Source organism: Ricinus communis, chromosome 9 (assembly GCF_019578655.1).
Source record: "Ricinus communis isolate WT05 ecotype wild-type chromosome 9, ASM1957865v1, whole genome shotgun sequence".
Taxonomy (NCBI): Eukaryota; Viridiplantae; Streptophyta; class Magnoliopsida; order Malpighiales; family Euphorbiaceae; genus Ricinus; species Ricinus communis.
Window position 1 is genome coordinate 5,399,080 of NC_063264.1, and position 60,948 is coordinate 5,460,027.

The following is a 60,948-nucleotide window of genomic DNA, read 5'->3' on the forward strand; positions in this document are numbered from 1 at the left end:
TATTTTTGCATTACTATGCAGAATAAATTTTTAATTACTTCAAATTCTGTTATTTTATTAGTTATTATAACAATGACTTTTCTATTATTCTTTTTATACTTTATGCAAAGGAACAGTTGTAAGTTAATGATGAAAATAAATTCTTTTTTAAAAGAAAAAAAGGTTAAATCAATTGGAGAAGCCATAAATTATTTTCCGTTTAGATATATAGAATTAGAGGAGAGAGAAATTTTCATGTTTTAGTTTATAGTTAGGGTCCCTCCATTTTTGTCCAGCGTAGCCGCGTTAATTTAAGTGCTCTCTCTCTCTCTCTCTCTCTCCCTCCGACCTTCATGCAACGGCTTCTCTCCCTCTCCCCATCAAAACCAAACTTCAAACTTCAATTTTTCTCTTTTGGGTATCATCCATTTAGCTCTCAAACAATAATCTCCCATAGCTAAATTCTCTATGTGAATCTGCAAATTTATACACATAAGCAGGTGCCCATTTCATTGTTCCTTTGTCTTTATTTCATTTACATTGGCTCAATCGTCATGCCTATCTTGCTACATTGATATATTTTGAACGAAAATATTTTGGTTTTGTTTCATGCCCCATTTTCTGTTTTTTCTTTATGCAATGATAATTCTGCATTTTAATTCTTGGAGCACCGTAGAGAGATTTAATGGCATCTGACGCATTCTTGTTTTGTGAAACTTGTTTTTGAATTATGGATTGTTCATCACCATGTTGCTTGATTCTCTGGTTATCATTGTTCTGTTGGATATCTGTCAATTGTTTTGTTTTTTCTTTGACAGTTGGACCTATTTTGTTCAAACTCCAGATATGTACTGTTTGGTGAATGATTGTGCAAGGCAGATTGGATAAATGTGAAATCATGGGACGTCATGAATTGTATTTCTTTCCTGTGATAGAGATTTTGTGAATTTATTTTTGTGTGTTCTGGAATTGGCTAAGGATGTGCACGTGTCATCGAAGTATTATTGTTGGAGGACTTATGGTGCGTACCTGTTCTTGAGGGTCTTGAATAAGGATTTTGCTCCTGATTGATTTTGCAATGAAGATGAAGATATTAATGTGAATTATGGAATAAATGCAATTGTATAGTTCTATAAATATTTTCTATTCTTGGTCACATCCTTCTTGGTGCTTTGGAATAAGTGTTGAATGCTATGGAGTTGCAGGAAGAAAACTAGTTCTCAAGTTCAGGTTGATTTAGTGCACAGAAGCTGTGAGTATTATCTGTCCCGATTGGAGAAGCATTTCCAGAAGTAGGTATAAGGATTTTGAAGTAAACAAGGGTTGACAGTTTTGTCAACATTCACGTGCCTATATATGTTAAATAAGAAATCTTCGATACCATGACAAGAGAGACTCCTGGTAGTTCAGGCCAGCTGTTCTATGGCGATAAGTTCCAGGTTTTATATTGTGGTAGAGCTGCTGAAGATAGAAATGTAAATAATATTTGTGTACAGACAGGTGAGCAATTTGCTACTGAGTTTTTGCGCGATCGAATTGCTGTAAGAAGGGTACTAGATGAGAACCAGCTAGCACAAATAGGCTCTAATTATAATCAGAACCAGCAGATGGTTTATGATAGTCCTTCCAGTTTTCATGGGATTCGGAGAAAAGACTCTGAATCTGATGCTTCAGATTTTACTCCCAAGACAGGATATGCAGCTGATATGGAGACTAGGACTTATCCTGATAAACTAAACAGATACCAGTGGGAATATTATCCCTGTGGACAAAACCCTGGTAAATATACTGGTGATGTGAATTCTGATCGAGTTAATATTGACTCGATTACTCCCCAAAAATACGTGGTTGAGTCCCCTCTATCATATCATCCCTATGGCTCAGAAGTTCCGGAAAGTGCTTTCTTTGGCAAAATGAAATTTTTATGCAGCTTTGGGGGCAGGATATTACCAAGGCCAAATGATGGAAAGCTTAGATATGTAGGCGGAGAGACACGGATTATATCCATCAGAAAAAATGTTGCATGGGAAGAACTTGCAAAGAAAACATTGGCCATTTATAACCAACCTCATACAATCAAGTACCAGCTCCCTGGCGAGGATCTTGATGCTCTTATTTCTGTTTGTTCCAATGAAGATCTACATCACATGATGGAAGAATATCAAGAAATAGAAGCAAATGGAGGGTCACAAAGACTGCGTATATTTCTGATTTCTTCAGTTGAACCTGACAGCCCAAATTCATTTGACGGAAGGACTCCACAACATAGTGATGCTGACTACCAGTACGTTTTTGCTGTCAATGCCATGCCAGATGTAAGTCCCCAGAAAAGCTCTAGCGGACAAAGTTTGGCAAGCCAACCAAACCAGTTTGGAATTGCTTCAGATCATGGTCCAACTTTTCATAGAGATTCTCCTACGTCAGTTTATGCATTGGATAATAAGGATTGTAGTCCAACTTCCCCCATTGTGGTTGGAGCGTTTTTAAATCCTACTGTTCAGTGTTCCTCTCCACTCCAGCTCCAAGGCACGTCCTTCAATCAACCTCCTCCTCTAACTCCACTTACAATTCAGCATGGTAATCTTAAGAATTCTAACATACAATTTAATGGTGAACAATCATGTCCTGAGGCTAATGAAAGCATTAATATCTTTCCCAAGGACAAAATTCCATTTGAGGATACCTCTGCGTATTATACTAGAATTGCTCAAGGACCACAAATATTGATGAACCACCATCGTCATCACCCATATCTGCTAGAAGTTGACCACAATAGCAAATCCTCTGACATGTATTTTCACAATCGTAGCCCAAGTGGAGATTTTCTGCAATATCAACTAAATGTTCCAAGTGATTTAGATTTAGAGAGACCTAAGCTTAAAGAAAGGGCACTTTCTGACTCACAGTTGCAGGAACATAATGAAGGGTCGAAAGGCTTCCTGCAAGAAGCAGTTAACCCTCTTCGCCTATGGCATGATGGAAGGGAAAAATCACCTTCACTGGCATTGTCAAATTTATCACAGGAGCCAATGATGTGGCAAGGTTTAATGAATGAGGAACACCAAGAAGCCAAATATGAGAACGAGTGCAGCTTTACACTGGAGAATGTTGACTTGAAGCAAGAGTCATTGAAGAGGGTACACTGCGGAATTGCTCTCCATGATGAAGGCAGCAAAGAATGTGAAAGGAACATGTCAAACGGTAATCCTATGGAGTATAAGAACTTAGAGAACGTAGAGGTCAACCCATTGCTTTGTTTCCCTCGAAAAAATGCTATGAAAAATTCTTTAGATGATCCAAGAGAGTATCGCCTGGATTGCCAATCAGGCACAGTTACACCTCTACCTGATCTATTTTTCAAGAATCAAAATGTTTCTAAGGATCAGCAGAGTGCCGCAACAGAGAGAAAAAGTGGTCAACAAATTTCTGATGTACTTACTCGATGTCACCATCCTCTACCTCATGAATCGTGTGACCAAAAACCAAATGTCCAGAATTCAGTAAGTGTAGCTCTCTTTCTTTAATAATCTTTGGCCCATCAAAGTCTAAACTTGCATAAATAACCATCAAAATTTAAATACTCATTTCATTTTCAGAAATCAGTTGCAACTGCTGCTTCAGGTAGAGTGGTTTCTCCCTATTATGAAGACCCTGTGAATTATCCTGGAAACAATGTTGAAGATGTAAGCATCAGGGGACAATTGCAAATGGAACTGAAGATTAGAGATGCTCCAAAATGGTTGGATGATCTTCATCAGAATAGGGTGCTGGGATCAGTTGTACTTGTTGAAGATGTTACTGGTACCACACCTCCAGATATCCCCTTGGCTTCAAGGATCATCCCGCATGTTGAAGAAGATGCTTCCGACGAGTTTGAATCTCATATTACTGAGGTTGAAAGCACAGCTCCAGAATCTGAATCTGAGGTAGGGTTTTCCCTTTTGGCTTAGGTATCTTTAGATATAAGTGAATGTGTTTGTTTTAGATTTGACATTTTATCTTATATTTTTTAGGATGCAGAAGCTGATGGCGGAGGAACTGATGATTCTATTAATGATGTTGCAATAACTGAAATTGAAGCAGGCATATATGGTTTGCAGGTTCACAACTATCATCTTATTAGATTATCTGCATTTGATGTTAGCTTCATCATTTATCATATTAACTGTATTCTGCTGATGACTTCCAACCCTGCAACATTGTGCATGGCTTGCGCTAATGGCTGTGAAATAATTTCCGTACATAAGTTTGGTGTTTGTTTACATTAGAGATGTTGAGGCGTAAATTTCTGTTGTCAGCATCAAGATTCTTACAAGTTCCTTCTAAATGGAAGTTTTAGAATGTGAAGAATTCCTTTGTTCACTAATTCTTAAAATATGTGAAAGCTTCCTGTTTTCACTTATTCTATCTTGGCAGAAAATGTCATTGAGCGCATTGCTTTTCATACTTGTTGAAAGAAATATTTTTCATATCCGCAACAAGAAACGTAGAATAAAAATGTAACAACTGCATATTTGATGGTGCTAAAGTTTTTTAAATTGTGAATTTATTGGGACACAAACCTATATGCATCTTAAAAAGAAAATCTTTTCTTAATTTCCTCTGTTGTTAGAACTAACCAATCTCTGGTCTTGAAAGTTTTGATTAATTTTTTTTTTTTTTCCACTTATGCATGTCAGTGGTTAGTGATTATTGATATGTCTAACACTTTAATGCTAACTGCGACTGGCCCTATATTGGCTTTAACTGATTCTTTTTAAGGAGTTTATTATTGAAACTTATGCCAGTATATGTATGGTAAGACCTGTGCTAATGCAAAGAGGTCGTTCTGTTGCTTATCAGTAAGGCTTTGTACGCCAACGAGTAAACTCTATCAGTTTATTACAAGGAGCTTTTACCATTTAACTATGGAGTACAGAAATGGGAACACCAGTTTAGAAGACATTTCACCATTAATACGGATCATCAAAACTTCAAAGTTGAAACTGTTAAACACATCAGATTTAATCATAGTTTCTGATTTCTTAAGTTCCCAGTACAGCCAAAAGTAGACGTTTCTCCTCTTTTCCTCATGTTTTTGTCTCTCTCTCCCTGAAAGAGAAAATTGGAAGTATATTTTAACTAAATGGTTTCGATGCTAACCTGCAGATTATAAAGAATACGGATATAGAAGAATTGCGAGAATTAGGATCTGGTACATTTGGAACTGTTTATTATGGGAAGTGGAGAGGTACTGATGTTGCTATCAAGAGGATCAAAAAGAGTTGCTTTTCTGGAAGAATCTCAGAGCAAGAGCGGCTGGTGCGTCACTTGAAATTTCAAGAGCCTTAGAACTTAATTTTATTTTCTTCTTCATTTGAATGACGGTCATATGTCTTAAGAATTCACAAAATATTGGATTACAGGAGTCCAACCACGTGAATTTAAACAGACTCCAACCACGTGAATTTAGCTTTTATCAACTTAATAATATACTTATTGGGAACACATCCCACTTTTTTGAATGCAAATCCAAACCCTGCCTTTTTGGACAGACGAAGGACTTCTGGAGAGAGGCAAAGATTCTATCAAATCTTCACCATCCAAATGTGGTAGCATTTTATGGTGTAGTCCCTGATGGGCCTGGGGGAACAATGGCAACTGTAACTGAATACATGGTGAATGGATCACTGAGGCATGCCTTGCAAAAAAAGGACAAGTGAGTTACTCCACATATCTTTCATTACCACGTACCCTCATGACAACGTAGACTTATGGAGTTTTTATCCTGCAGGGTACTTGATCATCGTAAAAGGCTTATAATTGCACTAGATGCAGCTTTCGGCATGGAATATCTACATTTGAAAGATATTGTTCATTTTGATCTGAAGTGTGATAATCTGTTAGTAAATTTAAGGGATTCTCAACGACCCATATGCAAGGTGAATGATTGGAGAAAATCCCTGCTTGATTTATTCTACTATAGTTTTCGTTCATATTTGAAAATTTGGTCAGCTTTTCTGCAAATTATGTTGCTCGTTATTCTTTCAAATATTTTTAGTACTATTCACCTATCAGTTCAATAAAAATGCTTGATCAAGAATTGACTAAGGAAGTTATCTGCTTTCCAGGTTGGAGATTTTGGATTGTCACGAATTAAACGCAATACACTTGTATCCGGCGGGGTTCGTGGAACCCTTCCATGGATGGCACCAGAATTACTTGATGGCAACAGCAATCGTGTTTCTGAGAAGGTTAGGGCCTTAGGATAACACGTATGAATTCCTATCAATGATTTTATCAGACATGGACAGCTCATTTCTTAAAAAAATAACAATAAAACAGCATTTTGAAATTCTTTTTTTTCTTTACAGGTTGATGTATACTCATTTGGTATTGTAATGTGGGAAGTCTTGACGGGCGAGGAACCCTATGCCAACATGCACTGTGGTGCTATCATTGGTAAGCTTTTAATTTGTTTGAATTTGTTTTTTAACACTACTTTTTCAATATCTTACTGCTCTGAATTTTTCTTGAAGGTGGAATAGTAAGCAACACGCTTAGGCCACCTATACCAGAACGTTGTGATCCTGAATGGAGAAAGTTGATGGAAGAATGCTGGTCTTTCTATCCATCAGCTAGGCCATCATTTACAGAAATAACAAACAGGCTGCGCGTTATGTCAATGGCACTTCAACCAAAGCGACGAAACCTTGCAAATAGATGAAAACTACACTCCTAAATGTAAGTAAAAAAAAAAAAAGCATACTCATTTACATGTAAAGATTAACTAGGAAAACATTTATAAAGCTATAGCCGACTGTCTCAATAAGGATAAATATTTAATAATTTCTTTTTCCAGCTTTCAGTGTCAGATGTTCTAACTGTTCGTTCTCACACTGATCAATTTCACATTTGATGAGATTATATTTGAAGTCGTCTTCTACTTCCTTTGCATTTGGGTTCATTCATTTGATCTGAATATTGAATTTGAAATGTTAAATTTTGAATAGGAGGATTTCAAATAACATACAGTTAAAAGTTGTTTCAGATTGTCGATAATTTTTATTTTTTCAACCACACTGCAGATTTGTCTCAAATCCTCATTAATAGAACAAGAACTTTGTTTGGAATCCAAATCCACAGTCTAGATTTTAATATCCAAACACAGCGTTAATTTTTTGAAAACAACTATGAGTAGTTTGAGACCTTGGCGCTGCATGGTCGTTTCCTGCAGCAGTCTTAAGGCCATTCACTGGATTCTGAAAGTTCTCTCCCTGCAATATAGCCTATGTCAGTAAAGACTCCATTCCATTTCTTCTGGACTGTTTTTGGATTATTCTTTCTTCTTTTCTACCAAGCACAAAGGTTGACTGTGCTCAGTCTTTGATTATATTGTAAACCTGCTCAAACATACAGCTGTTTATCCTTATTGTAATCTGCTGCCTTAGTTTGAGTGCACTTTATTGACAAGATTTTACCACTGATTATCTTTTACAACTAGAATTACCATCTATTGCTTAATCATGTCACCGAGCTAGTATCCCGCATCAGGTCGAGTTTCTGTCTCGTAAGGCTGAAGATCCAGGATTTGAAACCTAGCAACTTCCATCGTCTTTTTGGCAATTTCGTAGCACCACAAAAAAGAGATTGTTTGATGCATTTTTCTACGGTCCAAGGTGCACGTTCCATCGTCTAGCTTAGGTAGAATTTGTGTGCCTGTGCTTATGGCTGATGCATTTTTGTCGTTCACACCAAAGCAGAACATGCGTGGTGACTGGATTTGCAATGGGAACCTTTTTCCGAGAAAGGAAAGTCCATGAATTTTGAACCTTACACAGGAATACAGTGCCAAAATCACATCATCACTCAACTCTCTCTCTCTGTGGGAAGTGGGTTCAAAAACATAAGCCATGTGAATGTCCCCAGTGGTTAGAAAATCCTAACCCGTTTCAGATTTATGACACCCTACCAACTGATGAAAACATGGCTCATCTAGTCCGAGCATTAAAAAAAAAAAAAAAAAAAAAGAAATGGACATCTTTATTCAGAGTTGAGCTTTCTTGATCTGACCATGATGACAAGTTGTCCACACATGCATTTTTCAATTTCGTGCTTCTGTTCTTTGTCTTGGTTTCTTGCCAGGAGTGAAAAATTCATCCCACTCCTGCAAGATCATACTATTTTAGGGTACTAAAATTGTAAATGGGATGGACGGCATTATATCTTATCCTTATCCTTAAGTATTCAAACATCTACTCTGCCCATCACAAGCATAGAAATGGTTAACCTAACAATAGACTAAATAAAGAAGACTTTGTGAAATTAATTAACAATTAATTACAGGAATATCCCATCAGCACCAACAACCCTTGAAATTTATAACCCATGTTGGGCAATGAGTTTGTATTTTTTTTTTTTTTCTCTTTTTGGGGGTTTTGTCTCTTTTTTGACTTTGCAAGTTGCAACTTTTTGAACAAATATGCCCCTAGACTAGAAGATGTGCATCCACTTTGTCCCCCATTTTGTCATACTTTTTCTTTCAAAATTGAAAGGCAAAATGGTTGCAAGAAGTAGTAGCGGCCAATCCCATTTTTTTGTGTCCAATCATTTTGTCCACCAATTAAACAAGCTCACTCATACTTTTGCTCAAGTCTTGTCCCCCATCAATTTTTGATATACAAATTAGTGCACGAATTTACTGGACATATGATCAATGTGTCAACCGCCCCACCCTCTTCAGTTTAGGCACTGATATTGATAAGAATTAAGGTCTATAATGCTTATGATGATTATAGTGTTAACCTTATGTTTGCAAGGGAAATTGATTAGTAAAATTTTAAAATTTCATTCCTAGATTCTTGTGTTAAAGGCATGTTTTATTTTTCATTTTTCATAAAAGTTGAGTAACTTTCATAAATTAAAATATTGTATGTCAAATAATATATGTGAATATTAGTTTTAACTATCTGTTGAATATCTATTATTCAGATCTAATTTCTTTTAATATTGTAAAATCAAACTATTAAAAGACAAATGCCAAATTCAAATCATACTAAATTTATTGCTAAACAATATATTCTTAAAAGATAATTGGTCAAAAACAACTTCTTAAAGCAATCGTGTTTTGCATGTACCTTTGGGACAAAGAAGAAATCCCTCTTCCTTGTGGTGGGACGGGAAGCCTTCTTCTTTGCCTTTTTGGCACATTTTTCTTGTAGGTAATTGTTAGAATTGCTATATCAAGTCAATAGAATATTAATACTCCGATTTTGCCTTCTGCTTTGTCAACTTCTAATAAACTTTCTTTACCCTTTGTTTTAAAAAATAAGATTAAAAAAGAAAAAGACATTACTTTCAAATGGTCAACGCTTTGGACAAAAATAGAAAGGAGAAAGGAGACACCACCACCACCACCACCGTCAAAATCACTTTTCTCTCTATATGCATGATTATGGAGAACTATAAATATCAAATAGATTTCTGTCATATTAATTTCTTTTCAAATTCTTTATTATATTACGTTCAATTATTAAAAATTAAATAAACGATACGTATTGTTTTATTATTAAATAAGTAATATATATGAAATATTTATCTTTATTTAAAGATATGTCAAAGAGAATAATCAAACATAATTTCAATTACTTAATAATACATTTTTCTGTTATAGGCTGGCAATTATATATATTACAAAGCTACGAGAGAAATTTATTAAAATTATATTTTTGTTGCTAAATTTTTTGATTCATGTTATTAAATTAAGAAAACAAATAATCAAAATCAGCACTATTAATTGTTCCAAATGTGAAAACAAGATTATATGAGCTATTGCTTCAGAATTTAAAAAAAATAAAAATTGCATGAGCTATAAATAAGGATGGAATTAGATGACGATAAGGTGATGCTAAATTCTTGGATTGTTAGTGGAGGAATACCAAAATTAAGCAGCTGATGTGGATATGCATTAACCAATCAAAATATGTGGGTTTTGAACTTAGCTGACGTGGAGCAGCACTAAAACCAACGTTGTGGGAGATTACGAAGCACCAAAATGCTAATTATTAAAAACAAAAGCACCAAAATATACATTTTGGTTTCCGATATGACAGTTTTTTTTCCTTCTGTTTATCGATAGAGTCAACTTTTTTAATTATTAATTTACTAATTAAGAAATACTTTCTATTAATTAATATTGATGTTATCATATTTAATTAATTTTGATGTTTTATATTTTAAAATTATATTTTTTGTAGAGGGATGAATAGAGATAATGTTATAAAAATAATGAAAAACATTTATTTAAAATATTTTACTTTTTAATCCTTAAATAGAAAAAAGAAAAGAAATAAATTCATTTTCACTTTCTTTCGTTTCAATGAAATTAGTAGATAACATCCTTTATTATAACAAAGAACGTCCTAATTTTCAACTGTAATGCAAGTAGGGGAGTAAAACAATCTCAACGGAGGAATGGTTAATTTTCATCGATAATTCTTATAAGCTAAAAACCAACAATAAAGACTATTCATTTCCATTCAATTTTTTCACAAACAAATGACCCCTAGATCTTTTCTCAGTCCTTCACAAGATAAATAAAATGAAAGGAATTGAGGGTGACCCTTCAAGTTTTGAAAAAGACTTGGAAAGATAAAAAGAGAGTAAATCAATAATTCAGTAATGAAAAGAAAAATGAAAGGAATTGACGTGACTCTTTAAATTTCGAAAAAGACATGAAAGATATATTTTGAAAATAAATTAATAAATTTAATATTGAGAACTTATCTTTCACTTTCAAATTTATCAAGAGTATGGATATAGTATTATGATCCAATGTTGTTAGTCTATTTCACAGAATTCCTAGAATGTTAGCATTTTAAGTCGGAGACAAGCTCCTGCCCTTGCTAAATGTCACGGGGTCAGCCTTACTCTTCAAATGCTAGGCAAAATGCTAGCTAGGATGGCAAAAAGAACAAAAGAGAGCTTAAGAAAGCTTAGAGAGAGAAACTACTTGCTCTTCTATTAAGCTTGAATTGCTTGATTACAACTTGATGCTTATAAATGAATTCTCTAAGCTATATATAGGCTTTCACCTCCTCAATGGACGGTGAGGATACATTCAATCTAATGGCTAAGATTAAGTATCTATAATGTTGTATACATTTCCATACTTACCTACACATTCTACAAGCTTCTAGATTATTCTAGACTGTTCCAGATGCTTCCAGATGTTTCCAGATGATTCTAGAATGTTCTAGAATCCTCCCTTGCTTTGTAGCGAACTCTGGAGACTTCTTGCGCCATTGAACCTTCGTGTGAGAAGGGGAAATATGCGGGTTGTGACATTCTCCCCCACTCATTCTAGCGACGCCCTCGTCACGTCCCCGCTGTATGCCTCGATTATGCCCTTGAAGTTCCTTGGCAAATCTTTGGCCTTGATGGGGAAGGAGCTTTACCATCACTAAGCCTCCTTCCTCAAACTCTGAATGACTCTTCTTTCCATCCGCCCACTTCTTCATTCTCTTGGCGGCCTTAGTTAGAGGAGCACATGCCTTGTCGGCTTTCTCATGCCATCCCTTGTACTTCGATAATGGCTTTAACAATTCGGCGGGCTTATTTGGTTCCACCTTGCCTTGATCCAACGAAGGAAAGTTAGCATTAGTGGTGGAAGCTAACTTTGCCTTGCTACTTGGCGCATCGGCCACTAAGTTTGCCTTTCCCGGCTTGTACTCCTTCACAAAATCGGACTCCGCAAGGGATGCTTGCCATCTTACTTGCTTCGGAGTTGGCTTCTTTTGCTTAAGTACCGGTGGTTCACACAGAGCCTTTGATGGCCTAGTGTGGCTAGCATCCATTTTGGTTGCCTCCGCAACTCTTCGAACTCAAGGGGTTCCATGATATAAGGGACTGTTGTAAGAGGCCTCGTACCTTCTATCAGCTCCATTTTCTGATCCACCTCTCTCTTCGGTGGGAGCTTCTTCAGTAATTTCGCAGGCATTACGTTCCCAAACTCATCTAGCACCCCTGTTATCTCCTTTAACACTTTATCTTGGGGCAAGATCGCCACTTCTTCCTTCAGTGCCGCAAGGAATGACGGCTGAGCCTTCTCTACCCACTCAGATGGTTGCATGGCCGAGATCTTCATGGCTTTTACCTTGGCTTCTCGTTTCAACGGTACCATGCAAGTATTTCCTTGCTCCAAGATACATATGGTGTTGGCAAAGGGAAGTAGAAATGCATTCAGTTTATCCAGAAACTCTATTCCAAGCACCATCTCATAATCATCCATCGTTATAATGGAAAAGTCTAACAGGCCAGACCACTCACCGAGACTTACTTTGACATCTCGCGCAAACCCACATGTTGCGCTCGGTGCCGAGTTCACAGCCTTGAGCCACCCTTGCTCCTTCGCATACTTGATGCCAAGTCTTTCTGCATCATTTATCTCGAGAAAGTTATTGTTAGCCCCGGTATCTATCAATGCTTCTACCGCACGGCTTCCAACCTTTGCTTCCACGAATAACCGGCCCTTCTTTTCGGACTTGGGCATCTCAAATTTGGTTTTGATGGCACTGAGAAGTTGCAGAGACCCCATCTTGGACTCCTCTTGTACTCGTTGGTGTTCTTCCCTTTCTTCGACCAACGCAGAGAGCTTATTCTTCGTAGGGCACTCTCTCGCCTTATATGGTCCAACACAGAAGAAACACTTGATACGAGGCTTTTCTCCACCTTTGTCATCCTTGTTGCCATGGTTGCCTCCCTCTCTAGGCTTGTCAAACCTGTTAGAGCCTTCCTTTTTCTGGTGGCGGTCTCTCTCATTCTTTTCGTTGCCGTTCCTTTCTTAGTCAGGCTTCTGCTTGTCTTGTCTCCTAATCTCTATCAAGGATTCGGCCACGGCAATGGCGGTGTTGAGATCTTAGACACCACGGCGCTCCAACTCCAACCTTGCCCAAATCTGCAACCCATCTGTAAATGCAAACAAGGCTTCTTCATCGGTATAGTTGGGAATCTCAAGGAGTGTATCGGTGAATTCTTTAACATACTCCTTGATACTTCCCGTATGCGAGAGTCGTCGCAACTTGGCCCTTGCATCCCGAATAGCATTCTCGGGGTAGAACTGCTTCTTCAAATCTTCCTTGAATTCTCCCCACGAGTTGATGGTGCATGTCCCTTTTTCTATGTCGCCACTCCTCCTTCTCCACCACAACATTGCGGTATCTTCTAGGAAGAGTGCGGCAGTGTCAACCTTTTTGGCTTCTTCTACTAAGCCAAGTGCCTTGAAGTATTGCTCCAAGCTCCATAGGAAGTTATCAATTTCCTTCGCGTTCCTCGAGCCTTTATAAGCTTTAGGCTTCGGAACATCTAACTTCGATGGAGTAGAGACTATCATTGGCACGCTTCCACTTCCCTGGATAGCTGCCTTCCTATAGAGGATAAGCTCTTCCTCGGTTGCCACCAACCTAGCAACCATCCCATCAAGCATTTCCCTCAACGTCACAACCTCGGCAAGGAGAGTTTTCTCCACGGTCTTGGCTTGTTCTTGACACTTGGACATCCCCTTGTTCAAGGCAGCTTGCATCCCCTCTTGAAGCTCTTCTCTTCCATTCTCGAGCTCCCCGATGCGTTGCTCTAAATCCCAGAATGTATCCTGTCCTTCGACCACAATTAGCTCTACCTTGGCTAGCCTGGCATCCATGTCAGACACAACATCCCTCGACCTTCCTTTCTCCTTCCTTGGTGGCTTGGATGCTTCCGGCTGGTCCTTCACAACCTCACTCTGGAATTGCCTTACCTCCTCCGGAACTCTAGTAGCCTCACTTGCTCCTGATGTCTTTGCCATTTCAACGATAGTCTAACCTTGCTCTGATACCAACTGTCATGGGCTTGGTGTTTTCTACCAACGAATCGTGCAGCACTAGCTACTTTCTCGCGGAAACAAGTAAGCTAGTCAGCCTTACTCTTCAAATGCTAGGCAAAATGCTAGCTAGGATGGCAAGAAGAACAAAAGAGAGCTTAAGAAAGCTTAGAGAGAGAGAACTTCTAGGGAGAGAAACTACTTGCTCTTCTATTAAACTTGAATTGCTTGATTACAACTTGATGCTTACAAATGAATTCTCTAAGCTATATATAGGCCTCCACCTCCTCAATGGACGGTGAGGATACATTCAATCTAATGGCTAAGATTAAGTATCTAGAATGTTGTATACATTTCCATACTTATCTACACATTCTACAAGCTTCTATATTATTCTAGACTATTCCAGATGCTTCCAGATGTTTCCAGATGATTCTAGAATGTTCTAGAATTCTCCCTAGCTTTGTAGCGAACTCTGAAGGCTTCTTGCGCCATTGAACCTTTGTGCGAGAAGGGAAAATATGCGGGCTGTGACATAAAGCAGCCCGGTTTCCCTCTAGTCCTTCGTTTCCGCACGAGGCTCCCCCAGTTTGTTAGTCCCTCTTGTTTGACGATGTTATTGATTCTTTGATTAATGAAGCTTTTTCTTTCTTTCATGAAAAGAAATAGTATTTTTCTATAAAGCTATTCATTGCAGAAATAGTATTATCAAAATTTACATTTAAAAGTGAAAGTAGATAAAATTGTAACATTTTCTTATGAAAAGAATATTGTTTAATAAAGTAATATAAAACTATTTAGGTAATATATTATTAACTCTATATTTTAGAAATAAAATAAGAGAGAAAAATAAGAAAAGACTCTTTTTTATTTGGAAAGGAATGAAATTAAATAGATAAAGATAAAGTAATATATGAGCCCATAAAATTTTTCTCTTTAAAATGGAAAGAAAATGAGAAAAAAGTAACATAAATCAATATTATTTATTTATTTATTTTTAAACAAATATAGTAAGTAATTAAATAAAAAAAATAAAATACAAAACTGAAATTCAAATTTAGACTCTGACATTTCTTTTTAAAAAATCGTATTCTTTTCTTTCTATTTTTCTACACTTTTCCAAACGTAGCCTAAATCTATTAATATTTTTCTCCATCATTTATATATGACCAGAATATTTTTAACAGATAAATGGTTTACAAATGGTTGACTCTGGCGGAGTGGCATTAAGAGTTCATATAGTACAAATAAAAACCGAATCATATTCTCACTGTATAGTAACAGTTACAGATAGTTGATCAAAACTCATCTATAATATTAACAAAATAAAGTTAGATGTATTTGTCTTTTTGGATAAGTAAAAATAGCATAGTCTGATTTCGATATTTAATTTTATATAATAAAATATATATGATAAAAGATTATGACAGAAAAAAAGTGTTTATCGATTGTAGGAATTTAGTTATTTTTGTTTCAATCAATCATTTTTTGATTTGATAATATAAATAAATTTAATAATATAAATATAAAATTTAAAAACTCAAAACATCATTGTTTGATCATTAAGTTGATATTATAAAAAATAATAAATTTTTAAACCGTAATTTAACAATCAAACATTAAGAGTTATTAGCTTTAAATTCAAATTATCAAACACATTTTAATCGGAATAAAAATAATAAATTTTTTATAAATAGATATTGTTTAATAGTAATATATCTTTTTCTTATCACAATTTGTAATTATATACTTCTTTTTATGTAAAAATAAAATAAAAATGATATGTATATTATTATTTAAAGAGAAAATTATATATTAAAAATAAAATTATATGGTACTTTTTACTAAAACTGAATTATATGGTACTTCCTATAATTATTCCCTATTTTTCTTTTACTCAAATACAATATTATCTATAAACAAGTACATATGTGTATATATTATAAGCTTTTCATTTATAAGGCTATAGGTATGTACAAATTAAAGTACAATATTACAAGGGTTACATAGATCATGAATTAAGTAAGTTTTAAGACAAAGCCTGTCCTTTTAATTCATCTTCACTAACAAAAGTACCATGAAATCCATAAGGCACTCGAGTGGGCAAACTTACGGAAGCTACTTGCTCCATGCCTGTTGCATTCACTATCACCAACTCAGACCTTTCCTTTATCTCATCTCTTACAAAACCCATAATGTATCCTTCACCTTCTTCATCATTAATAACATTGCCAATTTTCTTACCATCATCATCATCATCTTCTTCTTCTTCTCCTTCTCTATTTTTTGCCACGAAAAAGGGCTCTCCTCCATACCTTCCTTTACCATACATAAATTTAGTCACTTCCTTAGTCTCCAAATCAACCTTAGCAATACCACTACACTTCGGCCATGGTTCCGCTATTGCCAAGTATACATACCGGGTTTTCTGACCCACAAACTTTCGGTTTACTTGACCCGCTTCTAAATTCATGCCCCTGACTATGGCTTTCCGGGTTGACTCTCGGGTCCTCATGTTTAAGCGAATCTCTGATAGTTCACTTTGAATTGCTGTTTCGGATTCATTGAAGATCGAATCGGGTGGGTTCATGCATGACCCGATAACAACAATAATTTTATCACCATTAGTAGAAATTTCCTCCCATGAATTCCACAAATGAAAGCAAAAACAATTTGGTACCTCAATCCATTGAATCCCAGACTCATTCACTTCATTTTTTGATAAAATTCCAAACCTTGAAGTCTTGTTTTTGTCGTAAATTACGGGTGACCCGCCACGAATCATCTCGGATAACTTGAAAACTACTTGGTGATCCGGTATTACTACGAAATTCCTGGTGACCGCAAAGTCATGGATCATTGTGGGCTGGTGTAAGGTTATATCCAAGTCACGTGACTTTTTGCCGTACTTGTCAAACTTGAAGTATTTCAAGTAAGGCTTTTGTACTACGTTGTAACTTAATGCATGGAGCTCGCCGGTTACAGGGTCCACCTTAGGGTGTGCAATCATTGGACAATCAAGTTGATCATCGAAACTGAACCGTTTGATCGTTTCAAGATCACCATCACCCTTGATCTTTACATGATAAGGAAGATCATCCTCTGACATGGCTAATAATCGACCGTTGAAATAAACTAACCCAGCGTTTGCTACGCCTGTGCCACGTGACCCATCTACCAGACCGATACCGGCTCGAACCATGAATATTAAAAGCCGAGCAAAACCTAAGTGTCCATGCAGCTCACCAATTGGTTTAGGGAAAACTGACCTGCCCAATGCGGCTTCTTGCTCGAGCCGGCTCGTACGAGTGAACCTGCAGCTATAACTGGCTCGGTTTTCATATCCCAAAGTAACTGCATGAACCATACCATCACCGTCAAATAAGTGGTGGCCGCCTGTGGGTGCATACACAGGATTTGCACCGTTTCGTAAGTAAACGCCACGTAAGCTGTTCGGAATATGGCCCACAACTTCTATACCATGATGAACCGGACACTCAAGAACCGGCGCGAAATTACCTGAAATTTGAACTGTCGGGTCAATGGTTCTTGGTAATAAATGGTTTCTTTCAAACGGTACAAGCAGTGAAGATTCTATTTTGTCTAAAGCTAAAGCTGCAAGCTTTTGAAGTGGGTTTAAAGCAATAGGGTGGTCAGTTTCTCTTGGAGTGGTGAACGTGGGTCCCGGTTCTAGTGATGGTGGTGCAGGTTCCGATAATGGTGGAGGCGGCAGTGAGAGTGGCAGCTTTTTCAAAGGAAATTTTTTCTTTGAAGGATTGATGATGATTTTGCATGTTATAGATGGTGTTTTGGTGTAATTTTGTTGTGTTTTAGGGTCTGAGAGTAAAGAGGAAGAACTATTAGAGAAGCGAAGAGAGGCTTGCATGGTTTAGATCATGTGAAAGAGAGAGAGAGAGAGAGAGAGAGAGAGAGAGGAAGAAGAAGAAGAAGAAGAAGAAGAAAAAGAAGAAGCGAGGGATAGTTTGATGCAGAGCAAATGGATGGTTTATTTATAACTGCTGCAATATAGTGTCTGGTAGTGATAGCTCATAAGGTGGCTAAGGAACGTAAAGACACGTGGAGATGAGGTTGAGAAAAATCAGTTTTGTCCTATTTTATTTTACTTTACTTTTAATAATTGATTTGTTAAATATTTTAACATAAAGAGAAGAATATCCAGAAAAATAGTACGTTAAATGTAATTAATAATTATCACATTAAATTATTACAGATAGATTTACTTATTATAGCATTTCTAACGATATTCCTTTCAATAGAAAATATTTCCATATATATATAAAAGCTACAAATATCATGGCAACTTTAGTGATGTGCCAACGTGTTCATCTTCAACAAAAAGATCATTCCTCATCCAAGATTCCAAGCGCATTGCTACCCTTTACACCCACGAAAATGAATCACTTTTATTTCCCCCCATTATCTCCTCTGCATATAAAAAGCACGTACACCTACCAATACTAACAACCATTATATCCCTTGTTCACACGTGGTTTATCAGTTGGGTTTATTCTATATTATTGTTCATTAACTAAATTAAAATAAAATAAATTAAATAAGCTATGCTTGAGATTTTATCAATAAATTATATTAACTCACACCATTAATATAATTAATTTTACAGTATATATAAAGCTAAGCTTTTATATGAGACTTTATAAAGTACAATTTTATGAATTGATGTTACGTTTTTAATAGAAAAATAACATATAACATATACTTATAGTAGTGTTCTTTATAATATTTATAAAAAAATTAAATGTAATATTAAATACTAATAATAAATATAAAAAATATTAAATTTTATGTTTTAAAAAATAATTATAATCAGTGTAATAATTATCATAACTACTATGAATAATAAATTTTACTATTTTCTAATAAAATATATATTTATATTTATATTTATGTAGATAATAAAATAATAAAAATTTTAAATTTATAGTATAAAGAGTATTAAAAAATTCGTGATACATTTAACAACTTAGTAGTTCAATATAATAATTTTAAAAAATTTCATGTATATATAAATAATATTATATAAATATATAAAAATCTATTAATGCATGAAAAGAATATAAAATTAAAATTGACTAATATATATAATTTTTTATATTTATTTACTAAGCATGTAAAAAATTCAAGATGGCGCCTCTAGTTACAAGTAGATCAACTCATGGACAACTCAATTAACTGATGAAATGATTTATTTCCTTAATCTTTTATTTTTTGTTTTCCTTTCATAAATTATCTTTGGAAGTCGATGTATTACGTACAGATGATTATAAGTTTTGTTGGGATACAATTAAAAAAGTGGGGCTTGGAAACGTGCGCTGTGTCAGGTTAGCAAACCTGGGAGAGGAGAGGGAGGGGATAAACAACAAAGGAACGAGAGACTCAAAAATTGCAAGCGTAAGAATGCATGTGCAGAGGCCCTGCAATCAGACAAATTGATGGCTATGTGAGGACCCTCACTCATCAGCCCAATTTCCGAGCTCCCCCCCGGTCCCCTTCGTCTAGCTTGAGGCTCCTCGATTTGTCTCTTTCCCTGTCATCGTTGGGCGTTTACTCATATTTATATCAGTCTGTTCTTTTGCTCATTACCCAAGTTAATTCTTCAGTTCGACTTTGTGGTGATCCCGCTGTTCAGCTCGTTTCAATTTCAGTTACTCACTCTATAAACAGATTCAGGATGGAGTCAAATATAAAAGAAATTTTCTCTTTTTAATCCGTTTTAAATTAGTCAACTTTTCTTTTTTACTTATTAATTCACTAAGTAATTATCTAAATGCTTTTTACTGGTTAACATAAATATTACCAGTTATCATACGTAATTAATTTTTATTTTTTATATCTAAAAAATTTTAATTTTTATAAAGTAGTTTAATAAAAATAGTTTAGAAATAATTATAAAGAATAACATTTATTAAACAAATATTTATTTTTTAATCCATATATAAATAAGAGTGAATTTCTTTTAATGAAGAAAATATTTATTTCATATTTACATTACCTTATAGCATTTATAGTTATTTATATATTATTTTTAAAATATAAAAATATAAAATTTATGATTTTTTTAATTTAGTTATCTATGTTAGTCTCAAAGTTTCTTTCACATATAATTTTATACATAAATCATTTATTAGTTGTATATATCTTTTTATTAATTTAAATATTAATAAATTTATATATCTGATTAAATTTTGAAATATATAAATTTTATATTAAATAAGTCATATATTTAATAAATTAATAATTACATACTATATATAATTGAGTAAATTAATATTTAATTATATTTAATTAATTTTTAAAATTGAACTAAAATTAATTATATAAATTTATATGTTACTGAAAATTTGAGATATATTAGAATTATTCTACTTTAAATCTCAATAATCAATTTTAGAAAAGAAAAGATCCTATTTGATTGACAATATTTTGACCTAATTTTGACATCACATAAACTTCCAAGTCCTATTTCATATCGTTACCTGTGTAAAAGGGAAAACGACAAATGAAATTGAAATTGGAAGATTTGCATATATTGACTCCCCATCGCCACACTTGTAAGAGAAAGGGCATCACAGAAACACGTGTCCATGTAGGGTTGAGAAACTCACGTGAAGAGTAGCATGTAGCAAAGGTGGAATCTAAGAAAGAAAAAAAGGGTATAAATTCATAAAAATAAGTTAATTTTAATAATTAAATATCAGATTAATTAATTATATAGATATCTAATTATTATTAACTAAATATATTATTTTTATTTTTAAGATATTTATTAATTATAACATTTTAACTATATTATTTTAATTTATATGAATAATAAAAATTATATAATATTATTCATTAATAATTTAAATTACTAAAAAAATTTATAAGACTCATAAATATTTTATGATATATTTATGACTAAAGTGTAATAATAACAGTTTGACAAAATTAGATAAATTATTATATATTTTTTCATATTTGTTTTATTATTTTATAAAATTTTTAATATTAGAAATTATATTTTTATTTATTTATTTAAAAAAATCTAACCGTAACCATTTCTTTATTTGTATCTCTACTGCACCAAATGCTATTTATTTCTTAATTTTTATGATACATGAGTTATTCTTTAGAGTTTATTTGTTAACACTAAAGCTCCCTTACATTTTAATAAAGCTAATTGCAACCTTTTCTCAAAATTAATACAATTTAAAAGACTAAATTAACAAATAGTTTAATTTAAATCTTGGAATTTCTATCAAATCAACCTCATCAAAATCTAATTCCTCTATTTTTAAAAATAATTAATTATACTGTCTAATAAATATAATAACAAAAGTAATATTTTTTTATATTAATATCTTAAGAAATTATATTCTGAAATATTATTAAGTACAAATGCTTTAAAAATATATAAATTTAATACTTGATTTAATTGTGCTAAAGACTAAAATAAGTAAAAGAATTAGTTTTATATTAAAGTAAAACTTTACTCTAATTAGATTAAAAATAATATTAGACAAATTTGTCGATAATAACCTTAAGAATTATTTTTAATTAATTTATTTTTTTAAATTATTCTTTGACAGAAGAGATGATAATTAGTAGCTTTAAAATAAAAAAGAATATAATGTTGTAAATAAGATATAACTAATTAATGTATTAGGATGTAGCTCCACCTATTTAATGGATTACTTAAAAGGAAAAACTATAATAGAAGGAATCGTTAATATGAAAAGAAAATTAAAGGATGAAAAATGGAATTATAAATGTTAAGGAATGAGGAATGCAGGAGTAAATGGTAATCATGCAAACAAGCCTACTTATTATGTCAGCTGATTCGGTTGACCACCGATTTTGTCTTTGCTTTGTTGCTCTTTCTCCCACGTAAGATCCTAGGTTACTTTGATCTCTCTTTTGTTTTCTCTCTGTCTTTGGGAATTGGTGCTTTGGATCTTATTCACACGTCTACTGCCTATGTAAAATATATACATTCATTATTGCGAGGCTTAAATTATTTAATGAAATTAAGATGGCGTAGTTGTCCTCTCTGCGAATGTTTCCAGCCCACTTGAAATTGAAAGCGGCAGAAGAAAGGCTAGCTTTGACAGGTGAGTAATTCACTGGGTCAGCCAATATCAGACTTGAACCCATTAGGTCACAAGAACTACAAGCATCTCGTGCATTTGAGAATGAAGATTATTAGCACTGCAATGATGAAAGTTTTTTTAGAAACATTCAGTTTATCAAGTAGGATGTCTGACGTTTTATTATAACTTTATCACGCAATATCTGTTTGTTTTAGTCATTTTTTGTTCATACATAGTTGGTATTATATATCAACTGGTATAAATATAACTCGTCATAACATAATTGAAGGGAAAAAAGTAAAGGAGTGTTGTTGGTATGGTTACTCGAACATCGGATGGTAGGATTATCTTTTCTGTTACTCGTGGCTTCGTGAAGCTTTAGCCATTAGGAAAACCTTTGCTTGCTGCCCAAACTAGGGGACCTCATCCAGTAATATTTGAAGCTTTGCAAGAACGTAAAATAAATGCTTTAGATTTATCCCAACCGTTGGTTCTTGCTGCTCCTGTTATTGAGGATTCCATTGACGTTTCTTTTTCTTTTGTAAGGAGACATTATAATTAGTGGGCTCATGTGTTGGCCGAAAGAGCCCTTCTTTCTGAGTTCTCTAACTCAAATATTTCGGTCCAATATATATATATCTCTTGGAAAGAAAAAAGTTTGTTTTAAAGTTTTCAAAATAATGTATCAATAAATAATAACTTTTTTTATAGGAAAGGTTTTGCATATTTACTCTGCTATATTAGGAAGTAAAACTTAGAATATTAGGCATTAAAGGTTAATTTGACAATCAATATAATTTATAACTCAAATTTAAGTTAGATTAATTTGGAAGTAAGAACTAGTTTATATTTAAACATTGAGAGACAAAAAATAATCTGAGGTGTTTATTTGACTGATCATTAGTAAATATAATGGTTATAATGATGTGTCGTGTTGCTATATATATTTTAATACTTTCAGTCCTTATTTTAGAAGGTAAAACTTAGAATATTATATTACTTGGGAAAACTACTAATTTATACTTATAGATATTGAGAAAAAAAAAAAGAAAAAGTTGAAGTACTATGATAATTAGTAAATCTAATGGTTGTACAATAAAGTCTCATGTTACTAAAAAAAGGAATTCTAAAAAAAGAAAATTGGTATCTTATTCTATTAAAAATTCTAGATCACTAGAGAGTAAAAAATTTAAATAATTTATAAAAATACTAAAATGAGTTATTTGATTAGTTGGATTTTAATTCTAAAAAAACTATATGTATTTTTTATTCTTTAATAATATGAGATTTCGATCTAACATTCTCCTTAATCAAATCAATTTAATTTCTAATATAGTATAAAAGCAACTTAATCCAGTTTCTCGTCCGAATATCTAGTTGGTTTTATCCATTGTCGTCGATATCTTTCAATTTAATTTTAAACTTCAGCGAGAGAATTTTAATTTCATGTGACAACTAACATCAAAATCAAATCCTCATTATATTTGAGAAGTATTAGAGATCTTATATTACTAAATAGTAATAGATATAAATAATTTATAAAGGTTAAAGTCCAACCAACTAAGTGACTAGTTATATTTCAATATAATAATCTTTATTTTATATATATATATATATATATATATATATATATATATATATATATATATATATATATATATATATATATATATATATATAGAACAAATGGCTATTTTATTTTTTCTGAAAAATATCAAATATCTAATTTTTAATCATTTTGATATTGATTAATATCTAAATCCAACTTAGGCTCTACACAGATCTATTAACTTTCATGAGGAAATAAAATTAATGAATTCAATTTTCTAATATACTTCTCTGTATGAGGAAATAAAAATTAGATAATGTATTAACTAGTTCACACTTCTTATAGATAATCTGAAATTAAGTGACTATTACTAAATCTAATATAGTTATAATATCGTGCCAAGTTTTAAAGAATATTTTCTTTAAATTACATATTTGCTCTGCTATAGGAAGTAAAACTTCGAATATTAGATTAATTGAGCAATGACAACTGAGTTATACTATTTTTGATATTTGAGGAAATAGACTAACATATATATCATACTCTTTCTTGTAAAAGGCAATGCATAAAATAATAGGTTAATAAAAAATTTATAATTTAAATATAAAATAAATAAGTTTGTGTATAAATTTGTGCAAAATTCTAATAGAGCTTGCATATCTGTTTCCTTATGATTAAGATTGATTATTATATTAAATTTATAAAATTTATAGTGAGATTATAAGAGATAATAAATCAAAGGACTAACGGTATCAAAAATCTAAATCTATGTCCAACTATGAATTCGGTCTATTCTTTTAATTTTTATTTAAATGGTCTGATTTGGCTAATTAATTATAATTATAATCAAATTAAAATTTTGGTCAAAATAGGATGACGTGTCATTATCAATAATTTATATATCATTGCCATATATATTTACACAATACACATAAGTTACCACGATCAGATTATAGATGTACGAGAAAGTAAATAACAAGTAAAAATTATGAATCAATAAGAAGAATGAAACATGAAGTTATTTTTTTTCTAACTTTTATCGTGATTTTATGTATTTATTTTAAGAGGCAAACGATATTGATAAAATAAAAAGAAATTAGTGTCTAGATTTAAGAGGATAGTATTTAATCTTAGCTGAAATTTTAATTTTGTTATAATTGTAATAACTAACTAAATCGAGCAATTTAAATAAAAATTTAAAAGAATTAGCTAAATTTATACAAAAAAATCTTTTAGATTTTTAATATCATTAACCCTAAAATAAAACAGTTGTATTAGATTTACTATAGAATAATCATAATTGTTTATGTTAAACCGATAAATCTGTCCACGTTATTCTTGAATAGAGACTTGGCCTTTGTAGATTATTTTTTAAAAGTGAATCCTAAGGTTTAAAATAAAACTTAGTAAAACCCTTTTTAGATTTATGGAAACACAAATTTAAGTAAATCAAATTAAATGAAAAGAAAAAAGATATTTAGCAGGACTTGAGAAGGGTGCCATTATTATTTATTTATTTATTTATCTGTTCAAGTTGCTGTTGGACATTACCAATTAGATTTTGAAGTACATAAAGGCCACATATAAGACCATTTGTCCATTGCCAAATTGCTATCCGATCACTGCCAAAATTCATTGCCCAATTACTACATCAACTTGCGAGTACATTCCTGAATTGTTCCATCACCCACTACGACCTATAGCATTTTTATTAATATAAAAAACTAAATTAAAAACAAAATCCCCAGAATCATGCACCGGACCAAGGCAAGAACAACATAATGCATCTTTCAATAAATTCCACGTCGATTATATATAATATATTTTATTCTTAAAATATGTAAATTTCATAATTAATTAGAATAGTACAAAGGATAACATATAAGCTTTAATTAAATTCTTTAAATTACTTTATTCCTATATCCTTTTTTATTTTTTTTTCCTTATGTGCATTGCAAAGCATATTTGCATATATAGAAAGAACAGACCAAATATAGCAACTAGATTATGGATTAGTTCTTCTTGCTTCTTGCTTTTAATTTCAAATTTCTTTTTTTTTTCTTCTTTTTTTAACAGAGATAGAATTTCACTGTACATTAAAAGCTAATTACAAAACGATAATGTCTTCGGCCAATTAACCTAAGCAGCAATAAGACTGTCAAAAATATAATGCAGCCTATTAATATAATTAATTAAAATATAATTTAAACTGTTAGTAAGACTGTAATACTCAATCTCAGATTCCAATCTGCCTCAAAATAGCCTTCAGATAGCCGCCTTTTGGATTAAACTCTCACTATGTTTTTCTTCTTTTCTTTATACATTATATGCTGATTTTCAATTCTTTTTCATTTTCTTGGGTTAATTATGGTTGTTTCGCTATCTATTCATGGGTTCAGCGGATCTTCTTCAATTATTATGAGAGCGTATTTTCTTTCCATATACTCGATAGTATGCTGGGTGAATAGAAGAGATTTGAGTTTGAAGAAGACATATTTTGAGAAAGGAGATGATAGTTCTCCATATTTGTTTTGGATGTTAGCCATGAACATGGCTCCTATCCTATTCTCAAGAACTCCCATCCTTTCTACAAGCACTTACTCATGGCTAATTCGTAGGATTTCATAGTTGTTGCTAGTATTGAGACAGCAGATGATGCCCTTTTGGACTAAAATTTATGGTTTGTTGATTTAAAGTAAATTATTTCTCCTACAGTTCTGACATTTAAAAAAAAAATTAATGATTCGAAATCTGCATAATCAGAAGATTTAATGATTCACTTAGTAAAAAAGAAGCACCTGACTAAGTTATTTAACCGTCGAATAATTATCTATTTTTGGTAAAAAAGAAAAAGAAGAAAAAACCTAACTTAGTGAGAGTTGAATCCAAGGAATGCACCGAAAATACAAAATGTAAGAGGGGACCTAGAGCTACAAACAATTTTTGGGTGGCAGCCTCCCGTTCAAGCCCAACCTCAAAGACTCGAGAATAATAACAAAAACCAAAAAAGGACAACATTAATGAGACGACCAATGCCAAAGACAATAGGTCAAGAAGACAGTGAAGGTAGCACACGTGGAAACCTTTCACTAGATAAACCAGATCGACCCCCTCGCAACATTTCCTAGAATACATTAATTTCCTCCCCAACAACCCCCATACCTTATATATTTAATTCCCGTTGCCTTACTGTAAGCATTTTTTGTTTGTTCAACAAATAAACAGGATATATAGATAGATTTTTCTTGTCTGGAAAGACAAACATGTCTGAGATGAACCTTGAATCCTACCCTCCTGTTTTTCGGCAAGAAAACACAATAATAAGCCCTAAAACTACAACCCTTGTTCTTGATGATGGTGCTAATATCTGCGAAGATTTTCAAGAACATGATCATCATGATCCACTTCTTCCTCTCATAGATCTTCAGTGTCTCAATCTTGAAAAGCTTGGAGAGGCTTGTAAGGATTGGGGACTGTTCCGTTTAGTAAATCATGGAATTCCATCAACCCTTTTGAGCAAACTGGAAGATCATTCCAAGAAACTATTTTCTCTTTCTTTTGAGTTAAAAAAGGAAGTGACCAGTGCTACTCCATTGTCCTACTTTTGGGGTACCCCTGCCCTCACTTCATCTGGAGCTAGTCCTTTGCAGAATATCAATTGGGTTGAAGGTTTCAACGTTCCTCTCAGTCAACTTTCCCAGTTTCAAGCTGAAGATCCCTTGATTGATTCTTTCAGGTACAGTTTTTCACTCTTCTTTGTCTCCTTTTGTTGATTGTTATTGGACTTCCCTTTTTTTTTTTTTTTAGATTTTAACTGTTCTAGATGAGTCGGCAAAGGAAAAACTTATAGGAAGAGACATATTGATTGGATTGTCTAGATTTCTTTTTCCAAATCCGAAAAAACAAAAAGATGTGAATGGTCAGCATCAATAACTTTTCTCACTATATTAGCTGCTCTACTGTTGTATAACAGTGATTTTGTTTTTAACATTCTTGGATGGGTCTCAGTTTCAATAATTGAATCCATATTTTCATTCTTTTAACTTAATTTCGGTGGTAAATTAAAAACTAAAATTATGTATACTTGTGCGAATTCCAAAAAAAAAAACCTAACTTTTAATTTTCCACAATTCCAACACTTAGAGCCTGATGAGAATTGAGTAGAATGTCGAACAAACAATATTTTAGAATTTTTTAAATTAATAGACCCTTTTTATTTATAATTTTTTATATGTATTCCTTAAGAATATTAATTTACCTGTATACCTGTAACAATTTTCTTCACAAATTAAAAATAATCTTTAAAAAGGAATTTATCTAGTTCCAAAATATTTTATATGTTACCATTAAAGACATATTTAGTTCAAATCAATCAATGCAATTAATAGTTAGTAGTTGATAATTGATAATTGATAATAAATTAATTAAATTTTTGATAATATTTTATTAATTATAATTATTAGTATATATTAATTAATTAATAATAAGTATAATGTATATTTAAATGATTTTATTTTATATTTTTAATGATATAAATTAATAAAAATAATATATAATAATTAAAAATAAAATAATTAGTTTTATTCAACTTAATTGTATATATTATTAAAATTTTAATAAAAATCATTCTAAAGTAGAAATTAAAATTAAAATTTTATTAATAAAAAATTTATGATTTTAAATGCTACAAATATGACCATCATAAATATATAACTATAATTATAATGTTAAAACAATTATAAAAATAATAATTTATTATAAATTATATAAAAAAAAAACTAATAATACAAGAATGTAATATATTTTAAATAAATAAAATGTAACTATTAACTTATAAAAGAACTCCCAAGTAAAGCTAATAGGGTCTGCCGCTCATTAAAATGAAATCAATTATTAATTACAAATTCTTAAAATGTTACCAATAAAAAAAGAAAAGAAAAACAATTGCCAACTTCATAGAAACTAAACAGCGAATAAGTATCTGGAGAGTGAGAGTAATTCATGACAACCATCACAAATATTTTGAAAAATCCAATAATGGAGAAATGGACATTCTGATGTCAAATCCATCGTCCATCAATCATAAACTTATTCCATTTGTACTGCTTGTGGCCGGAAAAAAGGAAAATCATTACAGTTCTGGTTCTTGTCTTCTCGACATGATTTTCATATTTAATGGATGGATAAGAAGGTTCCATTCTAAACTATTCTTTTCTTTCCTCAGAACCCCTTCTAACAAAATTATGTAAAAGAAAAAGTCTGCCACGTGCATTTAATTCACTTTTTTTCTTTTTTTATGACAAAATTATAATTATTTGATGCGCATAAGAAAATAGCTTTAGAGAATATTTTGTCGTCTGAGTAAAGGAAAAAGGCTCCATTTGGCAAAAAGAATATTTTGCCTTTCTGAAATATCTTTTACAAAATATCTCTATGAAATATCATTTATTTCTTGATTTGGAAATAATAATAAATTATAATTTCTTTTTATTTTAAAATTATAATCAAATATAACATAGCTCCATTAGCTTGTTCATTGTCCATAATTGATATATTAATTATATTTAATTGATTCTATATTCATGAGTATAAAACAAAATGATTTTTCTTTCAAGATACAGGAAGTCATAAATCTTTTTAACTAATCTCTGTATGCACCAAATGCAAAAAGGTATAAAGAATATTTTATTGGAAAACAATTTTTATTGTTAAAAGAAAACTAAGCCTAAATAATTATGCCAAGTCGGCAGAAATCAATATTCTCTTTATTCTATTAATTTCCTTCCATTGACAATTAAGATTTCTTTTGTCCTCCACCAGACTTTTATTAGAAGAATATGGAAGACACCTAGCAAGAATTGCAACAACTATATTCGAAGCAATGGCAAAAACCCTCAATCTGAATCTTGATCAACTTGGATCTTATTTATCAGAATCGACAGGAATTGTACGCGTTTATCGGTACCCTCAATGCTCCACAGCTAATGAAACACTGGGCATGGAAGCTCATACGGACAGTTCAGTACTTTCTATATTAAACCCGGAACAAGTAGGCGGACTCGAACTTTTCAAGGATGATAAGTGGCTGCCAGTAGAGCCTATTCCTGATACACTGATTCTCAACATTGGAGATATGATGCAGGTTATAGTGTCGCATTCTTTTTGTTATTATTGTTGAAAAATACTCCATATGCCTATGTCTCAGTTCTTTTATAGTCGACCGATTTATGATTGCCTGGACAAGTGACATTCATGTAATATATATATATATATATAGTCCTGTCCAGGTAAGGTAAGACCTTCTTTTCATTATGCTATTATTTTGATGATTTCCTTACGAATATAATTGTTCGGGTTGGTCAACAGGCGATAAGCGATGATGAATACAAGAGTGTTATGCACAGAGTTCAGGCAAACAAAGATGAAGACAGATTGTCAATCTGCTATTTCGTATTCCCAGCTGCAGGGAGTGTGATTCAAAGCTCAAAGTACAAGCCTTTTACATACAAAGATTTCCAAGAACAGGTGCAGCAAGATATCAAGACTGTTGGATTTAAGGTTGGGCTTGAGAAGTTCAAGCAAATGCAAACTGCAGGCAAGGCAACTGTTAGCCACTTCATTTTCTTTGAATCTGTTTCTTCTACTTCCTCTTTTGGTTTTGTTTATTTTTCTTTTTTCCTGGTGCATTGTGTTAATGTTGCAACAGAGCCTGCAAGCTGAGGCAGCAAATGCGAATGGTGAATTAGATTACAGAAAGTGATGATGATGAATGCCTCTTGCAATGCAAAACATGCGGGTGGAACGCCAGGTCCTTCTTGCTTTGTAATGTAAAGATTGAAGACACCACTTGTCTTCTTTCTTTCGTTTAATTTGTTTCTAGATTTTAAACAATAGTGAACATTTTTTCTGAAAAAAGGAATTTTTTTTTTTAAAGAAATAGTGCATTCATAAGTTATTATCACATATGGAATGAAGGAAATTGATCATCATAATTTCCGAACAGATTGAGAAGAAAGTAAAAATAATTTGTTATTAAACATATCTAAGTCTGTTAAATTTTATTAAATTAATTTGGGTAACTAAAAGCATAAAGAGAATGAATACAAATAAATCTTACACTATTTACATCCTAAATCATTATACATATTACAAAATATAATTTAAACTCTACAAAATAAATTCTCCCTTTTCACTATTAAAATCACAGCTAATGCTATTTATCTCAATTAGAGACACAATAAATATATCTCAGTCAAAATAAATATTTTATTTAATTTGATAATAATAACTTATTTATCACTCAAAAAGTTAATAAATATATTATATTAATTACTATTGAAATTTCCAATAAAAACTTTATGATTTTTCACCAAATTTTAATTATTTCGTATGTAAATTTATATATATTATGCCACTATTGAGCTACATTTACTATATCTCTACTTGTGGCCAATAGCATTTTCCTAAAATCGCTTCTTAAATCAGCTTAAAGAAGTTATTATAAAATCACTTTTGTTCATTAATGAACAACTGTAAATCATTTCTTTTTAGAGAATATATCAATAAAATTTATTGACACTTAAAAGATAAAGAGCCAATAAATTTTAATTTATAACATGAAAAATTGATATTTTTAACCACCTAAACACTAAGTAGACTTTAATTAGATTTTTTCTATAAAAAAAATTATTCTTTTTTTATTACCATTAAAAATTCAGAATTTAATTTGTAATTAAATATTTAAAAAATAAATTTTAATTTATAACATTAAAAATCATCATTTTGTCTCATAAAAAACACGATGATTTTGATATTTTTAACCACCTAAACATTGCGTAGTCTTTAATTAGACCTTTTTTTAATTTTTAATTTTTAATTTTTTTTCTTTTACTGCCATTATTTTCTCTGTGTTTTTTTCGTTTTTTTTTTATCAAAAATAGTAATGTTGATATTTTAATTCTTCCACTTTATGTTGTTTTCATCTTATTATTTTAAATAATACAGAGAATATAGACAAGCAAGGACATATGTCTGTAATCATTCCTAAAATTCATATAGCAAATTACTACTACCTGAAATTAGAAATTAGAATAACACTGTAAAAATACATAAAGATGAACTATTCCACAATAAACATGCTGCTTTTAACATCTTTTGGTTCAACCATGGAAGTATAACAACTCTATGTGTTTTATCATATGGATGTACCTTTTTGTTGAGATCCCATGCTGTCATTAAGATTATCCAGCAATGCATTAAGTCGGTAGAATGAGTTTTATTGGCTCTGGTAGATGATTCTTTGATTACGGTACCATTAATGTTGCTGTACGAATGGGACAATTGGAAACAGCTTTGATTTCTGCTTGTCATCTACATACAAAGTTCTTTTCTATCACAACATCTGCTGTAACATCCGGTTGACATGAACCACAAATTATCAATCCAATATCACTAGAATCATGAAAGGCCCCAAGGCAAGGCCAGCATAACGAATCTTTAATTTAATTCTATGTTTATAACTAGAATCATCCAAAGGATAAAGGCAAAAACAGCATAATGAATTCCTTTTTCATTTTGATAGTATAAACCAAATACGGTGGCCAAGATAAACTTATCGAAATCAAATATTAAATGTTAAGTAATAAAATCTTAAATAATAATCTAAATGGAGTAAATATATTATTTGTCATATTTGCCACAGTATAAATAAAATAAAATAAAAAGAATTTCAATTGAAAGTACTGCTCAATAAAAAAATTAAACATAAGAACCTCAAAAATTCAAGAATCACATTAACAGCAAAATAGAAACAGCATTCATGAGACTAACCGATGCCAGAGACAATAGGTCAAGCAGCAGCGGATGCAGCACACATGGCACTAAATAAACCAGAGAGGACTCTCACTACGTTTCCTAGAATATATTAATTGCCTCATCAACAACCCCCCGTACCTTACAAATATTCATATTTAATTCCCGTTACGTATTCTAAACATTCGTTGTTCGAGAAATCAACAGATACACAGATAAATTTGTTCTTGTCCGAAAGAACAAACATGTCTGAAATGAACCTTGAATCCTACCCTCCTGTTTTTCGCCAAGAAAACACAACAATAAGCCCTAAGACTGCGACCCTTGTTCTTGAAGATGGTCTTAATATCTGCAAAGATTTTCAACATCATGATCCACTTCCTCTCATAGATCTTCAATGTCTCAGTCTTGAAAAGCTTGGAGAGGCTTGTAAGGATTGGGGACTGTTCCGTTTAGTAAATCATGGAATTCCATCAACCCTTTTGAGCAAACTAGAAGATTATTCCAAGAAACTATTTTCTCTTTCTTTTGAGTTCAAAAAAGAAGTGAGTAGTGCTACTCCATTGTCCTACTTTTGGGGTACTCCCGCCCTTACTTCATCTGGAGCTAGTCCTTTGCAGAATATCAACTGGGTTGAAGGTTTCAACATTCCTCTCCGTCAACTTTCCCAGTTCCAAGCTGAAGATCCCTTGATTGTTTCTTTCAGGTACAGTCTTTCACTCTTCTTTGTCTCTTTTTGTTGATTGTCTTGGACTTTTTTTTTTTAAGATTTCACTGTTCTGGATGAGTCGGCAAAGGAAAAACTTATAGGAAGAGACATATTGATTGGACTGTCTAGAACTTTGTTTTTTGTCTTTCCCAAAACCAAGTGGTCATCGTCAATAAGTCTTTTACGCTGTAGCGGCTCCACTATTTTATAATAGTGATATTTTTAACAATCTCAATTCCAATAATTGAATCCAATTTGTCATTTCTTTTCAATGTTCTAGTAAAATAAAATTACAAATGTTACTTTTGAGTATAAAGAAATGCAATTCAATATGCATTTTTAGATTATTTTCGTTCTTATTATCAAACAAAACTGCTAATATCACTTCCTATGTTTGGGTTGGAGCAAAATAAAAGATGAAGACAAATAAAGAATGATTATAGTTTTTCTTTGTTTGGAAATAAGAAAAAAATTAGAAATAGGAAGTCTCCACCTTAATTTGTATCGACTTTTACCCATCCCACCTTAATCTGTATTAACTCTTATCTATATGATATAACATATACTGTTTTTATAAAGTTATTTCTGTTCTTTTGAATAATAAAATAATCTTATAAAAATATTATATAGGTCAAATGAACAAAAACTAATATAAATAAAAATGGCCTAAGTAACATCACTCTTGGAGAAAAACTCCCTCTATTTAATTTTATGGGGGCAAAAATGAAAAATGGCTCTCTATTTCCTTCCCTCTCATAGCTTATACCAACACAAAAAAGAATTAAAATATATTAAAATATTATGTCTGATTTCATCACCCAAAAGAGTGTGGACAGCATATATCTATATGCTATATTTAGTTTATTTTTCAGTATGGTAATTTAATTCTGATAAATGTGATTTGTTTAAAAAAAAAAAAAAAAAAGATTAACTCATACGATCTAATTTCTACCATACCTCAAGTCATTTAGTTGACTCTTTACCTTCGAGCTTAAACCTATTAAAGGGCATCTAATTTACATTCTCTTTGTGAACATCCTGAAAAGTAGTGTCTCAAACTTCAGATATTTCTTAAAAACAAAACAAAGGGATTTCGCATTCCATTATTTATATTAATGTTTATATTTATAATCCATCTTTTTAAGATATTTAGATTACAAATATATGCACTGAGTTTAGTTGAGTAGAGTCTAAAATTCCAAAACTAAGGAAAGCAACTTATATTTGATGTGCTAGTAAACCACTCAGCACATATTTTCTTCAAGTAATAGAGAAACAAAAACTCCTTTTCAAGAAAATAACTTTTCTTTTTTGTTTTTCTTTAATTAAATAACTTATTTTTATTTTTCTATTATTTGATTGCAAATGAGAAATAAATAAATAAAACTTACCTTTTGAAAAAACAAAATGTTTAGAACTTACTTTTTTTTTTTTAAAATGTTTAGAGTATTCAGAAGGGTATTATTATTGTATAAAAAGTAAACCTACCATATAACAATTTTAGATCTATAAATTAGCAATCCCATTGTATTATATATATTTTTCAGTCTAAGTGGTCTAAAGTCAATAAAAGTAATTGATGTTATTTGATTAGTTGATATATATGAAAATAATTTTTTTTTAATTTTCGATAAAAATACTCAAAAACTTTAAAAACATATTCTGTTAATTGATTTTTATGCATAGGAAAATTCTCAAAATAGATTTTAGGTGAAATAAAAAGAGCCTGAATTATTATACTTTTTAGTTTCAGATTGCAATATTCTCTTTATTCTATTAATTTCCTTCCATTGACAATTAAGGTTTCTTTTGTCCTCCACCAGACTTTTATTGGAAGAATATGGAAAGCACCTAGCAAGAATTGCAACAACTATACTCGAAGCAATGGCAGAAACCCTCAATCTGAATCCTGATCTTATTTATCAAAATCAACAGGAGTTGTACGCATTTATCGGTACCCTCAATGCTCCACAGCTAATGAGACACTGGGCATGGAAGCTCATACTGATAGTTCAGTGCTTTCTATATTAAACTCGGAACAAGTAGGGGGGCTCGAACTTATCAGGGATAATAAATGGCTGCCAGTAGAGCCTTTTCCTGATACACTGATTCTTAACATCGGAGATATGATGCAGGTGACCATGTCACATATATACATATATCTTTAATATTACTGTCGTAAAAGTATGCCCATTTCACAAGAAATTTCTTCCCTATATATATGCATCTTTTTTTCATTTTGTTATTAGTTTGATGATTTCTTTATCAATATATTTCGGGTTGGTTAGGCGATAAGCGATGACGAATACAAGAGCGTAGTACATAGAGTTAAGACAAACAAAAATGAAGAGAGACTGTCGATCTGCTACTTCGTATTCCCAGCTGCAGGGAGTGTGATTGAAAGCTCAAAGTACAAGCCTTTTACTTATGTAGATTTTCAAGAACAGGTGCGACAAGATATCAAGAGTGTTGGATTTAAGGTTGGGCTTCAGAAGTTCAAGCATGTCCAGGCTGCTAAATTGCAAGGCAACGGTTAGCTGCTTCAGTTATTTATTTATTTTCTTCTTTTGGTTTTTTTACTGTTCTTTCTATTTGACATGGTGAATAGTGTTGCTGTTGAAACAGGGCCAGCAAGCTGAGGTAGCAAATGGAGAATCCGTAGCTTTAAGGTGGTGATGATGATGACGATGCCTCTTGCAATGCAAGATTTGTGGACAAAGCGCCAAGTTGTCTGTTGCTTGTAATCTTCGTTTCGTTTTTCTTTCCAGATATGAAAATGTATATTATTTAAAAAAGCTGCTACCTTGAAGACTTCTTCTTCTTATTTTTCTTTTTTAAAAAGAAAATAGTGCAGATAAAAATTAAAAATATATCCAGAAAAGTATACAAACAACTACTTAAATTTTAATTAATTTCTCCAAAATTAATTAATGTTAACTTTCGTTTGAATTTATTGCCTATGTGAATAATTGGCAAAATGAAGCACCGCATCCAAGGAAATTGATAATCATAATCTGGTAACAGAAAGGAAAAGAAAAACTATACAAACAGTATCTATCCATAATTTCAGGATCAAAATTTACTCTCTTTTTCTTTTTTCGAAAATGAAAAAGAAACTATAATGTATTTAATTGTCACGTGCAGGTGTCAAGTGCGGTCATAGACCAATCAGTTAATTATATTATATACATGTTTTAATTAATCATTAGTTAATTATATTATATACATGTATTGATTATATCCATTACTCTTAAATAATGAACTCCCGTGTAAGTTCTCATGTGTCTGTCCTAAAATAATGGATATAACGCATTGGCATAAAATAACACAAAATTCTTTAGTTATAATTTCTTTTGGTGGCATAGTACCATCAGTGGCGCCTTCAAGCTTTATCCTATGACACATACTCCATTTCTAATTATCAAATTAAAAAGCATTATGTACTCACTTTCATCTTTCCAGAAATAACCCAAAAACAAGCCCTTTTGGGACTGCCAGGATCTAACTGGTGTTTTCAAAGGTTGTATTTTCATTAGAACAACATGGATTGTAAAGAGATTTAGTGCCATGCTAAGCAATAGTTAGCCTAACTTACTACTAGTTTCATTTAAACAACATAGTTTTGCATATAAGTCTATCTAGTTTAGCTGCAGATAATAAGCCTATCTAGTTCGCCTGGTACAATGCGAGGTACTTAACCTTGTGGTCGTGAATACTAATTTTTCTTATAATCAAATTTTAAATGTTTTTAAATAATAAAGAAAATTTTTTGTGTTGTTTTACGATATCCCATCGATTGAATCCAAGTTTACAATATCCCAGCACGCAGAAGGAGAAATAAGTAGAATATTTATAATCTATAATATATATAAAAGCCCGAAGAATGATAAATTTTTAATCCGACTAAAATACCCTTATAATTACTTAGTAATTACTAATATTCTCGTATTTTAATTTTATATGCAATTAATTTAATTTTTTATTTAAATTCTAATATAATTAATAAGTGATTAATCTAATTCAGTCTCAATCCTATCAAAATTCCATACACATTCTTAATTTTTTATTCAAATTCTAGAAAAAAATGTATAATACTTTTAATTTATTTTATTGATAAATATTCATGTGTTCGTTATTATTGTAATACTTCATCTATAGTTTACTATTTTTTTGTTTATGTTTTCCTCCTTTTTATCAATAAAATTTAAAATTAAAATTTACTCATGTAACACGCATGACAAATAATACTAGTATATATATATATATTAAATATATACAAATCCTCGGACATAAACATTTTTACATTAATTCATTAATTAAGAAGTTACTTTTAAAATTAAATAACGATTCTAGTTCTAGAAAATAGAATTTCAATTGTATTTTAAGACTTATATTAATTAGAAAATTAATTTTCTAATTATACAATAATTTATAATGGTAAAATGCGGCATATATAATTAATTAATTAATTGAGACATAAATTTTTTTATATTGTAAACTTGTTTTTGAAATATAAGTCTTTTTAATAAAATTAAAGGTATTAAATTGACTAATTGATTCAAATTCTAGACTATAAACATGTATTTGATACGGATAAAACCACACCTTCCCCTCTCATCGAGCAAGCACACGAATGCTCTAGGCTCATTTTTACATACCACCTGCAAAATTCACATAGGTGTAGTTAGGATTGAGAGATTTTGAATGAAGGATTTTAAAATCTATAGATTTAGTTTAAATTCATTGTTTGACAAGTAAAAATATATTTTCTATAAATTTTTAAAAAGTCTCTTGTCTATCAAAAAAATTTCTCATTTCTAAGGATTCTAATTTCCCATCTAGTAAGTAGGAAAGTCTAAAATCTACCATTTAAAAAAATAATATATTGTTATATTATTATTTTTTATTTCAATATTGTCCCTAATAAATTTATTTTATTTCAAAACTTTCTTAATTTTTATATCCAAACAATAAAATTTTAAAAATCCATAAATTCCAAAAAATTTCAACCCAAATGATACCATAATCAATTATTATGTGAATACACAAATATCATAGATCCCTTAATTAATAAAAAAAAACACGCATTTTTCATATTGTTTGAGCATTAATAATATGTGTTTAAAAACCATATGCTAATAGGGCGGCAGCAAAGCTTCCACTATAAATATTATAGTGATATTAATTTTTATTTTTTGAATTATAAATAAGAGAGAGGAGATTCGAACTTGAAATTTTGTGATATATACGTTTACCGTCAAATTAAAAATGTGAGTGAACGATAATATTGATATTCTCCCTGAAGTAGATCAATTTACACTAGTAGAAATAGTAGCACAAATCATCAGCTGAGTAGACCTAGTAAAGAAAGTTGTAAATTAAACAAGAAATTAATAGTGAAAGCATGAAAGCAAGATGCTTTCTTTCAGGTGCACGAACTTCCTATTAATTGAATATTACCAAACCTATTAATTTGTCATAAAATAACTATGATCTTCATTTAAAGCGAGCCTTATCGCAGAAGAATTTCTTGTCCTTTTTTTTTTTTTTTTCTAAAATAAAAAGCCCACATCTATAAAACTAGAAAATTAGGTTTGATAAACTAAAAAGCCCATAACGTAAGTTGCACGTCAATTTTACTTTCATCAAAACGATTCCATTAGAGACTTAGAACATAAATTATTCAACATAGATTTATGATTTTTCAGAATTAATAATTTATACGAATGAAAGAATTAGTAAGAAGAGGGGTAGGTAATTATTTTTAAATTTGATTTAATATTTACAGATTTAATATATTTATTAAAATTGTAGGATTTAAATGAATGTTATTGAAAGAAATTTGATTAAAAAGAATAAATATTAAATTTCAAATATTGTTTGTATTAAAAATATATACATATATATATATATGTATAGTCGTGCATATACACCCTTACGTGACATATCAGCCGGTGCCAATAAAAGGGGCTGAGTTATTGAATTGCCATATCAAAACCGCCCCTTTCTAGAAGAAGGATAACATAAGGTCCCTTCAACGGCCTACGCGCACCCCCTTTTCCACACTCTTCCCGCTTTTCCAAACCGGCACGCATTTCAAGATCTTGTCTTCATCCGAATAAGTCACTCTCCTTTAAGCGCGTGTGCACATAATATGTAGCTTTTGCAGTTGTGTAATTTAGTTATTGGATTAGCAGCAACTATACTCTTTTTCTTTTTTTATGTATTTTTATTAAATTATAAATAATTAATTTTTTATTTCAATTTATTTTAAAGTATATGTTTTTTAATAATTTTTAATTTTACTCTATTATTTAATTTTTAATAAATAACAAAAATATAATATATATATATATATATATAAAATATAATTTTAAAATAATAATAATAATAATGTAAACAATATAATTTTGAAATAATAATAAAAATAATGATAATATGTATGTTTAAGAGTCAAATTTTAGAAGGATACGACTCTCAAAAGTTTTAGAGAATAAAGGTTTTTAAAATTTTGAGTTTAATAGAGAATAGATAGTTTTAAAGACCTATATTTCAATAAACTAAATTAAATAAGATATTAGTGACTTATAAAATTAATCTTTTTCTAAATTTTTACTAAATTTATAGATATATTATGTTTAAAACTGTCATATATAAGGGTGTTTGTTGATCTCAAGGTTTCATATATATTTTTGATGATATAAAATATTATTATCACTAACAATCTTGTTTAGTATTATTGTTCTTGATTGATAACTATTGATGCATATAAATGAAAAGGAAGGCATAAATGTGAAGATGGACTTAAGAGTCCAGGACTTGAATACTTGAGTTAATATGAAGATCAAGATAAAATCACGAAGTAATAAATATAAGAAGAATGGTAGAGCATATAACGGTAATGTAAAGAGTATATGGAGTCAAGAAACTCATATGAATAAGTATGATCTCCATAGAATAAAATCGATTATTGAAGTTTGAAGAATAAACTGTACTACTTGGAAGAGTTTATGAGGGCAAGTACATGAATGGATAGCTACATCAGTCTACTTTTAGGAACAAAAATTAGAATAATTTTTGAAGCTAGAAAAATGAAATTTTGGATTTGAGTGAATTATACTCAAGCTGTCATATTAAGGTCAATTAGAACTGGTGATATTATTTCTACAAGAGGAATTCTAATATACCTTTCTGCAGATTTATAGCTCTAGCATTCTAGTTTCACATGGAAAAGGTTTTATATTAATCTGACGTGTATGGAAAGCGCAATGGTCGAAATACTGAAACATGTCCAAACTGTTAAGATTAGATGAGCAATATAATATTTTGCTTTTTTGGAGTATGAAGATTGATGATTTTAAAGTTGTTCAAAACTATGATGTTGTATTGGATTGACTAAAGTTTCCAACATAAAAACAGTTTACCGTTTGGAGTTATATGGCTAAGATTTTTAGTTTTTAAATCGTTACACCCGAGACACAAAAGTCTCACTCGTAATTAAAAAGCAGATAATTGATAGAAACATTTAGGGCCAACATTTTCAGCTGTGAAAGTAGTCATTAATAGCCATGAAAAAATCTTTCCAGCCGTAAATAAAGATTCACGCTTGTGAAGAACTTTTTCCTCACAAAGTCTAGTAGCATTCACAGCCAAAGTTCCTAGCTGTGAAACCTGGGTTTCCAACCGTGAACAAAAGTTCCCAGCCGTGAAAGCAGACTTCCCAACCATGAAGAATTGTTCATGGCATAACAGGTTCAAATTTTTTAAATCTGCTTTTCGGGCTAATGCTTTACAGCCGTAAAGAATTGTTCCCACCCGTGAAGTTACGTTTTTAAAGGTTGTTACAATGGCTATATTTTTGCATTTTACAAGGGTATAAGGACTCTATTTCACCTATAACTATTTAAATTTCATTTCTAATGGTTCTAGATCAAGCAAGACATTTACTTGAGCCTCCTACTTGTTATATCTCTCAACAATCTTTATTTCTTCATGAAATTCATCTTATATTAAAGATTCAAGCGAGGGTTAAATCTTTGGATAGTTGAGTGATTGATTTCTATATTCAAAACTCAAAAGGTTTAGGCTGAATCACTTGTTATTTGCTCTAGTAACTAAGATTGAAAATCTTAGATTGGGTTAGATTGTGAGCCTTGAGAAAATACTTGGACTAAAGTGTTAGCCATAGAAAACACTTGAATTTGAGCCATTAGAACACTTGTAAAAAGTTTGAGTGTGAGCTTGGAAACACTTGAGTTTAATCTTAAACCTATAAAAGAATCATTGATAGTGAAAATCTCAAGTAAAGCTTGAAAAGTGGATGTAGGCAAGGAGTTGGTCGAACCACTATAAACTATTAAGTTTGATTTCCTCTTCCTTAAGCTCTTTTTATTTTATTTCTGTTTATTTTATTGGTTGCATTCTCATATTAGATTGTTTAATTGCTTCCGCTAATATTGATTTTAATACTCAAATTTTTCAAAGCAAAATCTTTTAATTTAAATTATTTTTTGTAAACAATCAATTCATCTCCTCTTAATTGCTATGAAGTATTTAATGTGTTTAAGGTTTCAAATTATCATAGCTCTTTTTGAATTTTAATTTTTTAAAAATATAATTATTATTGTATTTAATCATTTTTTTAATCATCATCTTTACTAGTATTCAATTTTCTTTTATTTTTCTTCTTATGTTGATTAGGGGTTCAAATTAAACACATGTTTTAATATGTCAAAAATATAAACATTCATACTTATAAAGACATAAATAAAATAACTTAAAATATTTTAATAAAAAAATTAAAAAATTTCTATAAAAAATTTGATGAACCGGATAATCAATTATAGCATTATTACGTATCAAAAAGATGTTAGATAATATAGTAATAGTATAACTACAATAAAAATTATAGTAATATATATTTATTTATGAATCAATATTATAATCGTATTTTATAATAAGATTTATTATATTTGATATATTTAAATTACTTATTTTTATTTAAATATTATATTTTTAATATAAATTAAATAATTAATAGAGCATATATATCATATATTTTCTATTAATATTAATTTATATATAAAATATAAATATAATAATTAATATAAAAAAATCGACATTATAATAATAAAGTTAGCTGATTTTAGTTCTAGTTTGATCTAACTAATTTTTAAAAAATAAAAAATTAATTAAAATAATTCTTTTACAAATTGAAATTGAAACTAATGGTTTTGATTCTAGCCGAGTGAAAATCGATATCAACTAAAATTTATTACGAATCAGTTTTTATTTGTTTTGACCATTATAATTCGATTTATTTAATTTATAAATTTTTCATTTGAATACTAAAAGTTAATATAAATAATATAAGATATATAAAATATAAAAAAATTTATACTTAAATTTTAGCTTTATGAAAATATAAAATATGCAATAACTGTTTATTATGTAACATATATTTTTTATTTTCCGGAATATGCATTGTGTTTACTACATTACCAAAAATAAAAAAGAAAAGAGAAAATATAATTAATCGTACGCGCCGCAGAGTGAGGGTAGGAAAGCCAAACGCAAGTAACGTGTACAGAAAGAACAGCCACATCACCACCTCTACATCAACGTCATCATAATATCTTATCTTCTCTGTCCGGGATATAAATCCATAACTACATTTATAATTTCTATTTTTCTTTTAAAATTTCCATATTCCATTATTTATTTTCCTAACCGGAAGCTTTCCAATAATATAAAAGGCAATATCGCCGCTCCTCTGATTTGATCGCCAAAAATCCAAATCGAAACTCTCTTCTTCGCTTTCAATTTCAAAAAAGGGAAAATTATGGACAAGGCGATAAACAGACAGAAAATTCTTCTCGATCACCTCCGTCCTTCTTCTTCTTCTTCTTTACATAATTACGACTCTTCTCTTTCTGTAAGTCTTTTCGGATCTCTGTATATTCACTGATTCGCTGCTCTTTACTTGTTGGCTCATAATAATTTCTTAAGTCTTCTTTATGATTATCGGTTTCAATTTTGCTTCGTGATGCGATTAGTTTTATTTGCCTTTTGATTTTGGTATTCACATGATGGATGATGGATCTGCTATTTTGGCAATGATGACGTGTTACTGTTATTGTACTTACTGGAAATGTGAATTCATAGTTTTAAACTGTTTTGGACATATTTAGAAATGAATTCCATGAAAACTTATATTTGATTCAATATCTCATCTCTGTAATCTCTCTATTAATGGATTGCATAGGCATCAGCTTGTTCAGCAGGCGATAGCGCTGCTTATCAGAGGACTTCAGTTTATGGAGATGATGCTGTGATTGTAGCGTAAGTTTTTTTTTTTTTTTTTTTTAAAAAAAACATTTTTTTTAACACTACATAATGATTTTATTGGTGAATTGAGCTTAAGCTTGTTTATGAAATTTATTCAGAGCACATAGAACTGCTTTGTGCAAGTCCAAGCGTGGTGGTTTCAAGGATACCTTTGCGGATGATTTACTTGCTCCTGTTTTGAAGGTGGGTTCGTTCGTTCGTTTGTTCTTAATTATGAAACTGATTCATTTTTCATTAAAATTGAATGGTTTCAAGTTTCAACTCCTCTTTTTGAATGCGATTGCTTGGTGCACTGCAGGCATTGATAGAGAAAACTAAATTGAACCCAAGTGAAGTTGGGGATATTGTTGTGGGAACAGTGTTAGCACCAGGATCTCAAAGAGCAAGCGAATGCAGGATGGCTGCATTCTATGCCGGCTTTCCTGGTCTATATTTTTTCCCTTGAAATTTTTTGTTTTAACTCGATTTGTCCTATTATTAGTTTAATGATTATATGTTTGGATCTTGTGTTCTATTTTAGAAACTGTGCCTATTAGGACAGTTAACAGGCAATGTTCGTCTGGGCTTCAGGCAGTTGCTGATGTAGCTGCTGCTATCAAAGCAGGATTTTATGACATTGGTAAGAGGATATTGATGCCTTACCATTTTTGGTGCATTTTTATCAATTTTTGGTTCTTACCGTTTTTGGTACTTTCGGCTCAGGTATTGGAGCTGGTGTGGAATCCATGACGATTAATCCAATGTCTTGGGATGGAGATGTCAATCCAAAGGTATACTCTCCCATGCTCTTTCTTTTGTTCTCATTGTTAAAAAGATGGTTTTTGGATGGGACCCTTAAGTTTTTGTTAAATATGACAGGTAAAGGCATTTGAGCAAGCCCAGAATTGCCTTCTGCCCATGGGTGTTACTTCAGAAAATGTTGCACATCGTTTTGGAGTGACTAGACAGGAGCAGGATCAGGCTGCAGTAAGTTTAATGAATCTGAATGTCTGATAATGCAGTGTATTGTTGACTGAACTCTTGTGCATTGGTTAAATTTATGTTGCTAGGTGGACTCTCATAGGAAGGCTGCTGCCGCCACTGCTGCTGGAAAATTCAAGGATGAAATCGTTCCTGTTGCTACCAAGGTATGTTCTATTCATTGTTCTCTTAGAAAAAGTAAGCAACTTATCTCGGTTTGGCTGCCTACATAAGGAGAGTCAGAATTAATTTATATTGCCATATTATATAAATTTCATGTTTGAAGATTGTTGACCCAAAGACTCGTGAGGAGAAACCTATCACAGTTTCTGTTGATGATGGTATTCGCCCCAACACATCAGTGTCAGATCTTGGTAAACTGAAGCCTGTATTTAAAAAAGATGGGACCACCACTGCTGGTAAGTAATGAAAGCATATGTTCTTGTCTTCTTTATTATGTTGGACAGTTCATCAATAGCCATGCATGGTGTGACTCTTATTGTGCAGGGAATTCTAGCCAAGTAAGTGATGGAGCTGGGGCTGTGTTGCTCATGAAGAGATGTGTTGCAATGCATAAAGGGCTACCCATCCTTGGAGTATTCAGGTATGCAGCTTCTACAAATTTAATTGTCATAGTAATGAGTATCCACCTTAAGGTGCTGCAAGGAGAATCACTGGAGCAGCACGTGCTGCATGCTTAAGAACAGTTTTTGTATATGTAGTAAATCAAAATAAAAAGTTTATGAGCTCCTACTGATCTTATCATGGCGATATTATTGTCACCCAGTGGCAATAATTACTAAGGGTCAAGGACTTCCCTTGCATCTTTGCTTCGCAGGCTCATTCTACCATCTTTATATGCAGGAGTTGTCCCCTTATGAACATACATCATATCTATATTTTGCTGGATATGCTGTTATTTAGCTATGTATTGTATTATATTATATTGTCATCATCTGATTGAAAGCAAGAACACTTGGAAATTTTTTACTTCTGTTTGTATTTTCCTCAAAGAAGCTTTCTTTGGATCATGCAGGAGTTTTGCTGCTGTCGGTGTAGATCCTGCCATCATGGGCATTGGCCCAGCTGTTGCAATTCCTGCTGCAGTGAAGGCTGCTGGTCTAGAACTTAACGACATTGATCTTTTCGAGATAAATGAGGTAAAAAAGGACAAATTTTTAATAATGGTGTATCTAGAATCAGAATTTATGAATTCTTTCTATCTGATCTTGCGCTATTCTTGCTATTGCATGTACAGGCCTTTGCTTCCCAGTTTGTTTATTGCCGAAAGAAATTGGAGCTAGATCCAGAGAGGATTAATGTCAATGGGGGTGCAATGGCCATTGGACACCCTCTGGGAGCAACAGGTATTTATACTTAATTTTAAAGTTTATATGAACTACATTCTAATTTGAAAATATTTATTTTTGTTCACTTTATTATGTGACTTGGATATGTCTATTCTGTTACAGGTGCCCGATGCGTAGCTACTCTACTGCATGAGATGAAGCGTCGTGGTAGAGACTGTCGTTTTGGAGTGGTGTCAATGTGCATAGGTACCTTTCTCCCTCATTCTGTGCATGCAAAGTCCATGTAGTTAGTTCACAGAACGTATAGCTAATAATCAATGCTTGTAACCTTAAATGCAGGCACAGGAATGGGAGCCGCAGCTGTTTTTGAAAGGGGAGATGCTTGTGATGACCTCTGCAATGCCCGGAAAGTAGAAACCAGTAATCTGTTATCTAAGGATGCTATGTAAACGGATGAACTCTATTGATTATTGTAGAACTGGATCAATAATACTTTAGGGGGAGATCACACTCCCGATGAAGCTGTGTAATAAGGCGGTTTTATAATTTTTTTATTTAAGAAAGAAAAAGAAAAACCGAAATGCAGAAATCAGATTTGTTTTATTTCGTTATCTTCTTCTTCCAACAATATGGTTCATTTGCTGCATGCGCACAGAGGAAATTCTTTCATCTCGCTAGTGAATATGATTTATTACATATGAGGTTGTATCATTTAATTTTCTGGTAAGTGATGAAGGTTTAATTTCTTAAGAGATGCAGATAGTATCTAATTAAATTACACTCTTATAATGGGTTGTTTTTTTGAGATCGAGGGTTCAATAGTTGGTGGTGGCCTGGTGGGTACACTGACTCGATTCACTCATCAGCAAGATCAAGTCCCGTGCATGTGACTTTTATTTCTTTCTCTGCGTTGCTAGGCATCATGAAAAGATATGGATGGCTATGATTGCTAGGCATAATATGAATCTAAATGGCTAATGTTTATGCAGGCTCAACAATATTTGAATAAGCAAACCATGGAAAATGAACAAGTTGAACACGAATAGAGAAAATCAAACAAACCCAGTTATGGATGATAGTAATCTGCAATAACACAACAACATATTGAACTTCTTTACTTTTTCTTTTTGACAGAAAGGGCATTAATTCATTCAAAGAAGAGATTATATAACAACAAAGGATTCTATTCAATTTGAGTTTTTAGAAATCCAATCAGCAGCCCTGTTGAGGGATCCATGAACATAAAAAAAACGAACAAGACTAGAAAGTCCTAACTAAAGTTATAATCTCTTGAATGGTTGAAATACTCTCCCACGGGACATCCTTCTTGTGGTTTGTAACACACTCAATCACCACCAAGGAGTCAGATTCGCAAGCTAAACTTCCTTATACAACGGTGGCTTGCGTGGCTAACTGTGTCCCGGAGAGCTAAATCCTCTCTTACTAAAGCTTAGCGACATTTTCAGTTGCTTCATAGCCCCATCCACCAAACGACCTGAAGAATTCCTAACTACAAAGCATCTCATAGCCTTACCAGACTATGAGATAAATGAAGCATAACAGTTATACTTTAAAACAACCCTCTCAGGAGGGCGCCAAGAGTTCTGAGCATAGGTCGAGTTCGCCGATGAGCAACTCCACTATTAGAAAGAGGCCACCGTCTCTTTAAACCTGGATATGAAAAGCATGGCTCCATTTAACAGTGGTTGCAGGATCAATTCTGGACACTCGATAAAGGAACTCGTTTCGAGCTTTCCATATAGACCACAACAAATGAACGCGCCAAAATAACATGCTCTCCAAACTCCTTATCGAGCAGCAAAATAACATTGCTCCACCATTCACTAAAGGAAGACATACCAAACTAATTAGAAATAAAACCCAATGGGGAACAAAACCAGGTTCCTTGGCGTGCTCACAATGAAATAAAAGATGCATCACAGTTTTAGGATGGGAAAAGAATATAGGATAAAGATTATCGAAAGCACAGTTTCTAGAGAACAAATTACTCATAACAGATAATGCGTTTCGAGAGTATCTTCAAATAAAATTCCGAAATTTTGGAGGAACGTCAAGCTGCCAAATAGACTTCCAGAATTCCTTAGACTCCACCTGCTTACCACTAGTCGCCCCTGAACTTGCTTCATCTTTTTCTGCCATAATAAAATAGCCTTTCTTTACCTAGTACTTCCCATTTATACTTACATGCCAGACTTTCTCATCAGCCAGAGACCGAGGCCCTACTACTATCTTCAAGATTCTCTTCTGGTATGCTTCAGAGAACAATTGTCTCACCTTATTAACATCCCAATTTAACCCATCCTTATCGACCAAATCTGCTACCAAAAAGACATCACATTGGTCAAGTTTTGGCATTTCAATCTTATAACCCGGAGCATTAGGGACCCACCTATCGACCTACACCTTCACCTCAGAACCCCCACCCACATTCCATCTGCAGTCCGCTGCAAAAACTTCTCTCCCATATAACAAACTCGACCATGCCCAAGACAGAGTATTGCCCTTCTTCGTATAGAGGATGAAAAAAATAGAAATACTGGGATCAAAAGAGATGGCCCTTTTATTCACTACGAAGGTGTATTTATATACAAATATAAGGATCCTGCCTATATAATTTTTATATATAGACAAATAAAAATTTCCTGTACAATAGTAAACTACCAAAATTATTCCACTAATTTATTAGCTAAAGATTCTAAATTGCTCCACTAATTTCTGCAATTTCCTCAGTACCCCTTCAAGTTGGAGCATGAAGATTTGAGATGCCGAACTTACTAAGACATGAAACTAATAAGGACCCAAAGCTTTTATGAAAATATCGGCAAGTTGTAGAGTTGTACATACAAGTGCTCTTGCAATGTTCCCATTTTGTATCTCCTCACGAGTAAAATGACAATCAACTTCGATGTGTTTTGTACACTCATGATATACATGATTCACTACAATATGTAAAGTTGATTGACTATCATAGTACAAGCGTGTGGAACTAGAATGATCAACACCAAGAAATAGCAACAAACCCTTTAACCACTTAAGTTTAGAAGCTGCTGTAGTCATTGATCGATATTCTGCCTCATCAGAGGAGCGTGAAATAGTCTGTTGTTTCTTAGTTTTCCATTAGACAGGTGATCTGCCCAAACAAATAAAATAACCTATCAATGAGCGTCTTGTCAAGGGACAACTTGCCCAATCGAAGTCATAGTATGCATACAATTTAAGAGCAGAGTTGGCCTGCAAAAGTATTGCCTGTCCAGGATTGCCCGTCAAATATCGAACTACTCGTAGTGTAGCTTCCCAATGGGCCTTCTTTGGTTGCTGCATAAATTGAGCAAGAATATGGACATAGTAGCTCAATTCAGGTCATGTAATAGTTAAGTAAATCAGTTTGCCTACCAGCTGACGATATTGAGCAGGGTCACTAGCGTCATCCCTTTCAACAAGAGCAAGTTTATAATTCTGCTCCAGTGGAGTTTTCGCTGGCTTAGGTCCCAACAAACCAACCTCAAAAATGACATCCAAGGCGTGTTTTCGCTGACAAAGAAAAATTCCTTCAACATTTCTTGCTACCTCTATACCCAAAAAATATTTCAACTGTCCCAAATCCTTCATATGAAAACAGCAACTCAAATATTTCTTAACTCGCTTCACAGCCGTGGCATCATTACCTGAAATAATGAGATCATTTATATAGACTAGAAAATAAATTTGCACATGTTGTTTATGAAAAGCAAACAATGAGTAGTTTGAGCAAGATTGATGAAAGCCATACTTCTTCAAAGAATCTGCTAGCTTAGCAGACCAACAACGCGGTGCCTGACGCAAGCCATACAAAGACCTTCATAGTCTACACACTTTTCCAGGATTTTTAGAGGCAAAACCTGGTGGCATTTTCATGAAAACTTCCTCATTCAAGTCTTCGTGCAAGAAAGCATTCTGCACATCCATCTAATGTAGTTCCCAGTTCTATGCAGCAGCTACTGCAAGAAAAGTACGTATAGTGGCCATATTTGCAGTAGGAGCAAAAGTTTCATGATAGTCAATACCCTCTTTTTGATTATTATCAAGAATTATCAATCGAGCCTTGCATCGTTCAATGCTTCCATCATAATTATATTTTATTTTATACACCCACTTACTGCCAATAGCATTCTTCCTAAGGGGTAAGTCTTCCACCGTCAAAGTTCCATTCTCTTCCAAAGCTTGAATTTCTTTTCTTATAGCTTCACACTATTGTTCATCTTTCATTGCCTCATTATAAAAAACTGGTTCTAAACTTGCAGTAATGCTTACTAAAAAGGACTGATGTTGTGAAGAAAACCGATCATAGCTAACAAAATTGGCTATGGGACAAGACATACCTGAGGAATGTGGTTGAAGCGGTGAACTCTGCGAGGGGCTGAATTGCACATTATTTGTCACATAGTCCTTTAGACAAGTGGATGATTGTTTAATCATATGTCCACAACCAAGCTGATCTCCCACTAGTACCTCCTCTCCTAAATTTTCTTTCCTATTTTCAGCTGCACTGATTTCTACAATTTCCTCAGTAAGAGGACAACCTTCAAGAGATTTCTCTAATATCTCCCCATCGTCCTCAATAATTTCCCAATCCTTATGCTCATGAGCTCCATCTGCATTTTTAGTGGAATTTTCACCTGCAAACATTGTTGCAGCATATAGAAAATTTGTTTCTACAAACACCATATACCTTGAGACAAGATACTCAGAAGTTTCTAAATCATACACTTTCCATCCTTTCTTATCAAAAGGGTACCCCAACAAAACACACCTACGGCTTCGACTGGTAAATTTATCCTTATCTCTAAGTTGTCTATGCACATAACACAGACACCCAAAAGTCCTAATATGATTATAGAAAGGAAGTTGTCCAAAGAGAATTTCATAAGGAGTGACCGTGCTTTCTCAATTGGCAAGTGTGCCTGAAACATCAAAGCTCTCACCATATTAAGGATATGACAGTGCTTTCTCTCAACTCTTCCATTCTGTTGGGGATTTCCTACACAAGAAGTTTAGTGTAATATACCATTTTCATCAAAATAGTTTCGTAGACACACAAATTCAGTGCCTTTATCATTCCTAATAGTATTCACATCCTTTTCAAATTGTCGTTTAACCATAGCAATAAAATTCTTAAGAGCACAAGCAACTTCATGTTTTCCTTTCAGTAAATAAATCCACACAACACGAGAACAATCATCAACAATAGTCAAGAAATAAGCAGCTCCACAAGAAGACAAAACTTTATAAGGCCCCATAAGTCACAATGCATTAAATCAAAATACTTTTTAGCTTTATTGTCACTAGAATAAAACATCTCTCTAGTCTGTTTTGCTCTAAAACAAACATCACAACTTAAATTATCACTATTTCTACTAAATTTATTTACTGCAGAAACTAACTCGAGTACCTCATTCGACGGATGATCCATTCTCTTATGCCAAAGATTGAAATTTGAAACTTCAGAAGCTTTACAAGCATTTGCCGAAGCCACCACCTTAAAAAAATATAGCCCCTCGTGTTGTTCACCCGCTCCAATCAGCTTTTCGTATTTCGGTCCTATATAACACAAATTTTGTTAGTGATTTGCAGCACTAGATTTGAGTCATTGAGAAGTTATGAAACATATATCAAGTTATATTTTAAATTAGGCACGAAAAGAACATGTTGCAATTTCAATCCTCCTCCAAGATGCACAATTCCTTCTTTCAGTGCCACAGTTGCTTCACCATTTGGCATTCCGACTGAACATGGAATAATGTCAGACACATCTCTCAGGCAGGCCCGTGTCCCAGTCATATGATGGGAAGCCCCTGAATCTATTACCCAAGACAAAATTTCTTGCTTACTAATCAATCTTTCATTGGATACAGTCTTTTGCGAACTCAAAAGTCCCAGCCAAGTGCTCCATTGTTCATCATTCAACCCACTAAGGCCCTTTCTGTCAGTTTTTGTGACTCTTCTGTGATCATCTTCTGTTGTAAATGTTTTGAATGACATTTGCTCATGGTACACCACCCCTGTCATGGCCTCCAACGCCATTGCCCTTATGCCTACTTCCCCGTCTTGGAGTACTAGAGCGAGGTCTATTTTCCCACCAATTTGGATACCCAATCAGCTGAAAGCAGGTATCTAAATAGTGTCCTTCACGATTGCAATGTGAGCATCTGCAGCTTTGTCTCCCCCAATTTTGTCCACCAGCCTGAACTGCAAAGCTTATGGGGTTGCCTTTCTCTTCCCTTATTCATGACATTGCCCTTACTTGTTCTTGTTGAACGACCATTGCATATACTCTATTTAGGTAATGGCTCTGTCCTCAAAATATTAGCAAGCATAGTACCATAGCGTTTCTTCATCCAATCCCATCAAAAATTGATGAACTCTTTCTTCCTCCCTTTTCTTTTCTAGTTCAGTTGTGAGATTGCACTTGCATCCACCATAACTACACAATGGTATTTTGTTGTAATTATTCAGTTCATCCTATATGGTTTTAAGTTGTCCATAGTAATTGACTATGGTTTGTTCCTTCAGCTTGCAGTTCGTCAAGTCTGATCTCAATTATTGGACTCTTGGTCCATTCCCAATTAAGAAGCGCTGCTTTATGTCCTCCCATAGATCTCTAACATTTTCCACAAGAGAAATAGTTGAACGTAAAGAGGGTTCAATGGTGTTAAATACCCATGAAACCAACATGGAATTAACTATCCACCAATCTTCAATTTCCGACCAATCATCTGCCGGTTGTTCCACGGTTCCATCAATAAAACCATACTGCTTTTTGGCCCTCAATGCAGTTCGTACTGCCCGTGCCCACTCTTCATAATTTTCTCCCTTCATCTGCACCTGGGTAATTATGTTGCATGGATTCTCATTGGGGCTTAGAGCGTAAGGATTAGAAGTTTTCTTATCTGAACCAGAATTTCCTTCGTCTTTGGGAGGCATGGCTCTAATACCACGAAGAAAACAAAAATACTGGGATCAAAAGAGATGGCCCTTTTATTGACTTCAAAGGTATATTTATATACAAAGATAAGGATCCTACCTATATAATTTCTATATTTATACAAATAAAGATTTCCTATACAATAGTAAACTACTAAAATTACATCCACTAATTTATTAGCTAAAGATCCTCAAATATCATTTTGTAAATTGCTGCACTAATTTTTGCAATTTCCTCAATACAGGATGATGAAACTAGATAGTAAATAGCTTTTATGAACCTCAAAAACAAAGAACCAGGATTAGAAAATAACTTTAAACTCTACATGTAAACATCGCCAAATTAAAATTTCTCAGTTGTTTGACACCGAGACCCTTAAGCTTTTTGGCTTTGATAGTTCAAACCACCTTACCTAGTGAAGGTTCCTTTTAAAGACATCATTACTCCACCAAAACTGAGCAATAAGACTTTCAGTTTTATCTAATATAGAGGAGAGGTGTTTGAACACTGACATGAGGTAGTTGGGTACGCTTAGATTACAGCTTTCAATAAGACTTTACAACTAGAAACAAACAAAAGCTTACTCTTCCGTGATTGGAGCTTATCCAGAATACAGTCCATTATAAAATCAAGAGCTCGTTTTTTATGGTTCTCTATTCAGAAGGCACTCCCAAATATTTTTTTAATGCAATCGATTCATTAATACCCATTACCTGACTAATTCTACTCCTCATTTTTGAGATACATTAGGGCTAAATAGGATTTTAGACTTGCTATTATTTATCTGCTGCTTAGAGACACGCGAATATTTGAGGAGAACCTCTTTAAGCACGTGTGTTTCCTCCCTAGAAGTAGTGCCAACTAACAACAATATCATTTATGAAGAGAATATGCGATAAGCTTGGGCAATGGGGCTTAACTTTAATGTCTTTCAACCTTCCTCGAGACATGCTAGCTTCCAACATTCTCGATAGAATCTCAAGATGCTAAATAAAAAGTAAGGAGAAACCGGGTTTTTTTGTTTAAAACCTCCACTAGTAGAGAACAATATTAAATCCTGACCATTAATGGAGACCGAATATTTTACAGTTCTCACAAAACACATAAGTTTCGCAGTCCAACCTTGATTAGAACCCATCCGCAATAATATAAATTCCAAAATGTCACAGTCTAGGTGATCATACGTATTTAACATGTCCAACTTTATAGCCATTCATCCTTTCCTAGCTCTCTTTCTTAATTTAATAGCATGAAACAACTTATGGGCCATAATGACATTATCCTGGATATTGCGGTTAGAAACAAAAGGCTCCCTGAGTTAGAGAAATGATTACCTTAAGAATAGGCTTCAAACGGGACGCTAAATCTTTGAAATCACTGTATACAAAAAAAATTAGTGCAACTAAAGGGGCAGAATTCAGATATCTTCACTGAGTGCTCATTGTTTAAGTCTCTTTTTTATTCTAATTTGAAGATTAAAGGTTTGAATAATAGCTTGCAGCATTTAAATTTTTTTAGTTGGAATTAACGCATTTGACCCGTACAATTTATGTGACTGGATCACTAATTGATCCGATTAAGTTGTTGGATTTAAGATGAGTTGGTGTAAAAACGGATTTTAAGAGTTGATCAAACCAAAATATGATCGGGCCAGGTTTGATAATTATGAGATTTACTACAAAAATATTATTAAGAAGATTGTAAAAGTTAGTTACATTCAACTTCCAAGATCAACTTCCCCTCTTCTAAGAACCCTCCATTATATTAAAGAATTTAAAACCCTCACCACACGCACATCATATATATATTGTAGGCCAAAGCTATAAATTGGATCTCAACTATAGGCCGATGTGATCCACGGAAGGTCCAATTTGTATTTTGAACCTTCGGCCTGTATTATACATATATATCCTCACCAACCAAAATCCTTTCTGCAGAGTGCACGTCACACAGTAATCGTCACGCGAACCCTTCCGCCTCTGTGGTTTCCTTTGCCCTTTTTTCTGTTTACTTTTTTCAAACAAGGAACTATCGACATTGTCATTTCTCAATCATCTCCACTCGCCGCCATGCAATCCACCTTCATTTCTCCACGCCCCGCCACCCCTTTCCACTGCCCAATTACTCATCACCCTCACTTTTCTACTCGCCGTTCGTCTTCCTCCCTGCGCGTGGTTGCTCAGTCGCCGCCAGCTGTTACTACAGAGCCATCACCATCACAAGCCACTACTACAGTGTCTCAAAAGCTAAACAAATACAGTTCTCGAGTAACGGAACCCAAATCCCAAGGTGGCTCCCAAGCAATTCTTCATGGAGTTGGCTTATCGGATGAAGATTTAAGTAAACCCCAGATAGGCATTTCATCAGTTTGGTATGAAGGGAACACTTGCAATATGCATTTGTTAAGCCTATCTGAAGCTGTTAAACAAGGTGTACAAGACGCAGGGATGGTTGGTTTTAGGTTTAATACTATTGGTGTTAGTGATGCTATTTCTATGGGTACCAGAGGAATGTGTTTTAGCTTGCAAAGTAGAGATTTGATTGCTGATAGTATTGAAACTGTTATGAGTGCTCAATGGTATGATGGCAATATCTCTATTCCTGGCTGCGACAAGAATGTAAGTCTTTTTTTATTTTATTTTTGTACCCTCAAGTTAAGATTTTATTTATGGTTTTCTCGTAAGTATGTGATTGTGTTAAATAAATAAAAAAGATTATTTTAACTTTGCGATGTTATTTCAATAGGAATAGTGGAACGTATTTTAGTTTGCAAAGTAGAGATTTGATCGTTGATTATATTGAGACTGTTTATGAATGCTCAATGCTGTCATGAAAATATCCATTTTCCTGGTGCTGAGAAGTATGTAAGTGGCTTCTTGCCCTGAAGTTTGGATTTTGTAATTTGTGGGTTTTTGAGAAGTTTGTGACTATATTGAATTTCTTATTATTTATTTTTTTAAAAGAAGATGTTTGGGAGCTTGGTTTTAGTACCAGCAACTGTTTATTTTAGTTACCACTTGTGGGTATGTGTGACTTGTTGAATGTTGATTGCTGATGATCTTGAGCTGCTTCCAATTGCTTAATGGTTGTCATGGTTATTTTTCCTTTTAAATTGCTGGCATAATAACGATATAGATGTTATTTATTGTTCTTTTTTGTTGCAATTTCGGTAGTTTTTTTAGGTTTTGGATGATAAAAAAATGTTGTTATGTATATATAGAAAGAGAGGGATAAGATCTTTTGCAATATTAAGTTTTTGGTATGTTTGATAAAAAAGGGTTTTGATTGCAATGGACGATTTATAGGATCTTATCTTCTGGGCACTTGTTGCTAGGAAATTGTGGTCTAAGCTGCATTTCTTGTTACTGTTACAAAAAATGCAAGCTGTTCTCTTTTACCTCTGTACTATCTTTTTGGGGGGTTTTGTTTGATGGACATTGGTGAGTTTTGGATGAAAAATATATGGTTATTTTATGCTTCAAGGTTTTGTCAAGACTCGGATGCATTCTGTTGGCTAAAATGTAAAACTCAATAATTGTTTTACTTGGGACTGATATGATATATCTTGCTTTATTTTTGGGTTTCTGTTCAAGGGCTTCTTGAGGATTTTGATTTAGGGTTGACATCTTGCTATGAGTTGGTGATAATAATTTATGTTTCCATCGTATAATTTATTATATGGGTCATCCAGTTATTGTTGGGTTTTATGCTGCAGAGTCAGTCTTGTATAATTATGCAAATACGTCAAGTTTACTTCTTTTGGTTCTTGTAGATGCCAGGTACAATTATGGCAATGGGCAGGCTCAACCGACCAAGTATTATGGTTTATGGTGGAACTATAAAGGTGTGAAACATCATTTTTCCTCCAACTGAAATTTCTAATCCGTTTGAAGTCTTTTCCTTTTCTGTATAATAAGTACATTATGAAAACCAAATCGACTATAGTGTAAAACCCCTTTTCTGCCAGTGACTTATGTACTTCTCCATCTTCTCTTTTGCAGCCTGGTCATTTTAATGGCCATACATACGATATAGTATCTGCCTTTCAGGTGTGTGCCATTTTTCTACAATTATTTTCAAATTTACATATGACCAGATATAAAGTGCATTTACTTTGTGAATAACATTCTATCTTCATTCCCTTATTATCTCTTTCAATCCTCACAGAAGTTTTAGTGACATGACAGAAATTGAAGTTAAAAATCCATGTTTTCGTGCAATAAATTATTGGAAGGTTTTTACGTTTGTCTATTAAAAACCTGTTCGTAATGTCTCATGTTTCCAGAGAAATAATGCTGGACATTAGATATATTGGATTTTGATCAACATGCTTGAGATTGCCATTTTATCTACACCTTTATTATTCATGGCTGCTGAATTACGTAGAGATTCAGCAGTTCACTTTACACAGTACTGTATCAAATTGGGATGGTTGAACATTGTTTTGATGCTTTGACACTTTGAATTAGTGCAAGCTCAAAAAATTAATGAAGATTATGGAAAATATAGAATTTTGACTCCCAAAGACATTCTGTATTTGGTACTCATACTCAAATCCAAGTATTTGATGCTTTTATGAATAAGTTCGTTTGCTTTGAAGCAATAAGCTTAAAACTAAACATGAGCATTTTTTATGCTAAAAACTGCAAATTTCATGTTGTTAACTTTCCATTTAATTCTCTTTGCTCATATTTTACTCCTTATCATAGGTTTATGGAGAATATGTAAGTGGATCTATAAGTGACGAGGACAGAAGAAATGTAGTTCGCAATTCATGTCCTGGGGCTGGGGCTTGTGGTGGAATGTATACAGCTAACACGATGGCTTCTGCAATTGAGGCCATGGGAATGTCTCTTCCTTACAGGTCTACATGTCGTTGCAGAATGATTTAAATTGTTATCTGCAAGCAATTTCTTAACCTTTTACATGTTTTCCTTCGCAGCTCGTCAATACCTGCTGAAAACCAATTGAAGTTGGATGAATGCCGTTTAGCTGGAAAATATCTTCTGGAATTATTGAGGATGGACTTGAAACCACGAGACATAATCACCCGTAAGTCTCTTCGTAATGCAATGGTTGTTGTAATGGCATTAGGAGGATCTACCAATGCTGTGTTGCACTTGATTGCAATTGCCAGGTAAGGATAGTGCTCCCCAGAAACTCTTTGTAACTGCATCATATGGAACTCATGAAATTTTGGCAGGTCTGTTGGACTGGAGTTAACCCTTGATGATTTCCAGAAGGTTAGCGATGAAGTTCCATTTCTCGCAGATCTAAAGCCAAGTGGCAAATATGTTATGGAGGATTTGCACAAGGTACTCATTTTTTTGAAATTCTTTTCACTTGTTCAGTGTCATCAATCCATGACCATGTCTTACATCTCTTCTGGAATTTTTTTGTTTGTCTAACGCCCAGTTTTTTTCTTTCTATAGATTGGAGGAACACCTGCAGTCATTCGCTATCTTTTGGAGCATGGTTTCATGGATGGGGATTGCTTGACTGGTATGTAATTTGTAGTTGCATGAACATCTTGTTGCATTAATTGAAAGCTTTCATTGGGCAGTCGCTTATGCAATGATTCAACACTGACTTGATTCATTCTCCCCAGTGACTGGGAAGACTTTGGCTGAAAATGTGCGAAATTGCCCACCTTTGGCTGAGGGGCAGGTGAGATTGAATTCTTTGTTTTTATTATTATTGTTTGCTACTGAGAGAAATATTATTTTGCAGGACTAACACATATTTACATATGTAACTTTTCCAAATCTTGCAGGATATTATAAGGGCATTAGAAAACCCCATCAAGAAAACAGGTCACCTCCAAATACTACGTGGAAATCTCGCACCAGAGGGTTCTGTAGCAAAAATTACAGGAAAAGAAGGACTATATTTCTCTGGTACTATTATCTGTTCCTCGATGTCCCATGTCCTGCTACTTATCTCTTACCTATCATTTGATTATGAAATGAACACTTATCTCCAGGTCCGGCACTTATATTTGAAGGAGAGGAAGCTATGATTGCAGCTATATCAGAAGATCCTATGAGTTTTAAGGTAAGCATACTATCTTTCCCCTTGGAGTCACCAGTCCAATCTTTTATGCTGGCTAGCCAGTTTATATTGGAATTCAGGCCCAAAATTATGAAATTCGTTAAAGGTTGTTAATAATGCTGAACTGTTTTAGATATTGGAACGCAAAGCTTTTCTTCTGGAAAATAAATTAGGATTATATTTAAAAGTTTGGTACATCTGGAAATTTAATGGGCGTTTTGATAATAGCTTTACACTTAGTTATTAAGAAACGCTATAGCTATGTTCTATTCCTTTTGTTATTGAAAAGCTGTTGCTGGGGTTTATCTGATTTTGACTTGCATGTTATGTCCCAGGGAAAAGTAGTAGTTATTAGAGGAGAGGGGCCTAAGGGAGGACCAGGCATGCCTGAAATGCTGACACCAACAAGTGCAATCATGGGAGCTGGTCTTGGAAAGGTATGAGAATATTCAATCTAAATATTCTTTTCTTGATTAGTGATGTGCTGCAGTTGTAAACTGCTTTGAATCATGAAATTATGGCTTTTCCATATTGGTAGGTGACATTATGCTTGCTTTAGTAATCTTGACAGATGAAGCTTTTTGGTTGTTCTTGTTGCTTTGAGATAAAAGCATTTACCTTGATGATGACGCAACACTTTTTTTATCTACACTTTGTTTTTTGGTTGTCTTGCAATTGAATCTCCTTTTTTGTTCATTTGGCACCAGTTTGATGATTTTCTAATGTCTAACAAAAAGTGTATTATTTTTGCCTTTAAACTGACAGCTCCATCTTTTCCTGTTGAGTTCCACAGGATTGTGCATTGCTAACAGACGGTAGGTTTTCAGGAGGTTCTCACGGTTTTGTTGTTGGGCATATATGCCCTGAAGCACAGGTACATTTCCTTTCCATTATTGCCTTATTGTGCATTTCACCTTTTGGGTTGAGTAATGAAATATGTATGTGATTATTATGAGTTATTTTAAATATAGGAAATCAAGTGTTTCAACCTGCTACTCTAAAAATAGTACATGTGATTATGGGCATGATTCAGCACATTTTGACCCTTCTTTTTAATCAGAACTGCATTATTAGAAGATGATATTTTTGTTGTCATTGGAAAGTATTCTGAAGTATATTCATGGATACGGTTTCTAGCTCCTAAATTGTTATATCTGCATGGATTCAGGAAACATTGAACATAAAACTATCTTTTAAGAAGACATGACTATGAGTTATGATCTTTTGCAGGAAATATTTGTGATTACAACTGTGTGATTATGTATGTATACTTGATTCATTTGTAAACAAAACAATTGCTAAGACAGTTCTTTGTTTCTCAATTCCAGGAAGGTGGTCCAATAGGACTTATTAGAAATGGCGACATCATCAACGTTGATGTTCGAGAAAGGAGAATAGATGTTCAGCTAACAGACCAGGAATTGGCAGAACGAAAAAGGAATTGGACTCCGCCTCCATACAAGGCTACTGGTGGAGTTTTATACAAGGTAAGACAGATAGAACTCAATGACTCTGCTGTCAATATATCTTTCGAAGCCATTAAAGGTGGAATATTGTCTTTTCCATTTCCAGTACATGAAGAACGTGCAATCAGCTTCCAAAGGATGTGTGACTGATGAGTAGTGGAGAGGACATGCTGTTAGAGAATTACAGAGTTTGATGGGAGCTATCCATGCTTGCCACGAGCTATTTTGGGTACCCTATTGCGTCTCTTATTAGGGTATTTATTAGGGCCTTCATTTGCCTGTGTTCTGTTAACATTTTTTGGGTAGGTTAGCTGTGAAAATTTTGGTAATACCCTGTGTTATTTACCAGCCAGTTCGAGTCTCTTGTAATGCAGTTTTTAGATGTATGGATCTGAACTTGTATAGAGATTGCAAAATAAATGTCGTTGGACTTATCTATTGGGAACATTTTGACATTCATAAGGACTTAATAGGATGTTGTCGCACTGGCATCCACCTCCAATTTCCATATGATTATTAACTTGGATCCAGTTTATTCATCTAAGAACATCACTGAATTCCGCTAGTAGAGAACCAGGCGAGAACATCTTCAAACAACAATTTTTTGAAAAAGTGATCGATGCCTATCTAATTGGACTTGTTTGGCCGTTTCTTCCAGGCTGACAGTGGCCGTCATTGAAGCTTGCTTGCTTCGGCAAAATTACAGTGGCCGTTGGGACTACTGCTCGGCAATCTTTTTAACCGAATCCTACTGTTACAACCGAATACCTTGCTATGATTGGCTACACAACAGGGCAATCTTTCTACATATTTCTAATATAAAGATGAATACAAAAGAAATG

At 32.8% G+C, this 60,948-nt stretch overlaps 5 protein-coding genes and 1 pseudogene across 5 annotated transcripts; 5 read left to right on the top strand and 1 right to left on the bottom strand.

Annotated features, from left to right (window-relative positions):
- Positions 1-339: 339 nt before the first annotated feature.
- On the top strand, positions 340-6,891 carry LOC8265633. Its single transcript, XM_002518094.3, has 10 exons — positions 340-479; positions 798-3,479; positions 3,576-3,905; positions 3,993-4,079; positions 5,128-5,280; positions 5,514-5,677; positions 5,753-5,900; positions 6,090-6,212; positions 6,333-6,420; positions 6,498-6,891. Exons 2-10 carry the CDS (start codon positions 1,362-1,364, stop codon positions 6,683-6,685), a joined length of 3,399 nt encoding a protein of 1,132 aa, XP_002518140.2. The 5' UTR covers positions 340-479; positions 798-1,361; the 3' UTR covers positions 6,686-6,891.
- An 8,852-nt stretch (positions 6,892-15,743) lies between these two features.
- Positions 15,744-17,790, bottom strand: LOC8265632 (9-cis-epoxycarotenoid dioxygenase NCED6, chloroplastic). Its single transcript, XM_002518093.4, has one exon. It carries the CDS (start codon positions 17,697-17,699, stop codon positions 15,843-15,845), a length of 1,857 nt encoding a protein of 618 aa, XP_002518139.2. The 5' UTR covers positions 17,700-17,790; the 3' UTR covers positions 15,744-15,842.
- An 8,377-nt stretch (positions 17,791-26,167) lies between these two features.
- On the top strand, positions 26,168-30,433 carry LOC8265631 (gibberellin 2-beta-dioxygenase 6). Its single transcript, XM_048378837.1, has 4 exons — positions 26,168-27,206; positions 29,291-29,612; positions 29,837-30,065; positions 30,177-30,433. Exons 1-4 carry the CDS (start codon positions 26,734-26,736, stop codon positions 30,188-30,190), a joined length of 1,038 nt encoding a protein of 345 aa, XP_048234794.1. The 5' UTR covers positions 26,168-26,733; the 3' UTR covers positions 30,191-30,433.
- Positions 30,434-32,014: 1,581 nt separating this feature from the next.
- LOC125371061 lies at positions 32,015-35,784 on the top strand (annotated as a pseudogene).
- Positions 35,785-42,682: 6,898 nt separating this feature from the next.
- LOC8265629 (3-ketoacyl-CoA thiolase 2, peroxisomal) lies at positions 42,683-46,218 on the top strand. The gene is made up of 14 exons (XM_048379316.1): positions 42,683-42,924; positions 43,255-43,331; positions 43,436-43,520; positions 43,636-43,762; positions 43,858-43,956; positions 44,040-44,107; positions 44,196-44,303; positions 44,387-44,464; positions 44,584-44,716; positions 44,805-44,901; positions 45,334-45,457; positions 45,556-45,664; positions 45,770-45,853; positions 45,947-46,218. The coding sequence occupies exons 1-14, from the start codon at positions 42,832-42,834 to the stop codon at positions 46,054-46,056; spliced, it is 1,392 nt and encodes a 463-aa protein (XP_048235273.1). The 5' UTR covers positions 42,683-42,831; the 3' UTR covers positions 46,057-46,218.
- An 8,222-nt stretch (positions 46,219-54,440) lies between these two features.
- Positions 54,441-60,553, top strand: LOC8265627 (dihydroxy-acid dehydratase, chloroplastic). The gene is made up of 14 exons (XM_002518088.4): positions 54,441-55,207; positions 56,362-56,433; positions 56,591-56,638; positions 57,299-57,453; positions 57,532-57,726; positions 57,793-57,904; positions 58,022-58,091; positions 58,198-58,256; positions 58,363-58,486; positions 58,573-58,643; positions 58,976-59,077; positions 59,434-59,514; positions 59,969-60,127; positions 60,213-60,553. The coding sequence occupies exons 1-14, from the start codon at positions 54,659-54,661 to the stop codon at positions 60,261-60,263; spliced, it is 1,848 nt and encodes a 615-aa protein (XP_002518134.2). The 5' UTR covers positions 54,441-54,658; the 3' UTR covers positions 60,264-60,553.
- The last annotated feature ends 395 nt before the right edge of the window (positions 60,554-60,948 follow it).

Bases quoted from the DNA above. Each gene is read 5' to 3' on its own strand.
- LOC8265633 (XM_002518094.3), top strand. From the start codon at position 1,362: ATGACAAGAGAGACTCCTGGTAGTTCAGGCCAGCTGTTCTATGGCGAT. The intron at 4,080-5,127 runs GTTCACAACTAT...GCTAACCTGCAG, and splicing joins CAGGCATATATGGTTTGCAG to ATTATAAAGAATACGGATAT. The intron at 5,678-5,752 runs GTGAGTTACTCC...TTTATCCTGCAG, and splicing joins GCCTTGCAAAAAAAGGACAA to GGTACTTGATCATCGTAAAA.
- LOC8265632 (XM_002518093.4), bottom strand. From the start codon at position 17,699: ATGCAAGCCTCTCTTCGCTTCTCTAATAGTTCTTCCTCTTTACTCTCA.
- LOC8265631 (XM_048378837.1), top strand. From the start codon at position 26,734: ATGTCTGAGATGAACCTTGAATCCTACCCTCCTGTTTTTCGGCAAGAA. The intron at 27,207-29,290 runs GTACAGTTTTTC...GTCCTCCACCAG, and splicing joins CCCTTGATTGATTCTTTCAG to ACTTTTATTAGAAGAATATG. The intron at 29,613-29,836 runs GTTATAGTGTCG...GTTGGTCAACAG, and splicing joins ACATTGGAGATATGATGCAG to GCGATAAGCGATGATGAATA.
- LOC8265629 (XM_048379316.1), top strand. From the start codon at position 42,832: ATGGACAAGGCGATAAACAGACAGAAAATTCTTCTCGATCACCTCCGT. The intron at 44,304-44,386 runs GTAAGTTTAATG...TTATGTTGCTAG, and splicing joins AGGAGCAGGATCAGGCTGCA to GTGGACTCTCATAGGAAGGC. The intron at 45,854-45,946 runs GTACCTTTCTCC...CCTTAAATGCAG, and splicing joins AGTGGTGTCAATGTGCATAG to GCACAGGAATGGGAGCCGCA.
- LOC8265627 (XM_002518088.4), top strand. From the start codon at position 54,659: ATGCAATCCACCTTCATTTCTCCACGCCCCGCCACCCCTTTCCACTGC. The intron at 58,257-58,362 runs GTGAGATTGAAT...CAAATCTTGCAG, and splicing joins CACCTTTGGCTGAGGGGCAG to GATATTATAAGGGCATTAGA. The intron at 58,644-58,975 runs GTAAGCATACTA...GTTATGTCCCAG, and splicing joins AAGATCCTATGAGTTTTAAG to GGAAAAGTAGTAGTTATTAG.